Source organism: Zeus faber, assembly GCF_960531495.2.
Source record: "Zeus faber genome assembly, chromosome: 1".
Lineage (NCBI taxonomy): Eukaryota > Metazoa > Chordata > Actinopteri > Zeiformes > Zeidae > Zeus > Zeus faber.
In genome coordinates this window covers 6,547,136-6,617,168 of record NC_137193.1, presented here as the reverse complement: position 1 = coordinate 6,617,168, position 70,033 = coordinate 6,547,136, and the positions used below count along the sequence as shown (strand labels likewise).

The following is a 70,033-nucleotide window of genomic DNA, read 5'->3' as shown; positions in this document are numbered from 1 at the left end:
GGAAGTAGAGATGGAGGGGGAAGAAGAGGTGGAGGTGGAGGTGGAGGTGGAGGGGGAAGTAGAGGGGGAAGTAGAGGTGGAGGTGGAGGTTGAGGTGAAGGTAGAGGTGGAAGTGAAGGTGGAGGTGGAAGAAGAGGTGGAAGTGGAGGTGGAGGTGGAAGTAGAGATGGAGGTGGAAGAAGAGGTGGAAGTCGAGGTGGAGGTGGAGGTGGAAGTAGAGATGGAGGTGGAAGTAGAGGTGGAAGTGGAGGTGGAGGTGGAAGTGGAGGTAGAAGTAGAGGTGGAAGTGGAGGTGGAGGTGGAAGAAGAGGTGGAAGTGGAAGAGGAGGTGGAAGTGGAGGTGGAGGTGGAAGTGGAGGTGAAGTAGAGGTGGAAGAAGAGGTGGAAGTGGAGGTGGAAGTAGAGGTGGAGGTGGAAGTGGAGGTGGAGGTTGAAGTGGAGGTGGAGGTGGAAGAAGAGGTCGAAGTGGAGGTGGAGGTGGAAGTGGAGGTAGAAGTAGAGGTGGAAGTGGAGGTGGAGGTGGAAGAAGAGGTGGAAGTGGAAGAGGAGGTGGAAGTGGAGGTGGAGGTGGAAGTGGAGGTGGAGGTGGAAGTGGAGGTGGAGGTGGAAGAAGAGGTGGAAGTGGAGGTGGAGGTGGAAGAAGAGGTGGAAGTGGAAATGGAGGTGGAGGTGGAGGTGGAAGTGGAGGTAGAGGTGGAAGTAGAGGTGGAAGTGGAGGTGGAGGTGGAAGAAGAGGTGGAAGTGGAGGTGGAGGTGGAAGAAGAGGTGGAAGTCGAGGTGGAGGTGGAGGTGGAAGTAGAGGTGGAAGTAGAGGTGGAAGTGGAGGTGAAGGTAGAGGTGGAAGTGGAGGTGGAAGTGGAGGTGGAGGTAGAGGTGGAGGTGGAGGAAGAGGTGGAAGAGGAGGTGGAGGTGGAGGTGGAAGTGGAGGTGGAGGTGGAAGAGGAGGTGGAGGAAGAGGTGGAGGTGGAAGTGGAGGTGGAGGTGGAGGTGGAAGTGGAGGTGGAAGAAGAGGTGAAAGTGGAGGTGGAAGTGGAGGTGGAGGTGGAAGTGGAGGTGGAGGTGGAAGAAGAGGTGGAAGTGGAAGTGGAGGTGGAGGTGGAGGTGGAAGTAGAGGTGGAGGTGGAGGTGGAGGTGGAAGAAGAGGTGGAAGTGGAGGTGGAGGTGGAAGTAGAGATGGAGGTGGAAGTAGAGGTTGAAGTGGAGGTGGAGGTGGAAGTGGAGGTAGAAGTAGAGGTGGAAGTGGAAGTGGAGGTGGAAGAAGAGGTGGAAGAGGAGGTGGAAGTAGAGGTGGAAGTGGAGGTGGAGGTGGAGGTGGAAGTGGAGGTGGAGGTGAAAGTAGAGGTGGAGGTGGAAGTGGAGGTGGAGGTGGAAGAAGAGGTGGAAGTGGAGGTGGAAGTAGAGATGGAGGTGGAAGAAGAGGTGGAGGTGGAGGTGGAGGTGGAGGTGGAAGTAGAGGGGGAAGTAGAGGTGGAGGTGGAGGTTGAGGTGAAGGTAGAGGTGGAAGTGGAGGTGGAGGTGGAAGAAGAGGTGGAAGTGGAGGTGGAGGTGGAAGTAGAGATGGAGGTGGAAGAAGAGGTGGAAGTCGAGGTGGAGGTGGAAGTAGAGATGGAGGTGGAAGTAGAGGTAGAAGTAGAGGTGGAAGTGGAGGTGGAGGTGGAAGAAGAGGTGGAAGTGGAAGAGGAGGTGGAAGTGGAGGTGGAGGTGGAAGTGGAGGTGGAAGTAGAGGTGGAAGAAGAGGTGGAAGTGGAGGTGGAAGTAGAGGTGGAGGTGGAAGTGGAGGTGGAGGTGGAAGTGGAGGTGGAGGTGGTAGTAGAGGTCAAAGTGGAGGTGGAGGTGGAAGTGGAGGTAGAAGTAGAGGTGGAAGTGGAGGTGGAGGTGGAAGAAGAGGTGCAAGTGGAAGAGGAGGTGGAAGTGGAGGTGGAGGTGGAAGTGGAGGTGGAGGTGGAAGTGGAGGTGGAGGTGGAAGAAGAGGTGGAAGTGGAGGTGGAGGTGGAAGAAGAGGTGGAAGTGGAAATGGAGGTGGAGGTGGAGGTGGAAGTGGAGGTAGAGGTGGAAGTAGAGGTGGAAGTGGAGGTGGAGGTGGAAGAAGAGGTGGAAGTGGAGGTGGAGGTGGAGGTGGAGGTGGAAGAAGAGGTGGAAGTCGAGGTGGAGGTGGAGGTGGAAGTAGAGGTGGAAGTAGAGGTGGAAGTGGAGGTGAAGGTAGAGGTGGAAGTGGAGGTGGAAGTGGAGGTGGAGGTAGAGGTGGAGGTGGAGGAAGAGGTGGAAGAGGAGGTGGAGGTGGAGGTGGAAGTGGAGGTAGAGGTGGAAGTGGAGGTGGAAGTAGAGGTGGAAGTGGAGGTGGAGGTGGAGGTGGAAGAAGAGGTGGAAGTCGAGGTGGAGGTGGAGGTGGAAGTGGAGGTGGAGGTGGAGGTGGAAGTGGAAGTGGAGGTAGAGGTGGAAGTAGAGGTGGAAGTGGAGGTGGAGGTGGAAGAAGAGGTGGAAGTGGAGGTGGAGGTGGAAGTGGAGGTGGAGGTGGAAGAAGAGGTGGAGGTGGAGGTGGAAGAAGAGGTGGAAGTGGAAGTGGAGGTGGAAGTGGAGGTGGAGGTGGAGGTGGGAGTAGAGGTGGAGGTGGAGGTAGAAGTGGAGGTGGAGGTGGAGGTGGAAGTAGAGGTGGAAGTGGAGTTGGAGGTGGAGGTGGAAGAAGAGGTGGAAGTGGAGGTGGAGGTGGAAGTAGAGATGGAGGTGGAAGAAGAGGTCGAGGTGGAGGTGGAGGTGGAAGTAGAGGTGGAAGTAGAGGTGGAGGTGGAGGTGGAGGTGGAAGAAGAGGTGGAAGTGGAGGTGGAAGAAGAGGTGGAAGTGGAGGTGGGAGTGGAGGTGGAAGAAGAGGTGGAAGTGGAGGTGGAAGAGGAGGTGGAGGTGGAGGTGGAGGTGGAGGTGGAGGTGGAAGTAGAGGTGGAAGTGGAGGTGGAGGTGGAAGAAGAGGTGGAAGTGGAGGTGGAGGTGGAGGTGGAGGTGGAAGTAGAGATGGAGGTGGAAGTAGAGACGGAAGTGGAGGTGGAGGTGGAAGTGGAGGTAGAAGTAGAGGTGGAAGTGGAGGTGGAGGTGGAAGAAGAGGTGGAAGAGGAGGTGGAAGTGGAGGTGTAAGTGGAGGTGGAGGTGGAAGAAGAGGTGGAAGTGGAGGTGGAGGTGGAAGAAGAGGTGGAAGTGGAGGTGGAAGTGGAGGTGGAGGTGGAAGAGGAGGTGGAAGTAGAGGTGGAGGTGGAAGTGGAGGTGGAGGTGGAGGTGGAAGTGGAGGTGGAAGAAGAGGTGAAAGTGGAGGTGGAAGTGGAGGTGGAGGTGGATGTGGATGTGGAGGTGGAAGAAGAGGTGGAAGTGGAAGTGGAGGTGGAGGTGGAGTTGGAAGTAGAGGTGGAAGTGGAGGTGGAGGTGGAGGTGGAAGAAGAGGTGGAGGTGGAGGTGGAGGTGGAAGTAGAGATGGAGGTGGAAGTAGAGGTGGAAGTGGAGGTGGAGGTGGAAGTGGAGGTAGAAGTAGAGGTGGAAGTGGAGGTGGAGGTGGAAGAAGAGGTGGAAGAGGAGGTGGAAGTAGAGGTGGAAGTGGAGGGGGAGGTGGAGGTGGAAGTGGAGGTGGAGGTGAAAGTAGAGGTGGAGGTGGAAGTGGAGGTGGAGGTGGAAGAAGAGGTGGAAGTGGAGGTGGAAGTAGAGATGGAGGTGGAAGAAGAGGTGGAGGTGGAGGTGGAGGTGGAGGTGGAGGTGGAGGTGGAAGTAGAGGGGGAAGTAGAGGTGGAGGTGGAGGTTGAGGTGAAGGTAGAGGTGGAAGTGGAGGTGGAGGTGGAAGAAGAGGTGGAAGTGGAGGTGGAGGTGGAAGTAGAGATGGAGGTGGAAGAAGAGGTGGAAGTCGAGGTGGAGGTGGAGGTGGAAGTAGAGATGGAGGTGGAAGTAGAGGTGGAAGTGGAGGTGGAGGTGGAAGTGGAGGTAGAAGTAGAGGTGGAAGTGGAGGTGGAGGTGGAAGAAGAGGTGGAAGTGGAAGAGGAGGTGGAAGTGGAGGTGGAGGTGGAAGTGGAGGTGGAAGTAGAGGTGGAAGAAGAGGTGGAAGTGGAGGTGGAAGTAGAGGTGGAGGTGGAAGTGGAGGTGGAGGTGGAAGTGGAGGTGGAGGTGGAGGTTTAAGTGGAGGTGGAGGTGGAGGTGGAAGTGGAGGTGGAGGTGGAAGAAGAGGTGGAAGTGGAGGTGGAAGTGGAGGTGGAGGTGGAAGAGGAGGTGGAAGTAGAGGTGGAGGTGGAGGTGGAGGTGGAGGTGGAAGTGGAGGTGGAGGTGGAAGAAGAGGTGGAAGTGGAAGTGGAGGTGGAAGTAGAGGTGGAAGTGGAGGTGGAGGTGGAAGTGGAGGTGGAAGTGGAGGTGGAGGTGGAAGAAGAGGTGGAAGTGGAAGTGGAGGTGGAGGTGGAGGTGGAAGAAGAGGTGGAAGTGGAAGTGGAGGTGGAGGTGGAAGTAGAGATGGAGGTGGAAGAAGAGGTGGAGGTCGAGGTGGAGGTGGAGGTGGAAGTAGAGATGGAGGTGGAAGAAGAGGTGGAAGTGGAGGTGGAGGTGGAAGAAGAGGTGGAGGTGGAAGAGGAGGTGGAAGTGGAAGGGGAGGTGGAAGTGGAGGTGGAGGTGGAGAGCGTTGCACTGCAGCTTCTTCCTCCTGTTCTTTCATCCATGTTGTTTATGGGATGTCTCCTGTTGCTCTATGACTGACTTTTGTCACAGTGGTTGGTGACGGATGTTTTTCTGGGCACTTTCTCCATCGCCCGGTGGCTCAGTCGGTGAAGCATGAGACTCTTCATGTCAGGGTGGTGTGTTCCAGCGCCACGTTGGGCACCATCACTTTGTGGCACCGTGGCTCAGTGCGTTGCTGCCTCCATCCAGAGCGTGTGTTGTGTTGCGTGACGATCGAAGCTTCTTCTGCCTCTTGTCGTTGGAGCCTCCTGCTCCTTGTGGCTGTTGCAGTGCGTCACCCTCCACTTCATCAGAGAACTCGTGCTGCGCCATTCAGGGTGGTGCGCTGCGTCTTCAAGGGTGACGTAGTAGCGAGGACCGGAGCGTCAGTCATTCTTCACTGGAGTAGCTGTGCTTGTGCTTCTGCTCAGGGTGGAAACTGCATCTAAAACACAGTTGAAAGCACCTCCAGAGATGAGCTGATGTGTTCAAATGAGGGAGAGAGGAGAGCAACTTATTTACAACGTTGACATCGTCCCAGTTTGGGGCAGAGACATTCACCAAGAGAACTGGGCTTTGAAATAGAATGCCTGTGACAATGACATGTCTGCCACTTGGATCCCACGTTGTATTTGAGGTGGTGAATTGTGTTTTTTAATTCATCAGTATGGCCCCCCCCCCAGCCCTTGTGTTCAAATGGAGTGAAATACCTGGAGGATCCAAGGTTTGCTGAGTCTCCCATGCTCCACTGCCTTTAAGTGGGTTTCTTGTAAAAACATGATATCAGCTTTCAAGTTCTTCAAATGAGTAAAACTCTTGGAGCGCTTAACCGGAGCGTTCATAGACTTAACATCCCATGATATAAATCTAAGCGAATGGCCCTTCCTAGTGTCACAACAAATGGGCGTAGAGGTCATGGTATAGATGGAAGACTGAGAGGGCTGACAATGCAGCAGCCCCACAACCAATCTCCTTTAAGTGTGTTTGTAACTCTACAAATGCCTAAATATACTGGCTGTAGATTAAACACGTACACGCCCCACGTAGAGATTTTTCTTTTTATTTCTTTTACAATTCACAGGGAATCGCCCAGAAATGATCACTATTTGCTCCAAGCGCCACGCGGTGTAATCCCTGCTTGTAGGCACCTTGTGTGTGTATTTGTGTTGGAGGTGGAGATGCAGCCCTTGAGTTGGAAGAGCAGGAGCCCATTTCTGTCAAGATGGAAGATGTGCTGGTGTTGGCCTCTGAGGCAGCAGGGACCCCCCCGTTTGGGTTCCCTGGGACCTTAACCATTGAATTTTTATATTCAATGTTTGGGGGAACAAAACGATTGTACCCAGAGGCAAACACCTTCAATTTAATGCCTGTCTGATGATGTTCCTTGGGGTGTGTACATGTCGTCCTCAGAGATGTAAGTACTGTAATACCTTGAAAATATCCCCTTCTGTGCTGCAGCGCTTGAAAAACCCAGATCAGAGACTTGTCTTCTGCCCTCTGGTGGATGATCTGTGCACTGCAGACACTAGAGGGCCTTTCATTTCTAAAACCATGATGTCTTGACTTTATTGAAAGATTTGTTTTGCGAGGGAAACTTTTCTATTTTCGAAAATGTTACAGCCAGAATAACAATTATATTGTTACTTGTATTTCAAGAAAAATATTTAATGGTTTGAGGCAAATTATAATTCATTGTTATTCAATAGTTTTGTTTCACAAGACTATGTTGTGAAAATGTGTTTATCAAATATGATACAGCACATATACAGTTATAACATAATGTATCTGTGAATACTTCAGTGGTGATTGTATTGCATTACAGAAATTAAAGCTCTGCACAGGCAATCATTTCTCACGTCTTTTCTGGGAAATATAACATCTAACATCATGGGGGTGGTAGCTCAGGAGGTAGAGCTGGTGGTCTAGTGATCTAAAGGTTGCTGGTTCGATCCCAGGCTCCTGCTAGCATGCTGTAGTGTCCTTGAGCAAGACACTTAACCCCTCATTGCTCCTGATGGCTGCGTCCGTCGGTGTTTGAATAATTGTAAGTCGCTTTGGATAAAAGCGTCCGCTAAATGACAAAATGTAAATGTAATGTATATTACCCTGAACAAAGACATAAACTTTATTTTTGTCAACCACAATGCAGAGTGAAAAAGGTTGATGTTGAAATGAACCAAACCATTTCTATTTCAATTTTGCCTGGAGAAAAAAAATTTACAATTATGTTTTTGTTTAAAAACAAACATGTGATCAATACGTTGCCATAAAATACTGATTTATCAAGTATGATCCATTCAGGCTGACTCTGCATTAACAGGGTTACTACATCATTTCCAGAATGATGGAAAAATAAAAAATCCTTCTCTGACGACTCACGGCGGCGGCGAGACGTAGCAGATCCAGTTTGTACGACGACGTCCCCCCAGAGGTGAAAAGCCACGCTGCGCCCCACGCCCGTACGCTGCAGCAAGCAGCCTGGTGGAGTCCGGGCGTGAGGGTTGTTGACTTTACAGGAAGGTGCTCACGACAATTTAAAATAGGAAACTAAATGCGACAACTTCCTCCACTGAAAGAAAAGTCAATATTTCTGCTCCAGATGTCGATCGATATCGATCAACCTCAAAGGACAAGACGTCTGAAACGCCCTGGTTCTAACGAGACCTCAACCATGTCTGTGCGTTGTGCCGTTGTCCTGTTTCAGATACTTTTGCCCCGAAAGATGCAGAGAAGAAAAACAATCAAAACGCTGAACAATCACAATAACCTGGTCTCTGCTGGACACAAACTTCAACTACAACTCAAATGGAGCCAATTTCAAATGAAACGTCCAACCCCACAAACAAATTCTTTATTTTGATTCCCCTCACCCTCCTGCCATTTTGAAGTTCCTTCTCAAGAACCATTATTTACTAAGATAAATAGTTGTTTTCTATATCTAAGTTTCATCAAGGCCCTAATTGTAATTCAATTCAACTCTTCATTATTTGGTTATAAAATAGGCCCTACCTCGTAGGAGAGAGAGAGCTCAGCGGCCGCAGAGCACGAGACTTTGCCACTAGATCATCTTTTCTCCAAAATGTGAATATCAACTGACACCTGTGGTGACTATAAGAATTAAAATATAAAAACACAAAAGAAAAGTAAAGCCTGGTCTCTGCTGGAGGGGGGGGCGCTCACCATCCACCGATCATGCTGGGTTGGACTCTGAGCACCGACACCGTGGATCCAAGGGTGGAGCGGGAGGAAAACTTCCACCTTTGTAATGGAAGCACAGGGGCGGTTCCAGTGATTTGGAGGCCCCGGCAAAGACCAACGTGGGCCCCCTCTCCATTTTGCTCAACACAATCACAGCTCGTCAACAGCAACTTTTTGAAGGCGGCTCTTGTCGGTGAACAAAGCAACAGAACTAACGGACGGAGCCAAAGGAGGATTCTAACTGTTCTAACTGAAGAACTTCAAATGAGCTTCAGTGAGTTAGAAGAAGAGAATATTGCAAGAAAAAGATTTTAAGTATAAAATCCTGAATTCTGTCAAGACAAAAGTATAGAACATGATGTTTGATGAAACATTTCAAGGTCCACTACCTGTAGAGGTAAGAGTCTGAAGTGTGTGTGTGTGTTAGGTTTCGTTACATGGTTGGGGGGTGAGGGTAATTTCCTGCATTGTGGTGAACTTTTCGGCACCAATTTGTGTCTTTTCTGCATCAGCTGACGGTGGAAATGTCTTTGTTGAAGTCAAGGAAAACCCCAAATCCAGGCACCAGGTGACAAACTCAAAACATCTTGGAATACAGTGCAGTTTAGCGCTCAGGCATTCTGTGTTGCTGTCAAATATGAATTGTCCTGCACATCAACGTTTGTCATTTCATGTCTTGCTGCTGAGTGGACTCACCTGTCGACCGTCCTCTCTTGTTGCCACATCTTGTTGCATTTGGCAGCGATCAATTCAAACATTGATCATTGATCAATTCTGCACATTGAAAACATCACACGTGTTTGTGTTTTAGGATGTTTTTTAGGAATCATAGACATTTCAACTGTGTTATTGAAGCTGAGTGAAAACAAGAAAACAAGACATTTTGGCCACAAGCCAATAAAACATTGATCAAATCTATTAGGGAATGACACCTTGTTCCAGATCATTCATTCTGGAAATTCATCATAATCATATACAAGTGTGTGTGTGTGTGTGTGTGTGTGTGTGTGTGTGTGTGTGTGTGTGTGTGTGTGTGTGTGTGTGTGTGTGTGTGCGTGTGCGTGTGCGTGTGCGTGTGCGTGTGTGTGTGTGTGTGTGCGTCCTCCCCGTAGTTCTCGGCCGCCTCGGTGCAGGACAGGACACACCGGGTTTCTGAGAGAGGCTCACGGTGTCCATTGTCCGTGTCCAACGACGGAGTTGACCGACCTGAGTGACGTCAAGCAAGCGGACCTTTCATGACGTCATGTGTGTGTGTGTGTGGGGGGGGGGGGCTCCTGGACACGGGGTGTTACGTGTTGGCATGCAGGTTAAAGCCTCGATCTTGAAGCATTAAAGTATTATTTTGGAGCATCCCTCTGCGTGGACTTCTCTCAGTAATTCCCTTTTGCAGCCCATGCCGGGGGCGTGCACGGGGCGCGCAGTCCGGATTGGAGACCGACGTCTCAGTGCGGCAGACGCGCAACCTGGCGGAACGCTCGCTCGGTGCTGGCGCAGAAAACAGAAACGCTGTGTGGAAAAGCGACACCGAAAAGCAACAAGACAGATTGGAGGACTGATCAGTGGCATCTGGGAAGCTCCTATATAGACAGCCTTCCCACAGCCCCCCTCCATGTTTTACCAGGAAACACTCATTCACGAGGCCCCGAGCAGCTGCCTCCCGGTGCCTCGTGGTAACACCGCCTTCTGTGGAGGAGAAGGTGGAGACTGGAGCTCTCAGCTTCCCGGGCTCAGCCGCTGCCCCCGATTGGTACGAAGCCGGGAAAACGGGTCCAGACGGGGCCGCGACGGGTCGTCTGGGCCGAGGCAGAGCTCCACAAACTAATTTTTCATTTGATTCGTTCATTCCCACCACCTCGTGCTCCTTACCGGTTCCTTTTCAAGAACGACTACTTTTATAGAATACATGTTGTGTTTTTTTGATGTAAGTGTCATGTAGGCCCTCATTTGAATGAAATGAAACTATTGATGATTTGCTTATAAGATTGGCCCTACCGAGAGAGAGAGCTCAGCGCCGCACAGCACAGGACTTTGCGACGAGACAATATTTGTTCAAAATGTGAATATCAACTCACAGCTGTGGTGTAGAGAATAATTACAATTAAATAATGCAATTAAAAGATTAATTGAAATATATTTCTTTATAATTAATAATTAAACCGGATTGTATCCGTAGAAAAACAAGCTGTGTATTTATAAATACTATAAACAATGAATTAAAAAGCACAACATGGATTTGAACAATTTCATGTCAGAACGAAAACACAAAAAGAAAAATCACTCGATCACAACCACAAACTACCGCTTTGGATTTGCAGTGTTACGGTTCTGATTCTTGGTTCTGATTGGACGAACAAACTCGGGTCAGCGCTGACCAATCACATCGTTCCCGCAAAACACAGCGACGCAGAGGATCTGGTTCGTTTTCTAGTTGTTGGAAACCATTGTGATCATGTGTTGAAGAGGTAAACACGGCGGCAAAGCCAGAGCTGAGCTCAAGACCGGCTCCTCCCGTGCCGGTCCCGCCGTCACAGGCCGCTGCGCAAGGTCAACTACGCCCGGCGCGTCGGTGCCGGCGCTCCCGTCTGCCTGGCGGCCGTGCTGGAGCATCCGACCGCTGACATCTTGGCTTTGGCTGGAGACGCTGCCCGTGACAGCAACAAGACCCGCATCACCCCCGTCACCTGCAGCTGGCCGCCCGCAACCACAAGGAGCTCAACAAGCTGCTGGGCGGAGTGAGCACCGCTCAGGGCGACGTCCTGCACAACATCCAGGCTGTTCTGCTGCCAAGGAAGATGGAGAAGGCGCCGAGGAAATAAATCTACTGCACACTTTGAAAAACAACCCAGAGGCTCTTTTAAGAGCCACACACATCTTTGTAGAGAGCAAATCTTTTCAACCTACTTCATTATCCTCAAGTTGAATAAAGTTAGGGTTATTGTCAGATACCACATCAACATCCCATAATCCAGGTCGCTTGGGAGCTTAATAACTGCCATTCCCCGACAGCAATCACAAGCATTTGGTTGAACATTGTTATAATATTGACGTTAACGTTCATTTTCTCTTCAAATAACACAGCAGCTGCTCAGCACTGGAACAATCCACACACAGCGCGAGTGACGTCATCACTGACAATTTGGAGATTTAATCTTTGGAATGTTCTGTAATTCTGATCAAAGCTTCCAAAATACCACATTTATATCTGCAGTATTTACACTGCAATGCACCTGTTTCCCCTGTTTCTTTACATAAATACACACTGTATTTTATCTTCATATACCTACAATAAATCATTAACTTGATACATCTTCAATTATTTTACCTATTTAAAGTAGATTCAAGATTCATCATATATATATACATACTTTCATACATGTACATACTTTCATACATGTACATACTTTCATACATGTACATACTTTCATACATGTACATACTTTTATACATGTACATACTTTCATACATGTACATACTTTCATACATATATGCAGTGAAATGTCAGTGCAATGCACCTGGTGATTATACACAAGACTTCCAGACTGAAGACAATAGCTTCCAAAGTTGTACTTGACTAAAAAACTGAAACAAACTGATTCCTAAAACCTAATGCAGTAAGTTAAATAGAATAATATAGAATAAAATAAAATAAAGAACTCAAAGGTAATGCAGAGTGGGGGTACAAAATAGAAATAAAGGGAATAGACTTATGTATCTGATATCTGATACAGATACAGATATGTGCAGTAAAGTGCATGTGAATAAAGTGAGGTAGTGTGTGTAGAGATGCTGTACTGTTGTATACTGTACTGTATATCTTACAGTACAGTTTACAACAGTATACAGTACAAAGCAATACAGGACAGTATGCAGTAACCCAGAACAGTGATGCAGTATGCAGTACAGTATGCAGTAACCCAGAACAGTGAAGCAGTATGCAGTACAGTATGCAGTAACCCAGAACAGTGAAGCAGTATGCAGTATAATATTCAGTAACCTAGAACAGTGATGCAGTATGCAGTACAATATGTTACATACAGTACAGTATGCAGTACTGTATGCAGTACTGTATACAGTACAGTATGCTACATACAGTACAGTATGCAGTAAACCAGAACAGTGATACAGTATGCAGTACAGTATGCAGTAACCCAGAACAAATGTTAAACTGCAGCTTTAACAAATACTGGATACTTTAGTCATGTACATCCATGTTTGACAATAAATAGTAGAATGAAAAGTGAATTGACAATAGTAACTGATTTATAATACATACAATTTGTGTTTTTATAATGTGTATTTAATTTGAAGGCAGGTCCCTTATTGTCATGTAGCTTTGTGTACATGTATGTTGTATTGATGTTTAGTACATGGTTGTTCCACGTAAACCCTGAGGAAGGAAGCTCTTCACAGTGGACTTGCTGCTCCTGAAAAGAGCCTTTGTTTAGTGGAGCTGCTGCAGAGCTCAAGCAGCGAAGCCGCACAGGGTCCCTGCGTCCCTGCCCCTTCACAGCATCCACCACATCCATGGCGGTGACGCTCTTTCTCTTGGCGTGCTGTATTGCTGTATTGCTGCACCGTACTGCTGTATATTGTACTGTATACTGTATTATATACAGTACAGTATACAACAGTATGGCATCTCTACACACACTACCTCACTTTATTCAGAACACCGCGGGTCTCCTCGTAGATCACACCTGAGATACGCTTCACTCCGCCACGCCCAGCCAGACGGCGGATAGCGGGCTTGGTGCTTCCCTGGATGTTATGGCAGAGAACTTTGCGGGGACGCTTGGCGCCTCCTTTACCACGACCGCTCATGTTTGAAGAAGGAGCAGAAGGAGCTGTGATGACTCCCTGCTGCTCAGTCCGTGCTCTGAACTGAAGTCCATTCATTTCAAATGTCATTAGTAATATTTACATGCTGCACAACTGACTTATTGGTTTCCAGGGTGATGTTTTTGGACGAATCGGATCAGGACAGACGGAAAAGCAAAGTATATGATTCTGATCTTTAAATACAATTTTACTAAAACATAACATTATATGAACCAAACGGCTCCCACTCCCACATCGGAAGCATCCACCTCCACCATGAAGGGTAGGGTAGGCTCTGGTGTGGCCAGGACAGGGGCAGTGATGAACCGCGTCTTGAGAGCCCTGAACGCCCAATCAGCCTCAGCTGTCCAGCGAAGCGGGCTGTGGATGTCCTAGTAGGGGCGGTGAGGGCAGCAGCCACAGTGCTAAAACCCCGAATTAATCGCCTGTAAAAATTGGCAAACCCGAGGAAGCGCTGCACCTGTTTGACTGAGGTGGGTGGTGGCCAGTCACAGACGGCTTCGGTGCTGGCAGGATCCATCTGGACGTGACCCTCGGTGATGACAAACCCCAGGAACTGAACGGTGGTGGCGTGGAACTCACTCTTCTCCAGTTTCACATAGAGGCCATTGGCGAGCAGGCGGCGAAGGACCTGTCTCACATGCTGTATGTGTTCGGGAAGGGTCCTGGAGAAGATGAGGATGTCATCGATGTAGACGAACACGGAGCGGTTGAGAAACTCACGGAGGACGTCGTTTACAAAGGCCTGGAAGACAGCGGGAGCATTGGCCAATCCAAAAGGCATGACCAGATATTCATAATGGCCGGTAGGTGTGTTGAAGGCAGTCTTCCACTCATCCCCCTCGCGGACACGGACGAGATTGTATGCGTTTCGAAGATCGAGTTTGGTGAAGATGGTGGCGCCTTGCAGTTGCTCGAAAGATGTGGACATGAGAGGAAGGGGTTAGCGATTCTTGACCGTGATCTTGGTTCATGTCCATGGCTGTAGTCTCAGGGGCAGAGAGAGAGAAGAGACGTCCTCGAGGAGGGCAGGTGCCAGGCAGAAGGTCGATGGCGCAGTCATAGGACCGATGGGGAGGAAGCGTGGTGGCCCGTCTCTTGCTGAAGACCTCCCTCAGATCGGCATACTCGTGGGGCACTCGTGAAAACTCGGGATGGATGGGACCCTGAATACGGACTGGAGCCAGGACACGGACAGGAACTCCGGAGTGGGCTGGGGCTTGGGAAGGAGCCCGAGCTTGGACACGGACTGGAGACTCGAGAGGGTGAGAAGACGGACTAGAACGAAGACAGGTAGTGTGGCAGGCAGGACCCCATTCTGTGAGACGCCCGGAGGCCCAGTCCAGATGTGGGTTGTGACGGGCCAGCCATGGGTAGCCCAGGACCAGTGGAAATTCAGGAGAGTGGATGAGGTGGAGCTGGATTACCTCTGAATGTTTTCCCTCCAGTGACAGCCAAAGGGGGGCGGTGAGATGGCACAAGCTACCGGAACCCAGTGGTCTTCCATCCAGGGCTGTCACCGTGAGAGGATGCTCTAGAGGTGCCAGAGGGAGCTTTAGGGCTTTTGCTAGCCCTACATCCAGGAAGCTACCTGCAGCGCCGGAATCCACCATAGCTTGGAGGGAGTGATGATGATCTCCCCAGGCGAGGGAGGCAGCCAGCAGGACCCCGGTCGCCTCGAGCTCGGGAGAGAAGGTTTGTCTCGTCACAGTTCTCCCTACCCTGGACGAGAGTTGGCTTTTCCCGAGAGCTCAGGGCAGGAAGAACGGAAATGCCCCGGCATCCCACAGTACAACCAGCAGCGCTCTCTCATCCGCCGGTCACGTTCGGACCGAGAGAGCCGTGTGCTGCCTACTTGCATCGGCTCTCAATGCTGGAGGCGGGCTCGGGACAGCCCGGAGATGCTCGGGAGGCCTCGTCCCCAGAGCTGCTCTGCGCGCTGGTATTGGTGAAGCGGGGAAAAAGCGTTCCCCTTGTCTCTCCCGGAGGCGGTTGTCCACCCGAATCGCTGTTTCAATGAGCGTGTCCAGGTCCTCCTGCGCCTCCCGGGATGCCAGCTCGTCCTTGACACCCTCATTGAGACCCTCCTGGAAGGCCGCGATGAGTGCCTCGCTGTTCCATCCAGACGCCACTGCGAGGGTGCGGAATGCGATGGCGTAGTCCGCTACGCTCTGTCCCCCCTGGCGGAGCCGGAGTAGCCGTGTGGACGCCTCCCTCCCACTGACTGAGTGGTCAAACACTCGGCGCATCTCCCCGGCAAAAGCCTGGTAGCTGGAGCAGGCCGGGGTTTGCTGATTCCAGATGGCTGTGGCCCAGGAGAGTGCTTTGCCGGTGAGTAGCGTGACCACGTATGCCACCTGTGAGCGCTGGGTGGGGAACTGTGAAGGCTGGAGCTCGAAAGCCAGGGAGCATTGTGTCAAAAAACCACGACAACCTCCTGGGTTACCGTCGTACCTCTCTGGCGCCGGCAGTCGTGGTTCGCGGTGATCTGGAGGACGCGGGTCCATGGGAGGCAGCGCTGGCGCAGGGGCCATAGGTGGAGCCTGTGCCTGGCTCTGCTGGACGGCCTGGGCGAGCGACTGCAGGTTGTCCAGGACCTGTTGGAGAACCCGCCCATGACGGCCAATCGCAGTCCCCTGGTTCGTCAAGGCCACCCGCAGGCTTTCCACCTCTGGAGGCTGACTCTCTGCTGGATCCATGTTGTGGCTCAGTCTTGCTGTTAGGAGGTATGCTGAGTGAACCCAGGTGCAGAGAACAAGGCAGAGGCAAGGTGGCAAAAATAGAGGTTTACTCAAACCAAGTACAAAAACTGGGCAAAAACAAATAAGACGTCTCGGGAGCTTGGAACAAGAGCATTGTCATGAGGTTAGACAAACTCAAGACTGAGCGCCCGAGGACACAAACGACAGGGTCTAAATAGGGACGACCAAACGAGACACAGGTGAAACATATCACCTAATGAGGCAGGGTAATCAGGAACAGAAATGGGTGAAGCAGAGCAACCCTGAAAAGGCAGTACTCGCCCTCTCCACGGTCTTCAGCCGATGAGCGATGACCAGCAGGGTCTGGTCGGGATCGGTGGTCAGGGCCTGCTGGACCTGCACCAAGGAGAGAACACTTATTTACCATGATCGCGCAAGCCTAGCAACTTCCCCGGACCACCCTGGACCACCATGGTCAACCCTGGACTACAGTGGACCAATGTTTGTACCTTGTTCTCGCTGTCGGTGTCCAGTGAGCTGGTGATCTCGTCCAGAATGAGGACTTTAGGTTTTCTGACCAGGGCTCTGGCTATGGCTATCCGCTGCTTCTCACTGTTGGCCAGCTGACCTCCACCCTCCCCCACCTCTGAAGGATGGATGATACAGAACCATAAGTCACACACAGAGGCTGGACGCACTCTAGGCCTGGACAATATTCATCTTAAAGTATAAATAATAGTATATAATATTGCTAATACCTCATTATGTATTCAAAATCCAATGTTAAAGAGCAATTACAATATAGTTCCAACCTCAATATCAGACCAAATCATTCCAGAGGTAAGTAGTGGTTTGACCTGTCTGTTTGTAAAGTCCATGTTAAATCCTCTGTGATGTGGACTCCCAGGTACTTGAAGCTGCTCACCCTGTCGACAGAAGTCCCATTAATCACCAAAGGCGCGTGCGTCCTCGGTTGTTATCCCCTCCTAAAGTCCACAATCAGCTCCTTTGTGATGCTGACGTTCAGGTGGAGGCTGTTGTCCAGGCACACAGTGACGTGTTCAGTACTAACTCCTGCAGCTTGACAGCCAGTCTGGTGGGGACTATAGTATTGAAAGCTGAACTATAATCAATGAACAGCAATCTCACATAGGCCCCCTTCCGGCCATCAAGGTGCGTGAGCGTGGTGTGCAGTACCTGGGAACTCCGTCATCCATGGATCTGTTCTGCTGGTACGCGAACTGCAGCGGGTCCAAGGTGCAGGGGAGGGAGGCGCAGATATAATCCTTAATCAGCCTCTCAAAACGCTTCAAGAACACCAAGGTGAGGGCCACCGGACGGTAGTCATTCAGACAGGAGAGGCGATCTTTGAGACAGGAGCGACGGTGGAGATTTTGCCGCAGGCATCAATACACAGGGTCCAATCAACATGCACTACACTCTTCTGTTGTTCAGTTGAAATAAACTTGAAGAACGATAAGAATTAAGAATAAAGAATTATGATCTTTCCTGGATGACCAGTGCGGACACAAAAGAAAAGGTTGGTTCCTCCAATCTTTCTAAGATCTTCCTGCAGTGGGAAAATGTCTTATTTTAAAGTGTATGGTTTCCTGGGTTTTGTAAAACGTAGCACGAGTTACAGTTTTCCAAGTTTCCTTTAAACGCAGGCCCGGCTCAAGCCGTCTGTCTAGATTTTGTACTTGTGAGGGGCTGGAGGGGAATGAGTTACGAAAGACCCACTCCAGAAACAAATGAAATTACAGTTAATTAACTCACAATTTCTTACTAATTTCTGCTCCAAATGTAGATCGATATTTATCAAATCCGAACCACAAGACATTTGAAATGTACTGGTTCTAAAGAGACTTCAACCATGTCTGTGTGTGCTATGGTTGTCGTGTTCCAGACACTTAAAGCCTGAAAAAAGCCAAGATTAAAAAATAAAAAAACGAACTGGAAATTATAGATAATAATAATAATAATAATAATAATAATTCTTCTTCTTCTTCTTCTTCTTCTTCTTCTTCTTCTTCTTCTTATTATTATTATTATTATTATTATTATTATTATTAATATTAATATTAATATTATTATTATTATTATTATTATTATTATTATTATTATTATTATTTTAATAACGATAATAAACATTTTCGCAACAGTTCTTATTAGTAGTATTATAATAGTATTATTAATAATAAAACAGTAGAGTATAACAAATAAAGATATAAAAAAAAGAAAAACATTATAATAATAATAAAATAATAATGTCCTAAAAATATTAATAAAATAATAATAATAATAATAATAACAATCATAATCATAATAATAATTCTCGGTATACTGCACTAGATGGCAGTGAAGACCACAACATTCCAGTAAGTTTGCCAAGGCGGCCAGGACGCACCAAAACCTGCCAACACTAACACAAGAACTGTTTCCAATAAGTCACATGGTTTTCTGGCAAAACAACGGAACCACCCGCAGCCTCAGGTGGCGCTGGTTCTCCACCCTCCACCACCACGTCTATTTCGCTAGAACCACGTCTATAGAACCACGTCTTTAGAACCATGTCGATAGAACCACGTCTATTTCACTAGAACCACGTCTATAGAACCATGTCTTGTCACTAGAACCACGTCTATAGAACCACGTCTATTTCACTAAACCTCGACAATTTCACTAGAACCACGTCTATTTCAATAGAACCACATCTATAGAACCATGTCTTGTCACTAGAACCTCGACTATTTCACTAGAACCACGTCTATTTCACTGGAATTGTCTATTTGACTGGATTACAGTGCCATCACACAGCCATAGGCTCAGCCTGATCTGTACAGGCACAATGATTAATAGTGAAAGACAAATGGGTCAGTGGCCAAATGTGCAACAAGTTGTGATTCCTTGATATGAAAGAGGCAGAGAATCATTATTATAGAGAGAACATCGCTCTTAAATAGCAGGAGCCTGTTCTGTTCCTCCACTATGTTTTATTCCCACCTCTTGTGTTCTGCTCATGTTTGAAGGCCTTTCACATGAACTGTGTGCAGAGCCATCTCCCCAAAAGCCCAACAGCGGTCAGCACGTCACATGAGCAGTTGTGACCAAACGCCCCAAAGGAAAGTGCAAGAAGGTGCCTGGCTGCTTTCCAGCTTGGCAGCATCGAGTGGCAGCGAGTTATTCAATAACACTGCACACACACACACACACACACACACACACACACACACACACACACACACACACACACACACACACACACACACACACACGCTGTAGGGGAGGTGAAGAGGTGAATCTTGGGAAGGAGACCGAAGGCATTGGCTGTAACCATAGCGACTGGACCCTAACATACTCGTCACTCGACACCTGATGGCCGTGCTTTTCTGCCGTCGCAGCATGTCCGACTCCACCGTCGCGGGTGGAGCCTGGAAGCTCTTCTCCACCTCCACTTCCACCTCTTCTTCCACCTCCACTTCCACCTCTACTTCCACCTCCACCTCCACTTCCACCTCCACCTCTACTTCCACCTCCACCTCCACCTCCACCTCCACTTCCACCTCCACTTCCACCTCTTCTTCCACCTCCACCTCCACTCCCACCTCCACTTCCACCTCTACTTCCACCTCCACTTCCACCTCTTCTTCCACCTCCACCTCCACTTCCACCTCCACTTCCACCTCTACTTCCACCTGATGTGAAGAGGTGAATCTTGGGAAGGAGACCGAAGGCATTGGCTGTAACCATAGCGACTGGACCCTAACATACTCGTCACTCGACACCTGATGGCCGTGCTTTTCTGCCGTCGCAGCATGTCCGACTCCACCGTCCGCCATCTTGTGCTGCACCGTGAAGCTCTCAGCGTAAAGTGGGCGGGGCACCAGCATCTGCGTTTCCTCGTTCTCTTGTGCCTCCTCCAGGATGCAGGCTGACACAGTAACAACACTCGGCTCAGCTGCTCAGACGACATCGCGCCTTTCCAAACACGTTCCCAAAGGGTGCGGAGAAAGACTCTGTCCTATGACGCAAATGACTGATAATGTTGCTTAAATGGGGAACAAAAAGCACCAAGACATGTTTTGATGAATCCCCCATCCCATTAGGTAGATTATTAGACATCACAACATGGCGGCCAATGTCTCCTCGACTGCCTCTCAAGCCGACAGGGGGTGTTGGTGTTTTGACAATGTTGCTTCAGATAGCGTGATAGTGCCTTTGGTATGATCCGGGCAGGGTTCCAGGAGGCATCGCCCAAACAACACACCTGGAACTTTCCAGGGCGGGTTATTGTTCATGGGACAACAACAAAAAGCCAACCCCCATGGAGTACGAGCGGCAGAATGTATTCAAGTGACTTGTACAACGCACAGAAATTAGAATTCCTGTAGAGTTTGTGTGTACACATTCAATATGAATAGTACTAAAACGTATTCAAAGTACATAGACATAGTCCTTCACAAACCTTTTTTAATAAATAGAAATAAATGTAGAATAAAAATAATTTAAAAAACTGTCAACTATTACTTGTGTTACTTTAGGATGTAACCAGTTACTACCATGAACATAACTTCCAAAAATGACATATATGGAACTCCTCCATAAAGGAGATCAATGTGGAAATTAACACCTACTGTACTGCCTTTGCCAGATGTTTTAGTTGCAGCAATGTTACGAATTCCTTGTAGGGTCCATTTTAGGGTTTAGGAGCCGCGTGTACCTTGTATATTTACCTTTTATTTTGTGTTTTTTTTCTGTGCTATGGGTCTACTGTACATGTAGAACAATAAAAAAACATTTTACTAATTGAGTAGAGCCAGGCCCACACGACAAGACTTCGACAAATCTTAACAGATGTTGAAAATGTGAGAGACCCCAGACTGACGACATATCATCACACATTTAACAGTTTCGTTCCTAGTGTGTGGGGAGCAACAGATTCTGTTCATGAACAACACAATATCCTAATCTTGCGAAGACCCACAAGATGGACTTTGCTCCTGATTGTCAGAAGGAAGGGGAATGGAGGCTTTATTGTCTTTATTTGATTACAATTAAGAATTTATACGATTGCATATCACTCAACTGTTGGCTTCCTCACACTGGCGCCCGTTAGAATTTAGGATTTACTTTTCGCCTTAAATACATTGCCTGTCCGTCTATCCGTCTGTCCATCTGTCTACCTTTTAGTCCTTCATTTGTGCACTCCAAACGTATGCATCTTTAAGCAAATATATATATATATATAAAACATATATAACATAAAAAATACATGTTTCCATAACAACATCAGGTTCTGAAACTTCGTTAGTCTACGTTTATATTAGAAAATCCATAAGCTGAAGCTTGCTATTCATTTGGATCCTGCAGCAGGTGCTTATCATAATATTTCCTTGTTGTCTCAAAAAAAGAAAAACGAGTTCTACAAACTATAAGACTGAGCAAACAATGTTCAGTATTTACAGGACACTGTAGCCGCAGAGTCGGTGTGGAATGCACGGCATGACTCCACCACGATGACAGATCATCGCTGTGCGCTTCACTCGGCGAAGAGCTTCTCCCTCAGTTTGTAGTAAGTCCCTTTCAGTTCCATCAGCTCGGCGTCAGTCCCTTGTTCCTGAACCTTCCCCCCTCCAATCACAACGATGTGATCCGCCCTCTCCACGGTCTTCAGCCGATGAGCGATGACCAGCAGGGTCTGGTCGGGATCGGTGGTCAGGGCCTGCTGGACCTGCACCAAGGCGAGAACACTTATTTACCATGATCGCGCAAGCCTAGCAACTTCCCCGGACCACCCTGGACCACCATGGTCAACCCTGGACCACCATAGTCAACCATGGACCACCATGGTCAACCCTGGACTACAGTGGACCAATGTTTGTACCTTGTTCTCGCTGTCGGTGTCCAGTGAGCTGGTGATCTCGTCCAGAATGAGGACTTTAGGTTTTCTGACCAGGGCTCTGGCTATGGCTATCCGCTGCTTCTCACTGTTGGCCAGCTGACCTCCACCCTCCCCCACCTCTGAAGGATGGATGATACAGAACCATAAGTCACACACAGAGGCTGGACACACTCTAGGCCTGGACAATATTCATCTTAAAGTATAAATAATAGTATATAATATTGCTAATACCTCATTATGTATTCAAAATCCAATGTTAAAGAGCAATTACAATATAGTTTCAACCTCAATATCAGACCAAATCATTCCAGAGGTAAGTAGTGGTTTGACCTTCTCCATCTCTAAAAGCTTGAGAAACTCAAATAAACCCCCCCACCCCGAAAATTTTGTATATGTTTATTTTTATTTTTTATATGTGCCCCCAATTTCTCAGTTGTGAAAAAAGTATTCATATCTTACACTCACTCTTACACTGTTAAACATTTTGCTCAAGTAAAAGTATTTAAAGTACTTGATACTAAATGACCCAGGTAACAGAAGTTTAAAGTACTATTTAACAACGTAACGTGGCGTAAACACACAATCCATCCTTGATGTATTCACCTCTATTAATTGTGCTAAAGGTGATGATGTCCATTCAGTAAGACAAAGGACAGTTAAGTAGACTACATACAGTGTGTTTAAAGGTGCAGTCATATTGTCTACCTGTGTCGTAGCCGCTCTCCAATTGGATGATGAAGTCGTGGGCGTTGGCTCGGCGTGCCGCTTCCTGGATATCCTCCAAAGAGCATTCAGCGAGGCCGTAGGCTATGTTGTCTCTGACAGAGCCAGAGAACAGGACGGGCTCCTGGCTCACCAGGGCTATCTGTCAAAGCAGCAAGCAGCATCAATCAATCAGTGTCGGGGAAGTTAGTTCCATTCTGTTTCACCGTGCCGTTACACATCTTCCACGGTCGACCCTTCATTCAAGCTTTTGATGAAAGCAACGCTAAAATGTGTGTAAAGGGGGCGTTTCACTTTATTTCCCTTCCCGTATGTCTCCACCAATCATATCGCTGGGGGCGGGGCTCTGTTAGCAGCCATTACATGGAACGAGTCCAAACTGGAAACAACCCGACGAGCGAAAGCAGAACAATAACATGCTGATTGGAACGTGACCTGACGACCAGGGACGAACAACCCTTTTAGGAAGGAGCGCTGGCATCCCAGATTACTCCTTGGCTCTTAGTGAACACCAACCGGGCCGGCACCGATAACTTTGACTTTTCCCCGTAGCCGGCGGGAAGACGAGCAACAACATCCTGTCCGGACACCAACGTTCTCAGACGAAGGTTTCCAACGTTCAACGCTGTGTAGAACGGCCACAGAAATACACTTATTAGAATCCTCATCTGTCAGCTCCATCTGGTCACTGGCCAAGGAGTTTCCCTTTGCTGCCATATCCCTGCCACGCTCAACACGGAAACAGGGCGGGGCTTAAAACCTACGACGAGATTCATCTTTTTGTAACGGCGGTGACATAATTTCCAATTGGAGTAGGGAGGTTTTGGCGCATCCATGTTTTTAACAAACCTCATGAACCGTAATCCCTCTCTGACGTCTCGCCGTGGGAGTTAAAGCCGCAGCGTATCTTGATACATGTGAAGTTTGGGTTTGGTCTTTGTGCTTCACTTCCCTGCGACGCACGCTTTGATGAACAAAGGCGTAGATAAACAGCAGGTCAAACACGTGACCTCAAAATCCTCTTTGGAAAACAGTAACGGGGTTCAATACTAATGCGAGGGTTGAACCCATAAGATTTTGCACCACATTCACTTCATTTGACTTCAAGCGCGGCAGAAACCTCCTTCTTTAGCTCGGGTCCCAACCTTCCTGTGGAGGAAGCGGTGCTCGTAGGATTTCAGCGGCTGTCCGTCCAGCAGGATCTCCCCGCGCTGCGGCTCGTAGAACCTCTCCAGCAGGCGGGCGCAGGTGCTCTTTCCCTCTCCGGACGGTCCCACCAGGGCCGTCATCTTCCCTGGCCTCAGCTCCAAACTCAAGTCCTGACACAAGGAAACGTTCATTTTGCCACGGAATGTGAGAGCCTTTATGATCTTAGGTTTCTGATTCTAAGGTACAAAGCAAAGGTGGCTGTTTGATTTTAACGGGGTTGAAACCCCACCTGCTCCCCACTTTACATACATATACCCGTCAGGTCCTGCCGTCATTCAGGCGTCTTAGCTTTCGCCACACGCCACCTCCCCAGTCTCCATCTCTCGCTCCCTCTCTCCTTTTTTCCCTTCCCTTAGGAACCACCAGGCGATCCCAAGGCGCGGCTGAGCTCCCGACGCCCTGAAGACTCTTTTCCCCGTCCCGAGTCATGGCTCCCCAGTCTCTAAACCTTCCACTCTCCTTTGTTCTGTGTTCCTACACAAGTCAGAGCTGACACGTACACGGATGCTCCGCCGGAGACCCACCTGCAGCACCGCTCTGTCGGGATGCGAGGGGTAGGAGAAGGTGAGGCCCCGGAACAGCACACGTCCCGCCAGGCCGTCGGGGGACAGGGTGCCCCGGGCGCCCAGCCGGGGCTCTCGGTCCAGGTACTCAAACACCTTCCCTGCAGCACCCACCGAGTTCAGCATGTCACCAAAGATGTAGATCAGTGTCTGGAGAGGAAGCCAGAGGCCGCTTGATCAACTGTGAACATCAATAGTGATAATAATAATGATAAGAACCTTCAACAATGTTCAAACCAATGATTCCCAACCTTTTTCATTTGAAGGACACTCATTATGACACGTATTAGGCCACGGACCCCATTTGATAAGATTTAGTCTCTGGGGCCTCAATCTGAGAAGATTTTTATTTTTATATATGATTTAATGTCTCTACTCTAGTCTGGTGATGTTGAACTATTAATCATTCTGCTGGAGATCCCCTGGTAGCTCTTGAAGGACACCTGTTGAGAATCACTGGTTTAACATATATATACTGTGTATATATATATATATATATATATATATATATATATATATATACTGTATATACTGTATGTGTTCCATATATATAGCAGCTAGCTAACCCTGATGTTGTCCCCCAGGTTGGTCTGGTAGAGTATGAAGGACAACAAGCTTCCAGTGGTCATCTGACCCCTTTGGATGAACAACCGGCCATAGTGTAGCACAGCCACCTGCATACACAGCTCAGACAGCTACACACACACACACACACACACACACACACACACACACACACACACACACACACACACACACACACACACACACACACACAGGTGAACAACAACAAACAACAACTCATCTCGGTCACAGTAAAGACAGTAATACAATCTCCTCATCATGGAAAAACAAAACTAAACAGCAGCAAAGTTCTCACCCTCCGTGCGAGCAGGTAGACGGCTCTGATGGTGTCGCGCTTGGCCTTCAGGCTGTGCGTGTCCATCAGCCGGTCGGCATAGCGACGGGCTTCGCCGCGCCCCGTGTTGAAGCTCCGTACCACCCTGATGCCGGACACCGTCTCATTGGCGGCGTCGTTGGCCCGCGCCATGGAGTCATGCACGGCCGTGGACAGTCTCTGGAAGTAGTTGAGTGATTGATACTTAAGTTCATCTTTTTTTTTATAGCAGTAACGTGTGAATTTATTTAGTTAAAAAATCCCTAATTTTATCCTTTTTTAGCCATTTTTAACAAAACAGTCAGTCAATGTATTTTGCGTTATGCATGTGCTCCTCTACATGCTGTTCCACTGTTGGTGGCGGGGTCCACCTTTCCGCTCCAGAAAGCACTGATGTGGTGAAGGCTCTGATCCATTTGATGAAGCAGTGTAGTTTGTGCTCAGAAACTGTGGATCTGGATGGACATTCATGAAGAAGAGCGGCACCCTCCCTTTCAAACATCTCCCCACGGAAAAAAGCCAAGACGAGGATGAACTCAGATGGTAGAAAATAAAAGTGTTTTTGGATGGAATTCTGGGAGTAACCCACGACAAGGCCAAGCCATCTTATGGATTTGACATTTGACGAGAATGTCCACTATAACCACCATACGTAGGGGGCAGTAGCTCAGGAGGAGGAGCAGGTCCTTTTTCCTGCTTGCCTGCTGTAGTGTCCTTGAGCAAGACACTTAACCCCTAACTGCTCCTGATGTCTGCGTCCATCGGCGTATGAATAATTGTCGGTCGCTTTGGACAAAAGCATCTGCTAAATGATGTAAAAATAACACACTTCAGTAGCTCAACGTGTCCTTTTAAACTACATCGGGGAAAACAAGTAAACGTTGGTTTTACAAATACCTGGTAGTGTGTGTCGTAGAGCTTCTGTATCAAGCCTGTGACGGGCGTCTCCATCAGCACCAGGAGGGTGAGCTTCCAGGAGAGGCTGGTCATCAGGGAGATCATGCCCAGCGTCTTAATCAGCGTCCTGAGCAGGACGTTGACGTTCAAAGCCACCGTGCGGCTCATCAGGGTGGTGTCTCTGGACAGCCTGCACGTGAGCTCACCTGCACGGAGGAACCGCTGTTACGCAACAGAGTAGATACTGCTCTGCCTGATGCAGCAGGACGGCTACTACTCCATTCTATCAGAGCTCTATGAAGCTCCACACCATAACAGCCTATAATGTAATAACAGCCGAGATAATAGTGTTATTATAGGGCTGTGGCGTATTACCTGTTCCAACCATCCTCCACCTACTTTTCCGCACGTGGAGGGTTGATGACGACGCTGCATAGAAACTTTCACTGACGTCTTGCCCTCGCAGTGCATTGTGGGATACGGTCACCAGCGCAGTGGGCAGTGTTTCCAAACAGTACTATGGTGTTTCGCTGGATGTAGTCGTAGTGGTACTTTTTGCACACAATTTGATGCATGGTATGGTTTTGGACATGCAAAACGCAAATTCTATGTACTCAATCATATCCATAAAATCATGAATATTTATTTGAAATATCACTTCATTGAGTGAAATGAACAGCCAGTGTGGAAAATGAATGACCAGTTGGGCACTGGACTTTGTTGAGTCATCTTAATTGTATTTCATGCCCCTCTGTTTCGTTACGTTCCACCCTATCATGAGGCTCCACATGAAGACATTTTCTGGATGAACAGTCTTTGCGTTGCAAGCCGCAAGTTTCAACGATACCGTACCTCCCAGCGTGTTTCGGGGGAGACGCACCTGTTTTAATGGCCTCAAAGAAAGCAATCTCCTGATTGACCAGAGCCCCAAAAAGCTTGACCTTGATTCTGCACGTGAAGCTGCTGATTGCACAGAGGAAGAGACCCCCTCTGCAGCCTGCACAGAAGGAACTGCACACACACACACACACACACACACACACACACACACACACACACACACACACACACACACACACACACACACACACACACACACACACACACACACACACACACACGTGGATACAGGCATACATTGACAAATGGACATATGCCCAAATGTATAAATATATTCTCATAAATAAAATGCAAGGAGTGTGAAAGGTGAAAGAATTAAAGGATAAAGACGTGAACATTTCATTTCCGTACCTTCCCAGCGAGTAGAGGCCCATGAAGAGTATCGCTGAGAGGAATTCATTGGACTGGTACTCGCTGCCCAGGATGTCGATGACCTTGCCCGTGTAGATGGGGATGGACATCTCGCCTGGACACAGTCAACCAGACCCATCCTCAATGTCATCGTCATCATCATTATTGTGTTGTCAAAATGTGAATGTTCTTCTTTGTCAATGTTCATGTAAAAACATCTTAACATAAAAACAAAATATACAGAATAAAATAAACACGTACAGGTACTCCTCACTTAACCACCAAGTTCAGTTCCTAAGACCAGGTCGTTAAGAGAATTGGTCGATAAGCGAGAAAGGGAGGTTATTTCACAGTAGTGTATATAGTATGTATAGTGTATATAGTATGTATAGTGTATATAGTATGTATAGTGTATATAGTATGTATAGTGTATATAGTATAGTGTCATTATCGTGTTATTTCATGGTAAGGGGGCCTGGTGATTGCGAACGCTTGTGTAGTGAATATTAACAGACTGCGGGAATGAGACTGAGAACGGAGATGAGAGGATATCTATATAGTATATATAGTATATATAGCATATATAGTGTATATAGTGTATATAGTGTATATAGTATATATAGTATATATAGTATATATAGCATATATAGTGTATATAGTGTATACAGTGTATACAGTATATATAGTATATATAGTATATATAGTATATATAGTATATATAGTATATATAGCATATATAGTGTATATAGTGTATATAGTGTATATAGTGTATATAGTATATATAGTATATATAGTATAGTATATAAAGGGTGATGAGATGAGATGCTTGGTATTGTACAATACCGAGAGGTCAGGGAGCTGGTCATAAGAATGTACGTTAACCAGGTAGGTCGTTAAGAGAGGAGTATCTGTACTGACGGGGAAGGCGGACCCCACCACCAACTATGAAAAAAGCGAGTAGAGAAGCACATACACAATGCAAACGCACTGAATGACTGTTCCTTATAAAGTTCCAGCAAAATAAAGTATCAAACATGTTTTTTTTTTCACAAAATAATATCGCGGATGACAACTTAAAAAAAAAGCGCGTCCACATACTTACACAGCACGGAGAGCGAGAGGAAGACGAAGGCCCCGAGTAGGTACAAGAAGTCGGGCTTGTACAAGCGGAGGACCCTGACAAACAGCACCCTCGCCTTCTGGTTCCTCTCCTCCCCGGTGGCTCCGTCCTCTCGTCCCGGGAGCGTCAGCTCCCAGAACAGCGCCGCGGCCGCACACGCTGCGCCGCCGGTCAGCCAAGCGCGCCAGCCCCCGCACACCAAGCGCCCGTTTCCCGGCTCGTCACCGCCGCCGCGCAGCAGCCGGTGCCCGGTCTCATACACCGGGACGAGGAGGGCGTGAGCCGCCAGGAAGCGCAGCAGCGCCGGCCGGGGACGATCCCACGCCAGCCGAGCGACGGAGAGCAGCGACGCGCACCGGAGACACGCACCGAGCCAGAGGAGCGCCACGCCGCGCGGCTGCTCCCCGGACCCCAGAGCGTGGAACAGGGACACGTCCACGCAGAGCGCCGCGGCCGAAGCAGCTGTTTTACACATGAATGATGTTGTGGATGTGGACATTTCTCCGAAGGGACGGATGATCCGGTCGCCGGGTTCTTCTCCTCTTCGTATGAAGGCGTTTTACTTTCAGTTTCATCCTCAGCCATCCCGAGTTTCCCCGAAACGAGCAAGTTAAAAGATGTGAGGCCCGCAGGACGTGTCCACCGTTCACACACAGACCATAATCATAATAAAGATGACATATGTCTACTTTTAGAAATTGGCAAAGGATTCATTTATTGTGCGTCATATTAGTTTGCCCGTAAAGTAATTAATCAATATTATGTATATTATGACATCATCATGATTAATACTGAGGCTGTAGTCGTCAATACAAGTAGTCAGCTGTTATAATGTCCTGGAAGATTTTAATATGCAATGAAGCAAATTGAGACAGTGAAACAAGTTGCATTTATTTTATTTTTTTATTTATTTTCTCCTAAAACTCAAACAGCCATCAACCATGCATGGTCATTGTGATTAAAACATATTTGAATGATGGCAATTTAAGCAGAGACTGCTAATAGACATTTTAACAGCACCTGTCAAAACTATCTCTGTAAATCTGTTGGTCATAAAATATTTTTCTTATTCTATATAATCACACTGAGTTTATATGTCGTACTTCAGAATATTTGGCAAATGGCAGAATAATGAAATAAAATAATGAATTGACAATCATTTTGATCCAAATTGAGCTCGCCCATAACAAATATATGGATCTAGACCAGCAGTGTTTTTCCCTCGTTATTTGGGATATTATTTGTCTTACCTGCTGCTAAGAGAGACTGCACCATAAGTAGAAACACATACAGAATTAGTTTTATGCTGCAGTGCTTTAGAAAAGTCTTCAAAACAATCTCATTCATCATAAAAGGAAGGCAAGTCATTTCCCAGAATGACTTTCTCCTCTGCGCCGTCTTTATCGATGGTTACGATGTAGGCCACGCCTCCACTGGATCCATCACGGCTCATTGCAAGAGACAGTGCTAAAGAGAGCGAAAGAGGAAGGTCAGTGAAGGTTCTTACAGAAAAGAAGGAGATCAACGCCATCCTTCCTATAAAACACAACACGCACGACAGCTCAACGTGATCCTGTCGCAGTGAAACACAACGGGAAGGAAATGAAAACTCTCAAATGGCTGTGAAGCACCAACTCCCAAAGGAAGCCTGCGGCGGTGCGCGGGCGTCCTTCCTGTGTTGTGTGTCCGTGTCTCTTACTGTTGAGGACGAAGCGCTGACACGCCTCTCTGCTCATTCCTTTACGGAACTCTGCGTCCACAAAGCCGTAGACGTAGAAGCTGCCGGAGCCGCCCACCGCAAAGGGCTGCCGTGTCAGCAGGCCACTCAGGGTGGCAAACACCTGACAGGGGGCCAAGAGGGGAGAGACAGACAGACAGACATGCAGACAGACAGAGAGACAGACATGCAGACAGACAGACAGACAGAGAGACAGACTGACAGACAGATGGATGGATAAACATGCAGACACACAGACATGCAGACACGCAGACAGATGGACCGACAGGCAGACACAGACATGCAGACAGAGACATGCAGACAGACAGATAGACAGACATGCAGACAGACAGACGAATAGACATGAAGACGAACGGACAGACAGACATGCAGACAGACAGACATGCAAATAGACATACAGACATGCAGACAGACAGACATGCAAACAGACATGCAGACAGACAGACATGCAGATAGACAGATATGCCGACAGACAGACCGACAGATATGCAGATACACAGACATGCAGAAAGACAGACATTCAGACGGACAGACAGCCAGACATGCGGACAGACAGACAACCAGAGATGCAGACAGACGGATGTATAGACATTCAAATGGACAGACAGACATGTAGACAGACAGACAGACAGACAGACAGACAGACAGACAGACATGCAAATAAACATGTGGACAGACAGACAGGCAGGCAGAAAAAGGCAGGCATGCAGACAGACAGACAGACAGACATGTAGACAGCCAGACAAACAGACAGACAGACAGACAGACAGAAATCATCAATCAAAATGGCAGCAGGACGGTCGCTGGTTTTAGTCCCGGTAAAAGCGGGCGGTGTGCAGCTCCTTGTTGCTGTTTTCTGTTTTTATTTGCTTGTTGACGTGCACGTCCCAAAACGCTGCTGCAACAACACCGACTACAGGAGTCACTGTCAACGGCGGGCGCCCCTGCAAAGTAAGTCCTTGAAAAACCTCAAGGCCCCTGAAACAAGGAAGCCAAAAGCAGTGTGCAAACGATGCCCTGTTTCACGTATCCCCGAGGGAACGGCAACGAGCTGAGAAGGTGTTGAGGACTGACCTGCCCCCCGCCCCTCCTGTCCCAGCCGGCCACGATCAGATGCGCCGACAGATCCTCCTTGTACTCGTAGGAGATGTTCTTCACCAGCGTGGCCGCCGAACGCACCTGGGGGTCCTCACCCATCTCAATGCTAAAACAGAGAGAGAGGGAGGGAGAGACTTTGACTTTTAAGGTTCCTTTATTTTCAGTAAGTCGTGTCACAACAGCAGCAACTTGATTACGAAGGAACCAAAAAACAACAAAAATAAAGACAAACCACAGCAAATCACAGGTCAGTAAGAGGACAGACATCTCTCTTCAGAGACAACTAGGTACGCAGGGATCTGTTGATGTCTTCACCAGGTTTGAGACAGCTGTTCACTATAAGGACGGCTCCCTTTGGAGCCCAGACTTCCTCCTTTGTACAGTTTACCTCCTTGGAGAGAGAGAGAGAGAGAGAGAGAGAGACACTAGAGATTCCCCGTCAGCCCAGTTTGTTTCCTCTCTCAGGACTTGCCATTTCTTCTGGCTTGTGTTATTTCTGGTATTATTATCAGGGTATCATCATATTATCATCATATATTTGACAATTATATTTAATTTTTACTTCACTTTTAAAATTTTATTTGTATATATTTGACAATTAAATTTAAATTAGATTTTTACCCCACTTTTTAATTATTACTTATTTTATCTCTTATATTTGATTATTATTTTTATTCTTTATTTTTTCGGACCATCCAGCTGTTTTATTTTTCAATGCTTATGGTCTCCACTGCAGTGCAGCTCGTATATGTAAATGTACCTGGCCGTTAAAATGGATGGGGATTGGGATTCTGAGATCCGAGTGGGGCGGTGGAGCGGAACACTTCCCACGGTGTGGACGGTGTGGACGGTGCCGACGGTGTGGGCGATGTGGACGGTGTGGACGGTGTACCTGTGGACATGGAGCTGGTAGTTGACGATCTCGGCGACGGTCTGGGCGTCGGCAGCAGAGCTGGACAGGGCGCAGTAAATGTTGTCGTGGAGAGGGGACAGCTTGTTCATCACCCTGTTCACCACCGAGGCTCTGGGTGGAGCCAGTGGGAGGTAGAGAGGAACACACACACACACACACACACACACACACACACACACACACACACACACACACACACACACACACACACACACACACACACACACACAGGGCTGAGAGGTGCGTTGCTTTCACATGGTATTGTGATATGAGACTAGATTTCCTCTGAGATTGTTGTGGTCGTGGTTTCAGGAGAAAGTAAAATATTGCCTTTAAGGAGTTTTCCAGTGAAGTAACGCTGCTTCAGTTTTCTTATGTTCTGATCAATGTTCATAATAACATCATATCCACATCACCAGTGAGTGTTTGGTAAATATGTGCAATATTTGTGGAAAGATCTCATGGGAGCGATGATAGTCGTCCCCAAAATGTTGTGAAATTGTCCATATTGTGTTAGTTAAAAAAAAAAGAGAGAAATCATATTTTGTTGATTTCACATTGATATTGACGTCATTGAAATCAGCTCCACACACACACACACACACACACACACACACACACACACACACACACACACACACACACACGCACACACACACATACACACACACACACACACACACACACACACACACACACACACACACACACACACACACATTCCTCTATTACGACACACATACACACACACACAAAAGCACATACACACACACGCACAGACACTACTATTCTACCAAACACAAGCACACACACACGTTCCTATATTACCACTCACACACATTAACACGCACGCACACGCACATAAACACTCGCACGCATGCACTTACCCCCCGGACACTCTAGAATCCGAGCCCAGCACAACTCCCCCATCGAACTCTATGGCAATGATGGTCGTCTACAAGAAGAAAACAAAGATTACAAGGAATAAAGTCAGGTGTAAGCGTTGGTGTTTTATATCCCATGTGATTCGTAAAGGTTTAATTCATGAAGAGGAGTTGAAATACATGCGAGTCTACCGCGACATGCATCATCATAAAAAATAAAAGTAATAATAATAATAGTAATAATAATAATAAAATAAAAGCTTTATCCTCACGTCAGACAGATGTTTGTCCAGGAAATGTAACACGCATTAAATGTTCTTACTCCAGTTTTAACTTCTTCGCTCATCCATTCCGGCTCCGGTTCCTCTAACATGGTGATGGCAGACTGCAAACGTTCATTCAGGGAAGTTCCACCTCAGAGTTGAAGCTGCTGTTGTTTCAACACCAACAAGAAAAGCACCGTCACTTCTTTCCAAACCTTGTGTCTTTATTGTCACCTTTAAAGCGCTGGACTCCAGGAGGGAGGCTTGTCTTCTCTGCTCAAACCCAAAGTGACAGTGACTCTGTTCCTTGTGCTCGAACACTTTAAGAAATATAAAAGGCATCGAGCTTTAAGAGATATAGAAATCCAGCCCCTTCTCACAAAAACGATTAACTATTTATTATTACCTCACTAATGAGGCGATGTTTACTGTTTATATGAGCACTTTCTGCCAGCAAGGTTCAGGTTCAACCACATTGCAGATTATCATAATAAAATAAAGTGTGCACACTCTATTTTTATTAATATTCTTATCATCTTTTTTTATATAAATGATTAAATATTGCATCATCCTGGTCACGTTTGAATGTAAATTGGGGCAACGATAAAAAAAACAAAACAACATGTCATGTTTCATTTCCACACGTTACACACACATGGGAAGGTAAGACAACGACAGCAGGGCTCAGGCTTCTAGAACAGACAGTTTATTGGCATTGATAATTCATTCCCTTGCAGCACACAAACACTTTTTTTGATCAACTGGATGAAGTAATAAGCTCATAATATGTGATGTCATCTGACAATGGATATGCAGCTGCTGTGTGAATTAATTGGAAATACACGGAAATACACACCCAGACTATCACTGGGCAACAGAGGGTAATTTAACTTTATTTAAATCCACCTTTCACACTACAACACCAGTGCACAACACAGGATAAATATCTTCTTTATTGGAGAAAAGCTTGTATTCCGCAATTTCTACCAGGACTAAAATCTGCTCTGGAGCAGCGGCTCTGGGGCTCTGGTTGTCCCCGTTGTCACAGGCTTCATTTGGACTCGATCACTCGTCGTGGAACTTTGGGAGCTTGTTGCCGGGGACGACCACATGCTCCACCGCCGTCTCCGTGATGACCACCAGGTGAGCCACGCCGCCACTCACGTTGTCCCTCCCCATGGCCAGGGAGAGAGCTGAGGGCAGGGGTGAGGAGGAAGAGGGCGAGAGAGAGGGAGAGAGAAGAAGGAGAGTTAGAAAGAAGGAGGAGGAATCACGGTGGATAGGAACAAGTGAACGGCAGAGAGGAGCAAGACGCCAGTGGCAGGAAGAACAGAAGAGGAATTTGGTCAAGTTGTCACAGGATGTGTGTCAATGACTCGTCCACTGTCCAATAGATTATTCCTAATTCATGAATCGTGAATCGACTTTGGGTTGAATCTGTTTTGTTGAAATGAGATTGTGACGATTGCATAGAAATGAACTGAATTCACCTCAAAGTATTACTGCTGTGACCATGTGACCTGTACATTTTAGTGTGAGCAACAGATTTCTATCCTCACCTTTACTTCCACTGAGTGAGTGCACCTTGTTCTGCTAAATAAAATGGCGGCATGAACCAACCCCAACCAACAGTGTTGCCCGGGGGCAACACTGTTGGTGTAATTGGGGCCAAGGCAGCGTTCACAGAAACCTTCCTCCGGGAACGGGAGGAAATTCCTCTCAAGTGCTCAAGCGCCGCTCCCAACCTCATGTATGAACCATGTCAATCGTGCTTTTGGCCCCTTGTGTCGTGAGAACGGGGCTCTTAAAAGACCGTGAATAGGACCGTACCGTTGGTGGCAAACTGGAGGCACTCCTCTTTGGTCATGCCAGCTTTGTATTTGGCGTCCACATAGCCGTAGATGTAGGTGCTGCCAGATCCGCCGATGGTGAAGGGCTGAGGAATCAGCATGCCTCCCAGAGACACAACGTACACCTGCATGGGGAGCACACAGAGCAGACTGGCCCTGGTTCATTGAACTGGATGAAATCCAGACATGGGCACATTGTGATGTGGTCTCAATGAAGCTACAGGGCCACACAACGTGATTTTCCGAGGCCGATTTGGCAACGATTTGAGATGGGGCTGAGTGACATGAGATCTGAGATGTGAAAGGGTAAATAAACCACACGCTTGAATATTTGGGAACCTCTGGGAAGGCTCACATCACGCCTCTGACCCACTCACATTGAAGAAGGGTTCAGACAAGGAGCCAAATCACGGCAAATCTGAGCCCGGCTTAAAACAAGGCTCTGGGCCGAAGGGGAGGAGTTTGGGCCCCAGGGGGTGGGGCCCCTCACCTGTGCTCCTTTCTTCCTGTCCCAGCCGGCTGTGATGAAGCCGGCCTGGAGCTCCTCCTTGTTGCTGTAGCACAGCTCCTTCAGCACGGAGGCGGCGGCCATCACCAACGGAGGGCTCTCCATCTGGATGCTACGGGTTTGGGTACGGAGGGAAGATAAAGGGAAGATGAGAGGGAAGGTAAGATGGGCCCAGGAAGAGGGAGAGTGGAGGGGGAGGAACAACATGTATGTAAATGAGAGGAGAAGAGACGTAGAAAGACAGGAAGAAAATATCATACACGTGTGAGCGAAACAAACTCTGCTGCTGTTACTTCTTCCTGTTAAAGGCTGATGACTGCAATGTCAGCTCCACCTCCACTGACAAATGTAGTTGTTGTGAGTCGCCTTGGGTTACAGCGACCGCCACTTGAAAATGTCAATGTACCGCACAGGAAAATAATTACTGTTACATATGAATGAGCATGCAAGTGTGTGTCTACGTGCACATGCGTGTGCGTGTGTGTGTGTGTGTGTGTGTGTGTGCATTGCTTATGCACCTGTGGAAGGACAGGTGGAACTTGGCAGCTTTGAGGACAGCCTGTGCATCTGCCAGTGAACCAGCCATGCAGCAGAAGATTCTGTCATGCACCTGAATCAGCTTGTTGATGGTCTTAGATGATACAAAGGACCTGGACGGAGAGAGAGAGAGAGAGAGGAACAGATGAAGATCAATATTGTTGCCAAAGAGTTTCCCAATGAATAAACAGCCTTAGAGATAGACAGATAGACAGATAGATAGATAGACAGATAGACAGACAAACAGACAGACAAACAGACAGACAGACAGACAGACAGACAGACAGATAGATAGATAGATAGATAGATAGATAGATAGATAGATAGATAGATAGATAGATAGATAGATAGATAGATAGATAGATAGATAGATAGATAGATAGATAGATAGATAGATAGATAGATAGATAGATAGATAGATAGATAGACAGATGGACAGACAGACAAACAGACAGATAGACAGATAGACCTCTCACCCCCCAATTGAGGCCCTTGAGTCTGAACCAATCAGGACTCCTCCATCAAACGTCACTGCCAGGATGGTGGTCTGCATGAGGAGGGGGAAGTGGAAGCTTTCACCTCATGGTGGCGGACCCCGCCACCAGCAATGTCAACGTCATATCAAGGAGCGCCAAATGTCCCCCCAAAATACAACACTGCGTATGTACAAAGCACCTGCCATGAACACACAGTACACAGTGTTTTCTTTCCTCTTTTTCTTGATGGACTTGACGCACAGATTCAGAGCGATATGGGTTTACTCACCCCCGTGCTGACACCATTGATCCGGTGCGAGTAGGAGTCCTCCATGTTTTAAAGCAACACGACGAGAGAGAGAGAGAGAGAGAGAGAGAGAGAGAGAGAGAGAGAGAGAGAGAGAGAGAGCTCAGGGTGGCTTCAGGTGAGAATGGCTCAATCCAACGTCCTGGAGACCCCGACGCCGGGATTTAATTTCGACAACAGTTGCAGGTTTGATTTCTCTGTGTTTCTTTCCGGTTCTGACTTTGTGTGAAAGAAAAATAAATAAAGAAAAAAGTTGAAGCAGGAAGTCCAGTAACACAGCAACTCAATGGAGATGGAAAGTGAAAGCAGATCCTTGTTTTGGAAAGAGACTGAACCACGTACAAAGCTGAGCAAAGAGAAGCTGAAATGTTTGTTATTTGTCGGTATAGTTATATATATATATATGTTTATTTTTAATTTATATATATATATATATATATATTTTTTTTTATATATATATATATTTATATAGTTGTTGCCATGCACTTCTTACTTTCCATGTTTCCATCGTCTATCCACCCCCACCTCCACCCCCACCCCCACCCAACCACCTTTTGCTGCAGAAATGCTGTTTTGGAGGATTTGCTTGAGGGGGGGACACCCAAACCTTTAAAGACAGGCACCACCATAGCAGGAGTGGTGTTCAAGGTAAGTATTAGTAGAATTAGTACTAGTAATAACAATAATAAATACAGCTGCAGGCAGCGATACACAGGGTGGGGTTTCGTCGTGTTAGGTAGGTATTACAGTTTTCCGGGTTCTCTGAAACGCAGCAGGATTTTCTGAGTTTCCGTTGAACGCTGCATCGTCCCCCCGGTCTGTCGTCTCCTGGTTGCTCGTCTCGTGGAGCAACCACTATGAGGTCCACACAGAGCAACCCTCCCAATGTGCATGAGCACCCAGAGAGGGAAACCAGACTTATATAACATGGTTCATGACGTCACAAAGCGCCTCGCTTCACTAAGTAATCAAACTACGCCAGAATTCTTCAACTTCTGGTCAATTTGCAACGGTTTTTCACTAATTCCTGCTACAAATGTAGATTGATGTGGATAAAACCTGCAGCACAAGATGTCTGAAACACCCCGGTTCTAACGTGGGATCAGCGATTGTCGTGTTCTAGACACTTTTTTCAAAACACAGAGAAGATTAAAAAAAAAATTAATTCCCAGCGAATTTTCGGGTGTTTTGTAAAACGCAGCACGAGTTACAGTTTTTCCAAGTTTCCATTAAATGCAGCATCGGCTCAAGTCGTCTGTCTACGTGTCGCAAGTGGCTGCATGGGAACGAGTCCGAGAGACGACGCTCGGACTTCTACAACTTAGGATGATGACGTCACAAAGCGCCCGCCCCCTACTAATCAAGTCCTCTCAACACTTTTCTACTTCCGGTAAAATAACCAATGCTTTCATTTCACCAACGACACCTCGACCTTGTGCGTGCGTACTGCGATTGTCGTGTTCCAGATACTTTTAGCCCGAAAAACACAAAGTAAGAAGAAAATTCCCAACAATAACAATAGGAATGGGCTGGACCCCTGATAATAATAATAATAATAATAATAATAATATAATATTAATAATAATCACAATAATAATAACAACAATAATAATAGTATTACTAATACAAATTACAACAACAACAATATTTATAATAGTAATAATAATAATAATAATAATAATAATAATAATAATAATAACCATATTAATTGTATAAATAATAATAATAATAATAACTTCCTCCCAAAGTGCTCTACATTCATAGAAGGCAAAGTAAATATTCTCTTCAATTTCAGTTGTGGGTCATCAGTTTAGGAGGTGGCGTTAAAGGAGTCACAGCCGTTCACAATCTAGATGCTGTGCATGAGGTCACGTCCCTGTTTTGTGCCACGTCGTGACGTCAACGGACAAATTCTATCTTTTGGCTTCGGTTTGTTCTTCGCCCAAATCATTTTTTCTCAGACGTGCGTGAGAAGACACGCACGCAGATCCATCCCCGCCGAAGAAAAGTCATAGAAGCATTTACGGAGCATGAAACGGCGAAAGGTTCGATTCCCAAGAGCGGTGGGGACTGGACTGAACACTGTTCTGGTTGTTGTTTTGAAACATGAAGCATCTTGCGGATGATGATGCTGCTGCTTTCAGGAACACAGAGCAGGAGTTTGCTCCGTTTCTAATGAATACGTCCGTAAAGGAAGGATTTGAACACTGCTGAGACAGCCGGGGAGGACACGGCACAAAAGGGTGAAAAGCCATCGCACTGTTTGTTTTGGGAGATTCATTTCATGGAGTGTGTTGCTCCAGAGCGGCGTGGTGCTGGGAGCGGACACCAGAGCCACATCCAGCGAGGTGGTCGCCGACAAGACCTGCGCCAAGATCCACCACATCGCCCCCAATATATAGTGAGTGCAGAGAGAAACCTTCCTCCCCTTCCTCCTCTTCCTCCCCTCCCTCCTCTTCCTCCCCTTACTCCTCTTCCTCCCCTTCCTCCTCTTCCTCCTCTTCCTCCTCTTCCTCCTCCTCCTCCTCTTCCTCCTCTTTCTCCTCTTGCTCCTCTTCCTCCTCTTCCTCCAATTCCTCATCTTCCTCCTCTTGCTCCATTCCCTCCCCTCCCTCCTCTTCCTCCTCTTCCTCCTCTTCCTCCCCTCCCTACTCTTCCTCCCCTTCCTCCTCTTCCTCCTCTTCCTCCAGGCCCACACCTTTCTCGTTCTTTCCTTCCACCAGAGCTTCACTCTTTTCTTTTGTGCGCCCTCCTCCCTTTCCATCTTAATTCCACAGACGTTATTGGCCCCAAAGAGTCAAGGAGTCCATACAATCTGTAAAAGGCTTCAAGTCAAAAGGAGCAACTCCAGAGCATCCAATCAAACTGAACAGAACAAACACTGATTCAAACGTCAATGTGAAATGAACCAATCAGAGACGTTGTCTGTGGAGCATGTCTGACTTCTCTCTGTGGGTTGCAGAACTGAGATGTTGTCCCTGCCTTCCCCTCTCTGTCTCTCTGTCTGTCTGTCTGTCTGTCTGTCTGTCTCTCTGTCCGTCTGTCTTTCTGTCTCTGTCTCTATCTGTCTCTGTCTGTTTCTATCTGTCTCTGTCTGCCTCCATCTGCCTCTGTCTGTCTGTCTGTCTCTAGCTGCTGTGGAGCAGGTACTGCAGCAGACACCCAGAAGACCACAGACCTTCTCTCCTCCAATCTCTCCATCTTCTCCCTGAACAGCGGCAGGAAGCCCCGTGTGCTCATGGCCGTCAACATTCTACAGGACATGCTCTACAGGTGTGTGTGTGTGTGGTGTGTGTGTGGTGTGTGTGTATGTGTGTTTGTGTGTGTGTGTGTGTGTGTGTGTGTGTGTGTGTGTGTGTGTGTGTGTGTGTGTGTGTGTGTGTGTGTGTGTGTGTGTGTGCATAGATGATACCAGCTTCTTGGTAAATATGGGTGGGTGCCAGTGGGTTTGAACCTGTAGTATTTGTAGGAAATGTAGTAATTATGAAATTGAAACTCTGTGTTTGTATTTGTGTTTTTTAATGGTTAAAACCTGTTCAAAACAAATATTCTTGCCACTCACTTGGATTGAACTTCTGTAAATGTACAGGAAGATGTTATCACCCGCTGGGCATTGCTGCCTGTCACACCTCCTCCGGTGCCCATGGGTCAGCTGCAGGGTCATCAGCCAGAAACCACCATTCACCAACGTTTCGCTCCTTTAATTCTGGAACGTCTCCTGGTGGAGCAGTGACAGGGATGTCTCCCTGTCACCCCCTGCAGCTGATAGTTGTTCTCCCCTGCGGCTGTTGTCTGTCCTTCCCCCTTTCTCAGCCTCCTCTGCCAGGTCCTTTGTTGCCCTCTTTAGCCTCCCTCCGGTCACTCCTGCATCCCTCAAGAGGCGTGTGGTTGACAACCCCAAAAATCCTCTGCATCCGACCTCCACTGGGTAGATGGTAGCCTTCCAGCCAGCCTCCCGGCACTCAGCAGCCAGCTCTCAATACTTGGCCTTCTTACATTTGAAGGCGGCCTCAATCCCCTCCTCCAGTGGTACTGTGAGCTCGATGAGGTGCACGGATCTTGCCTTGGTTGACCACACAACTATGTCTGGTCGGAGAGATGTGGTGATGATCTCTGTGGGGAACCGGAGCTGCCTGTTGAGGTCAACCCTCATGTTCCACTCCTGGTCGGGGGAGAAGGGCCTTGATGTTTCTGTTGGCCTGGTATTTCTCCTTACCCCTCCTTCTGAGACAAAGCTGGTGTGGTCCTCTGCTGATGGTGGTTCTTTGTTACCCTGTCGACACACCTCCAGCACTTCGGCTAGTTTTCTCAGGACCTGGTCGTGGCGCCATCTGTAGCACCCCTGTGAAAGCGCGATCTTGCAGCCTGATAAGATGTGCTGGAGGCTTGCGTTGGGGGCATTGCAGAGTGAGCAGCATTCTTCGTTCCCAAACCACTGGTGAAGGTTCTGAGGACAGGGAAGCCTGTTATAGGTTGAGCGAATGAGGAAGCTGAGTCTTGCCTGTGGAATCTTCCACAGGTCTGACCAACTGATGTTCCGGTTAACAACTCCCTCCCAGGTTGTCCAGCCTGGTAGCGATCTTCCTCCATGCTCGTCACCTCTGCCACCACCATCTCCTTCCTCTCCTTACGGTTGACCTTGGACCAGAAGCGTGGCGCCTCTCCCCATCCTAGCCCTGCTCTTCCTGTCTGGACTCTGCCCACGATCTCCCGGTGTTGCAGCCGACCTACAGCTTGGTCAACCTCGGTTTGGGCATTCCACTTACGGCCGGTTGGAATCTTGGCGTTTGCGTTCCTTACCGACTGGTCTGTGGACTCTCTTAGCTCGAGAACCAGTCTGGTCTTCTCCTGCATGTAGCCCAAACTTATGGACTGCAGTGGCAGCTGCAGTGTGTTCTTCCCGAAGAGACCGGTTTCAGATAGGCACGGTGGCAGCCCCAACCACTTTCGTATGAATTAATTGGCTTTTCCATCCATCTTACTTGCGGTCGATGAGGGGATCTCACTCATTTTCAGGGGCCACATTACCCTCGTGTAGATTGTGAACTGGTTGCACCAGACCTTATACTTCCCAGGAAGTTGGCTTCTACTGGCCTTCTACTTCCATATACACTAGTATATGGAAGCATTTGAAGTGTTGCTCCTGATGCTGCTTGTTGGTATGAATAACATAATTTAATGTACTGCACCGTCAGGTACAGAGGCCAGATAGGGGCTCACCTCATCCTGGGAGGGGTGGACTGCACTGGACACCACCTGTACACAGTGGGGCCGCACGGCAGCATGAACAAGGTGCCCTACCTCGCAATGGGTAAGTCATTTTGCATCATCAGTCAATATAGCACATTTTTCGGTTAAAGGAATGGGTTTCCCCGTCACAGACTATTGCAAGTTTTTTTTTCAGCTCGCATTGATGAAATAAGTCTTTTTTTTTGTCGAACATTCCAAAAAAATTGGAAGTAACTTTTTCGAGGGGAAGCAGAGCTTTGATGCTCTGAGAGAAGACATTTCAAGACACTTTTTGTTATTCTAGGAAAACAGGAATACAGATAACTTTCCTCCTTTTCCTCTTGATGATAGATAGGTAGACAGACGGACAGACAGACAGACAGATAGACAGATAGATAGATCGATAGATAGATAGATAGATAGACAGATCATGTTTCTGTTTTCACACTGAAGACGGTGTTGTGCAGGTTCTGGTGACTTGGCGGCTCTGGGGATTCTGGAGGACAGATTCAAACCTGACATGGAGGTACAGAGTGGTGCACAAGTCCATTGGAGGCTGTCATTATAATTATAAATTCACATCATCTATAATATCTGTCTGTCTAACTGTCTGTCTGTCTGTCTGTCTGTCTGTCTGTCTGTCTGTCCACCCGCCTCCCTCCCTCCTCTTTGGTTTTCCCAGCTGGAGGAGGCCCAGTTCTTGGTGCGTGACTCCATCCATGCAGGCATCATGAGTGACTTGGGTTCGGGAAACAACATTGACATGTGTGTGATCACGGCGCAGGGGGTGGAGTACATCCGACCGTACCAGGAGTCCGAGTACAGCGACCAGAGGTGACGCTCTTTGGCTTTAACCACACTCCAAGAGAGGCCACTGGCTCCAGCAAGTGCAAACATTCTTTGCCGCCTGTTCACACCTACTTACCATGTGACCCATGGCAGATTCTGCTGTTTAAAGCCGTAACAAAAACACCTAAAATCAACCTTGGTCCTGGCCAAGTCAAATAATAAATCTATTTCAGTTTTCTTTTGATCACACCAAAATGTATGAATCACGCTCCTTTGGCTTGAGCCTTCGTCCTCCATCACTTGACCTTTGAACCACTGCAAAAAAAGTTCAGTTTGAACTGTTGCCACCTGCACACATCAGGATGACGTCTATGAATCCATCTATGATCTGTGCGTTTAGACAGAAGTGGCATGAGCTGATGTGTTTTGTTCATGTTGAGACGTTCATAATACATATCCCATCTGTGTTACATGTGGAAAAACATCCCAATCGGGTCATTTCAGTGAGTTGTGCAAAGTTACTCTGTCACCATCCTCCTTGCCTGCCTTGACTCCCTGTCTGTCTGTCTCTCTCAAGCCCTCTCTAGCTCCCCCTGTCTGTCTCTAGCTCCCTCTGTCTGTGTCTGGTGTCATTTCATTTCCCTGTCACTGCACACCTTTCCCAGGCAGTGATCTCACCACCCGTCTCCACCTTCCTCATCCTCTTGTGGCAGCATGTGTCGCAGCACATGTCGCAGCACGTCCTTTCCACGTCCCTGCCTGTTTCCCTGTGTGTGCGCCCTGAACTGTGAGTTCCTGATTCTCCGCTGGCTCCTCTGCTCCTGGTCCCTGATTCTGGTTTCCCTGCCTGGTCGTGACTCCCTGTCTTCCCTGTCACGAGTCCCTGCCGGTCCTGATCCCCCGTCTGTTGCCTGTTCTGGATTCCCTGTTTCTTCTCAATAAACCCCCCTCAATACTCCTTAAACCCTGTGTCTTGCAGTTGGGTTCCTCCTCTTGACCACCTCTTAACAAACTCAGATGAAACGTGACGTGTCGTGTGGAGCGAGTTGTGGGGAATTCTCCTCAAGATGCTTTAAAACCCTTTCTGCAAATTGTTTGTCATCAGAGTATCTGTTATTTCTCCCTAACTCTCTGGCAGGCGGAGGAAATACAAGCACCACCCAGGCACAACAGGCGTTTTGGAGGAGGAAGTCATCCCCCTGAAGCTTGAGGTTGTGGAGGAGACGGTGCAGCGGATGGATACGCTCTGAGCCGCACGGCACTGCGGGGAAAGAAACACATTTAGCTGAGAAAAGGAGAAGAGGAAGCATCCAAATGAACTTTTTTATTATTATCACTGTTTTTATTATTTTCCTCATTCATTTTTTGAAGACATTGCAAAGATGTTTTTAAGATGTAAATCACATTTCTATTAGATGTTGAATGTGGATTTGAACATGTGACTACATATAAATAAATTGTCCAAGTGTTGAATCAAATATTTTTTGCGTCCAACCCTGTGTTTAAAACATCCTGTACGCCTTTATTGGAAAACAAGAATAGTCGCTTGCTATAATAAATCTAATGAACAAAACAGTATGACTGAATTATTAGTGTTTTTACATAGTCATGTAAACAGTAAACATCACGCACTGATGGTGACAACCATATCCAAACAATACAACACCCTCTGAATTAAACACTGAATAAATAACTTACATTTTTTTTAATACACACAAAATAAAAAATGGCAAGAAAGTGAAAGAGTAAAGAAAATGTCTACCTAGACACTGATGACGACACAGTGTTTTAAACCTCCTATTGGTTAATACTGTTAAAGCCGCACCTTCATACTCAACATGTCACTAACACCAGGCAACCACACAGTAATAAAACATGAATATTTTAATAAAAAGCGCACAAGCTGAATTCAATTGGTGAAAATAAGTAAATATTACATTGATTTTCAGTTTTGGATCATCAATTTATACCGCAATGTTGAATATGTTTATTTTATTGATGGCTGATGTTTTCGGATTATAATATAAAAAAAACAAAAAAAAAACCGAATAATAATAATAATAATAATAATAATAATAATAATAATAATAATAATAATAATAATATACCATCCAATTCTAAGTAAATTGTCAATCTAACTGTCAATATAAATCCGTGATCAGATTACTTCCACTTTCGATTTCTTGGGTGAAATTTGGGACGTTTGGTTGCCAGGCAGTGTTTTCTGTCATATCTTTGTATGTCATTGTTGTAACCATGGCCCTTTTCCAAGTAAGCGGTTATAACCTTTATTCCAAGCTCGGTGGGCGGATGATGGACCGACCCAGTCACTACAGCTTCGGCACCAAAAGCCCAGAGTTTGCTGTTCCTTTGGGTGTGGACGTGAGTCTCATTTCACAAGGTTTTCCTTTTTGTTTGGTTTGTTTTTGTCATAAGAAGCTGAGTCGTTTGGAGCGTCAGAGCGTCCAGCTCCAGACGCGTCCGTTCAGTCGTTTTTACGCGTCTGTTGGTTCAAAGCAGGGGTGTCAAAGCTAGGGCCCGCGGGCCTCTTTGGGTGCCAGCAGGGGGCTCGAATCCGGCCCGCGGGGACTAATGGAGAGAAGGGGAAAATATTTGTATAATTATTTATAATTTTATATATGTTTTAATAGTTATAGTAAGGGCTGGGTATTGTTTAAAATGTACAGTACCAGTACCAATACCAGTACCTTAAAGTGATACCGATACCAATACAGTACTTCATTCATACCTTTTTTCTCTACTACACCCATCATGTGAATGGAAGCATTCAGTGTAAAATGCCACCACTCCTCCCCCTCCAAATTATTTTTACAGTAATAACATTTTGAAAGTTCAAATGATTGAAATATTTATGAAATAACTGAACCAAACTGTATAATGAAGTATTTGGGCAGTGTCGTTTGAAACAAACATCCAGTACAGGAGGAATGATGACAAGGAGGAAAACCTGTTCCACTGTTCATATGGACACCTGACTGTTGTTTTAAGATGAACCCATCCTTTAACACACTGTTGTAGCTGCTGCTGCGGTAGTGAGCCAATCACACGTCTCATTCCATGGAAGAACGCTTGTGGTGATTGGCTGAGAGCAAAACCACACAAATAGTCTTTTTTTCTTCGATCTGGGGGCAAAAAGGATGGAATGCAGGTATCGTTTGACTGGAGAAGTTTCCATACTACTTGCTCTTGGGTTATTTCGGTCGATACCTTCAAGGTGTTGAGCACCAATACCCAGCCCTAGTTATAGTTGTGTGTAATTAGTACAGATCCATCTGACTCAGTGTCTGTTGAGTTGAGGTGATGTTGTTGCCAAAGCCTCGTCCACGAAAGTGAAAGTAATCTGATCACGGATTTATATTGACAGTTAGATTGACAATTTACTTAGAATTGGATGGCATAAGCCACTTTTATTATTATTATTATTATTAATATTATTATTAATTTTTGTTTCTTTATTCGAATATATTATAATCCGAAAACATCAGCCACCAATAAAATAAACATATTCTAAAGCCTAATTGTTTCAAGGGTGAAGGACGATGAAAAGATGTATCAGCTATCACTACCCTGACTCAGCTCCATCTCAAATCGCTGCCAAATCTGCCTCCAGAATCACCTCATGTGGCCCCAGCTTTAAATGAAAGGAAGCGCTTGAGGAAAAAAGCTGTCATTTCATACGCTTGGTTCCAATGACCCTGTCAGCGTCTCGGTGGGCTGCATCGCTCATGCACACATGCTGGCACAGACCTCCCATCACCGTTCAAAGGGATGAGGTCACATTTTGGCAGATTCGGCCACAAACGGCCCGTTGGCCTCGTCGTGGATTGTGCGTGTGGTGGCCACGTGGGTGTGTGAGCGGCTCTTTTAAACGTCATATTCTGCTTTTACCCGCACCACCGACTGAACCATCGTCGATCCTCATTGGGGTTATGACAGACTCCAGTAAATCCCCTTTGTCCCCCTCTATTGCAGCCGTCCGGGCTCCTCAAGTCCTGCAACAGAGACGGGGTGTGCATCCACCTCCACCACGGAACCACCACCCTGGCCTTCATGTTCAGACACGGGGTCATTGTGGCCGTGGACTCCAGAGCCTCAGCTGGCAGTTACATCGGTACCAGCACAGTACTCAGACCTTTTACTTCAGTAAAAGTACAAATACCCTGTCGCAAAAAGAAAGTACCACATTGCTCCTAAATGTACTTAAAGTATTCACAGTAATAGTACTGGTCATATCCAGTGCTCTGATATAACAGAGCGGATATATAACCTAAAATAAAAGTGCTACTGAACCTTTTTTTCTGCAGGTGATGCTCATGCGGATCCTGAATACAAGTGATGATAAAACAGGATAGATGATGTCATAATCATGTACAAGGATATGAGGCTAAATCATTATATTATTGAAAGTCTCTGAAGTGATGATACTTCAATAAATACAGATACAGTACTTGCCACACAACGGTCAGTAGTTGTTGTAATTGTCCCTTTCTACTGAGCATCCTCTAAAACACATCATGTCAGTATGTGTGAGCTCCTGATGTTGTTTATTTATGACTTATTATCTGTTTCAATGCAATTACTTTGACTTTTGGCCCCTTTGTCTTCAGGAGGTTGAACAGCAAACCCCCAAATTAAAAATAAACACTTAGACACTTCCAATAGTTTGCAGATAAACTGCTCTAAGGTGTAATAACCCCGGTGTCTCTGCAGCTTCGCAGGAGGTGAATAAAGTGATAGAGATTAACCCTTTCCTGCTGGGAACCATGTCTGGCAGCGCCGCCGACTGTCAGTACTGGGAGAGGCTGCTGGCCAAAGAATGCAGGTCAGCCTGTCTGTCTGCCTGTCTGTCTGCCTGTCTGTCTGCATTTCTGTCCATCCGTCCGTCTGTCCCGTCTCCATCCTGGCTTTGCCTGTTTTCCACCTCGGGAGGCGTGTCCGTCTAAAATGTGTAAAGTGTGTGAAATGTGTCAGACTGTACAAACTCAGGAACAAGCAAAGGATCTCGGTGGCTGCGGCGTCCAAGCTGCTGTCCAACATGATGCAGCGCTACAGGGGAATGGGCCTCTCCATCGGCAGCATGATCTGCGGCTGGGACCAACAGGTGCTCCTTGTTGTGTTTGTATGCAGAGTGCACGTGCAGGTGTGCAGCGTGGGCTGAGGCACATTCAGTGACGGTCAAATAGAAATAATTTGGAGCGACACCCAAGCAAGCAATAAGCTTAAAGAAGACCTCGTAGAATATGCCCTGTGCCTTTTTGTCTGTTTCTCGCTCTTTCACATTGAAACGTTCTGTTTCCTTGTGGGTTGAAGAGACCAAAGTGCAGTTAAAACAGCGTCTTTTTCTGATCTGCCACAGTGTTTAGTATGGGATGGAAGGGTTTGTTCACACGGCGGCCGACAGTTGAACCTCTGCCTCCAGGGTCCCACCAAAAACAGAGGCAGCGTTTTCAGCGTCGCCCAAGCCAGATCTCTAGCACCAAATCAAAGTAAACGCTTGCAACCAACTGCACTGAACTGCGCTTCCTTCCCAGGGCCCCGGGCTTTATTACGTGGACGACAACGGGACGCGCCTGTCCGCTCGCATGTTTTCCACCGGCTGCGGAAACAGCTACGCCTACGGTGTGGTGGACAGCGGGTACCGGGAGGACATGACGGTGGAGGAGGCGTACGAGCTCGGCCGCAGGGCCATCGCGCACGCCACTCACCGGGACGCCTACTCCGGAGGAGTGGTCAACAGTGAGTAGGCTCCCAATGCTACACAACGTGTTGCTGGTTTTTTGTCTGGAGCGTCTCACTCGTGGCGTCTTTTAGGTTTTATCATTTGACAACAACAAATAACAAGGAATAAACAAAACAAAGCTGACAGTGCAGAGTCCAAGGTTGTTGATAGATTTACTACTAATCTCTATTCTTTGTCATCGTTTTGGCTGCTGGCAGCTATAGAAATTCTTGAATTGGCAAAATTATAATTGTGATTTATTGCTCAGTTTGTGCTGAAAAAATGGTTCCATGCATTGGAGTTAAGATTATTTAGGTGCTAAAGGCAAAAATGAATGTAGAGCAAAACGGCCAAAAACAACCAAAGACTCCAGTGACCTGATAAGAAATTATTAGAATTTATGCATTTTCTTAGAAAGATTTTCAATGTCTTAATGAATTATTTTAATTTCCCAGAAATATATTTTTAAATAAAAGCCTGTTTTAAGGTTTAAGTTTGGCTTCAAGACCCTGTCAAACAAATAAACACTCAGAGACAAGGTCAATCTCCCATGGTGGATTGCACCTGTTACAGTAGCAGGACTCTGTTTGAACAGGGTTTGTTGGGTGATTGTCATTATTATTATTATTATTATTATTATTATTATTATTATTATTATTATTTAGACACAGGGGAGGTGGTTCTGACAATATCATGCATGACTCCTCTCGTTTTTTAAAGCTTTAAAGTCATTCTGGATTATTCTAACGTGTTTAAAGTGATTCTACCAAGGTCAGTTGAATGTTGACGTGAAGTGTCTGTACGACGCCATTTTGAGTGTTTGAGTAAGATGTAATGTAAATAAAGACATTTTACGTGTGTGTGTGTGTGTGTGTGTGTGTGTGTGTGTGTGTGTGTGTGTGTGTGTGTGTGTGTGCAGTGTATCACATGCAGGAGGACGGCTGGGTAAAGGTGTGTAAGGAGGACGTCTCAGAGCTGATCCATCGCTACAGGAAGGGCATGTTCTGAATATGAGCCCAGAAGAACATCTGTCGTCCATTTACTGACATTTATTACAGGTTCAAGAAAAAAGATGAGAAGACCTAAGGATTGAAGTGAAATCAATAAACGAGTTATTTGAGTAATTTGACCAAAAATGTCACTCTGGCATAATGTGCGTTGTGGATAATTGTGTTGTCTGTACCGTTACGGTTACTCTTCATTTATATGCTTCAGCTCATATTTAGAAATAAAGACTGCTGCCTGAAGCTTTCATGGTGTGTGACCAATACGTGTGGGGAGTGGGACCCAAACTGCATAGACACAGAATTTCCACAAACAGAACAAAACTTGTCAAGCAAAACATGTCAGGGTTGGAAGAAGATACGTTGTTGTCATGACTACAGGGTCTGGTTCTGTGTCAACGTTTGTAAAATGTCACAGGAACAAAACAAGTTGAAGCATCGGGGCCTGAGAGAGAAACGATCATGTCAAGTAGAAATATCAAAGCATAGAATTAAAGAATCAATTCCACTAAATCCACAGGAAGTAGATTTCCTCTGGCTGATATCCACCACAAGTTGAATGAAAGTAAAACAAATAATTGAATGAAGAGAATGTTCTATATCAGGACTTGCTAAAGTGCTTGAAGTGAAAGTGGATCAGTGAGTTGCTGCAATACTAGATAGACCAACAGGAAGTGCCAAACATGATGCATCAACCTGCTGCCACGCCCTGGCTGCTGTGTGCTGACAGCCCTCCCACACTGGTTCGGTGTGATGGCTTCTGGTTCGGCAACCCCCAGTCTCCAAGTGATAGTGAGCGTTGAAAACAGTCCCACTTGTTGGCTTTCAAGATTCAAGATTCAAGATTTTTTATTTGTCACATACATATACATACTTCCATACATAAATGCAATGAAATGTAATGCAACGCACCCGGTGATAGCACACAATATGTCCTAGGAAAAAATAAAAAATAAAATAAAATAAAAAGTAGAAAATTCCTTTCTAATAGACCGACTAACTGACTCCTAAAACGTAATACAGTAAGTGGAATACTTATAGAATAAGATAAAAATATATAGAATAAAATACAATAAAAATAAATTGAAATAAAATGGAATAGATAGAAGGAATATGCCTATGTATATACAGATATGTGCATTTAAAGTGGCATGTGAATTAAAGTGGCATGTGAATGTGAATAGAGGGAGTAGTGTTTGGGATAATACAGCACAGTACGGCGCAGCAATACGGCATCACGAACAACCCTGAACAGTGATACAGTATGCGGTACAGTATGCTACATACAGTACAGTGGGTAGTGGAGCCTAGTGTATGGCTCAGTTAGGACCCCTGGTGAGATCAGCGTTGACAGTTCTAATTGCCTGACCGCAGCAGCTGAAACAGTCCGTTGGGGTGATGAGGATCCTTCATGATTCTACGGGCTCTGCTACTACACCTCCTGGTGTATAGCTCCTGCAAGGAGGGGAGGGTAGTTCCAGTGGTACGTTCAGCTGAACGCACCACCCTCTGCAGGGCCCGCCTGTCCTGAGCAGTACAGTTCCCAAACCAGGCAGTGATGTTGCCTGTCAGGATGCTCTCCACTGCTCCAGAGTAGAAGGACTTGAGGATCCTCACCGAGACCCGGAATTTCCTCAGCTGCCTGAGGTGGTAGAGACGCTGCCTCACCTTTCTCACCAAAGTGTCTGTGTGAACAGTCCATGTTAAGTCCTCTGTGATGTGGACTCCCAGATATCTGAAGCTGCTCACCCTATCGACAGAAGTCCCATTAATCCACAAGGGCGCGTGCGTCCTCGATTGTGATCCACGCCTAAAGTCCACAATCAGCTCCTTGGTTTTGCTGACGTTCAGGTGTAGGCTGTTGTCCTGGCACCAGAGTGACAGGTCAGCCACCTCCTCGCGGTAGGCCTTCTCATCGCAGTCGGTGATCAGGCCCACGACCACGGTGTCGTCAGCAAACTTGATGATGGTGTTGGAGCTGGACCTGGCCACACAGTCATGTGTGTACAGGGAGTACAGTAGGGGGCTGAGGACGCAACCCTGGGGGGATCCTGTATTCAGGGTGAGGGAGCTTGACATGTACTTCCCCACCTTGACCACCTGGGGGCGGCCTGTGAGGAAGTCCAGGATCCAGGTGCACAGCGGACCATTCAATCCGAGCTCCATCAGCTTGACAGCCAGTCTGGTGGGAACTATGGCGTTGAAAGCTGAACTATAATCGATGAACAGCATTCTCACATAGGCCCCCATCTGGCCATCCAGGTGCGTGAGCGTGGTGTGCAGTACCTGGGAGACCGCGTCATCCGTGGATCTGTTCTGCCGGTACGCGAACTGCAACGTGCGGGGAAGGGAGGCGCAGATGTAATCCTTAATAAGCCTCTCGAAACACTTCATGACCACCGAGGTGAGGGCCATGACGGTAGTCATTCAGGCAGGTTGGAGAGGCGATCTTCGGGACAGGAACGACGGTGGACCTCTTGAAGCAGGATGGGACCACTGATTCAGCCAGGGAGATGTTGAATATTGTGGTGAACACTGGAGCTAGCTGGTTAGCACAGGTCTTCAGTACTCGCCCAGATATGCCATCTGGGCCCGCAGCTTTCCTGGTGTTCACCCGCATCAAAGCCCTCCTGACCTCGTGCACGGACACTGAGAGTGCGCGCTCATCCCCAGCGGTCTGACTCCAATTAGCCGGCGAGCTAGCGGTGCTGCCAGACTCGAACCGCGCATAAAAGGAGTTCAGTTGGTTGGCCAGGGAGGAGCTGCTCTTGTAGTTTGTTATTGTTCGCAGCCCCTCCCACAAGCGTCTTGTGTCCCCCTGCTCCATCTTTAGCTCCACGGTCTCTCTGTATGTCCGTTTGGCGTCTCTCACCGCCCTCCGCAGATTGTACGACGCCGCTTTGTAATTGTCCATGTTACCAGATACAAGACCGTCGTTGTAAGCGGCCGTGCAGAGCGCAGCGGATGGAATTATCAACCCATGGTTTCTGGTTTGGAAATATCCGAACTTTCACCGTGGGAACGATTTCATCCGCTAGCGTAGCCACAAAACTTACTACAGCCTCTGTAAACGCGCTGACGTCACTTGAACTTGTTTGGAACATGTCCCAGTCTACGTCAGTCAGAGCGTCCTGAAGCGCAGCCTCCGATTGGTCCGTCCACCGCTTCACTTCCCTCGTCATCACCAGATCCCGCGCGATCAGAGGCCTGTAAACAGGAAGCAGCGAGATCGCGGCGTGATCTGATTTCCCGAAAGCAGGGAGCGAGACGGACTTGTATCCGTTCTTGTAAGGAGTGTAACAATGGTCCAGAGTTCTGTCTCCCCTGGTGGCACACGTGATGTGTTGGTGGAAATTCGGCAGAACTTTTTTAAGGTTGGCCCTGTTAAAGTCCCCAGTCACCACCACAGCCGCGTCGGGATGTCTGTTCTGAAATCCGCACAACACATCGTACAGAACCGACAGAGCTGCGTCGGTGGGATATAAACGTCTGTAATGATGACCGTGCTGAATTTCCGGGGGAGATAAAATGGACGGCATAGTATAGTCAGCTGTTCCAGGTTCGGCGAGCAGGAGTGGGAGAGGAATTTGGTGTTGTTGGCGTTACACTAGCGGTTGTTTACCATTAGGCAGACGCCTCCACCTTTGGATTTCCCCGACTCTCCCGTTCTGTCGCCGCGGAAAACGGAGAAGGCCTCGGCTGGACGTATGGCTTCATCCGGCACCAGTGGGTTCAGCCATGTTTCCGTCAGGCAGAGGACGCAACAGTTCCTCGTGTCTCGCTGGAACTGAATCCTCGCTCGAAGTTCATCCATCTTGTTCTCCAGGGACTGGACGTTAGCAAGAAGGATGCTTGGCAGAGGTGGACGGTAAGGTTGCGTCCTCATTCTGACCCGAATGCCGCCTCGTTTACCTCGGTGCTTCCTCCGTGGGCCCGCTCGTGGAACAGCGGCTCCATTTTTGTTGTAGTTGTTGTTGCAAGTGTTCCCGCGTAGGATTTCCGCCGGCCACTCTGCTCCCACGGATAAAAAGTCCCAAAGTTGTTTGTTTAGGGAAATTTTTATATCCATGAGTGCATCGCGGTCGTATGAGTTAATTGTTGATGTTTTTCTGGCGAACATTGTGATAAAAAAAGGAAAAAAATACTAAAGAGTAAGAAAGTAACCGGAGCGCCGGCGCAGGCGACCGCTAGGGGCGCCGCCACTATCGCCGAAACACTTTCATGATCATAAGGTCATTATCCAGCCAAGCTAATCAAATGGAATAAGGATAACATGGACTGTACTTGATGTGGTGTTTTTAAAAGCACACATACTTAGAATCCAACACAGAGAACACAGTATTTCAGAGTTTGGCTGTGAAGGGGAAAATGTTTCACATTCCAAGAGGGAATGAGATTTGGGCAAAGGGAATTTTACTGATTTACTTTTACAAAACGTCCCTAAACATTCCCTGCGAGCGATGTGTTGTTTTCTAAAGAGGAAACCTCTCTACTATCTCTCAGGGGTTCTCAACCTTTGCCACCCAGGACCCTGTTTTTAGCTCCCAAAATGTTCTTTCTTTTTGTTGTCATTAATATTATTTGTGGTGTGGGGATGGTTTGAGCAGCCACACCTGACCTGGATCTAGGTCTAGGTCTGATCTGTGGCGTCTGATGCCGGTTGCTCAGGAGGTTTGACAAACCAGGCAAATGGAGTTACCTGAGGAGCATTTTAGGGAATTAGTTATTGCTCATTTCGCTGTTAACAGAAAAGCAAATGACAACAAATGATCAACTGAACGTCTGTGTTGAAAGGTAAGCATCAGTGAAAGAGACAAACTTTTGGAATTTGGGAAACTTTATTAAACGGCAGAATCTAAGTGCAACAACAACTGTGATGTAATAAATGTTTAACAAAGAAAAGAAAACACCGACCTATCAACCCAATATCAATGAATACACAATATGACAGAATGATATAAAAGATCAAATAGATAATATTTCATGACATCAAAGAAAAATAATCCCAAAAAGAAACTCACTAAACGCATTAAGATTTGACTAAAATAGAATCTCATCTAAAATCATTCCACAAATGATAGATTCTCACACGTCAGGAAAGTGAAAAGTGAACTGGATACATTCTGATGGTGTATGACAGTTTTGGATCATCCACCTGCTTGTGCAGGATTTCAAGAAAGTTTTGAATATTATGTATATTTTACATTTTATATAATATCCTGTGATTTACTGTTATAACTGATTGAAAGGAGAACTGTAATGATTTATGAATAATTAAGAAACCAACAAAACCAATAATTAAAAAGAAAACAATAATGACAGCGCTCTGTTCTTCAAGTAAAACATCTTTCAACCTAAAGAGGACGGAGCCCCTACAACACAGGTGGAAACACACTTTTAATACATATATTGTACAGTTTGTATTGTATTGTTTAGTACATATATTGTAGAACAGGACGCTGTAGCTGTGATGTTGTGAAGCCATGTGGAGGAGACTTACTTTGAGCTCAGTTCTCTACAGAAACATCAGGCGGTGGATTGAGTTTCTCAGAAAGCTCAGAGCTGTTGTCTGAACCTGAGGGAGGAGCAACAGTGTGTTAGTATATACACCTTATTTCCTCAAATAGTGAGCGACGCCTTTATTTACCTCAACTGCAGAGGCTACCGCCCTTTATTGGAAGCAGGCTTATATTAGAGGCAGGCTGCTAAATCAAATTCCCTCTGTATGATGAGTATATTTCATCATATTTTACCCGGGGGAAATAGTTTTTTCTGAGTTTCCCTTGAACGCAGCACGTGCTGCTTTGGAGCGTTGGAGAGCGACAGCGCTCAGAGCGAGGCCTTTGCCCCAAGAAGCGATCTGTGATCTGATGCACAGCAGTATGAAACGGAGTAAATTAAATACATCTAAAATAAAAACACTGTTTTATTTTCTTTGTTTGGAGAAAAGATCACTCTTAAGGAGCTGCAGAGCTGTTCCGGTGCGGAACTCCACAGCTCAGATGGGTTTTTCCTCCGCTCTGTATTTGAGGCAAGTTATATTATATTGCAACGTGTCAGGTGTACGGTCTATTGAGAAGGAGCATTATTTAATATTAAAGCCTTTACATTCACTGTTTTTCTGTTGAATCACCTGAGCCTCAATTTCTCCTTGACTTGGTGCAACAGGAAGTTAAATTAACATCACATTCCACTTACCAGGTGGGAGACATTTTTCTGAAAGAAAGGGTAAAAAACATTGATTAATATGAAATAAAGATGAGAAAACCATCTTTTTTCAGTGCAGTGTTCCACGTCCTCTCTCCAGTTCATCACGAGCCCCCATCCTGTCTCTGACGCAAGTCGTGTTGTGGTGCTTAAACTTGAGTTGGCGAACGATTCCCGTACGATTGGGTCATAACCAACAAATCTTTTAAACGTCTCAGGAGCCTGGAGTCACTCCGGCCAAATAGTCGTTCGTTGGTTTCCTTTGCGCGGGTCACGCACTGTGCCTCAAGCAGCCCAGCAACGAGCCCAACAAGCTCCTCAACTGTCCATGCAGTGAGTGGGCGAGAGAGAGAGAGAGAGAGAGAGAGAGAGAGAGAGAGAGAGAGAGAGAGAGAGAGAGAAAGTGAGAAAATCTACAACTCACAAAGTGAAAATAATCACTGAGGATGAAATGAAGGTGAGTGATTTACACCCTGCATTCCACCAAAATAATGACAATTCAGTGATTCCTGTGAGAATCCCGTTCAGGGCTCAGAGTGGAACAGACTCTTCCTCCTCTCCTTCATCGTTCAGGAAGTCCTCCCTCGCCCACCCCACCCCACGAAGCCAGCGTGGGAAAACGGAAAGGGATCTTTTTAGGGATCTTTTTTAGTCAAGAAGCCGCTCTGGAAAAAGAGCCCGACCTTTGGTGGCTGTTCCACTCAGACGGCTTCAAACAGAGTGGGGAGCCATGTTGTTCACATGTCCTTTACTTAGAACCTGTTCAAACACATGAACAGTAGATTTCAGTGAAGACACAGACAAGGTGTTTGGCTCGGTGGCGTCCGGGGGCCCAGAGTCACTTGTCGCTCTCTAACTTGTGGGAGGAAGTGGCCCGCGGGGCGCCAGGTGCTGGAAGTCTGTTCCCAGCGTTTGATGCTCACCTCTCTCATTCTTCTTCTTGTACAGCGCGACTCCAGCGGCAACAAGGACCATGACGACAACAACAGCCGCCACGACGCCGACGGCCACGCCCACACTGGAGGCTTTAGCTTCAACAAAACATCAGGGAAGGAGGGTTAGAACACTCTGACACAAAGTCCTACATCAGCAGAAAGAAAAATGACTTTATATTTGGTATTTAAAGTGTGTTTCACATCCTTCTTCTCCTTCATTTATTAATGTGTTGTTTTTCAACCTTAATGTTTAGGGACAAGCCTTGTTTTCATCTCAATCATTTAACAATTTCATGTTTTGCGTCATCACATGTCGTTCCACGCTCAGGGTCATGTGATCTGACCGTGGTCGTCACGACAACGTAAATGTGATTCAAAACTAATTTCGGCCTCCGACAGATTGTGGGCGTAGCCACACTCTCACTCCGTCGCTTCTCCAAAATGGAGTCATTACTCGGCCATTTGTCTTCCCGCAGGAGTGTCTAGATGACTTTAGGGAGACTGAGCTGAAGAGGAGCTCAGGGCTCAGATGGAGGCTCAGGCTAATTCCCCAGTGAAGCCTGATGTCACTACTCAGAGTCACATGTGGGGCGTGTCTCTCCTCCTCCGTCACTTCCCTCCCGCATCTCACCCCGGTTGCTCCTGATCCGCCCCGACTCCAGCGGGGTGATGATGTCATCCCGGAGGCCGTGGAGCTGAAGCTTGCAGGCGTACCTCCCCCAGTCCTCGGGCCGCACCGACGCCAGGCTCAGCTCGGCACTGATCTGGAAGGTTCCGTCGGGGTTGGGGAGCAGCTCTCCGTGCTCCACCTCCTCATGGAGCTCCTCTCCGTCTCTGGTCCAGAACACCATCACTCTGTCAGGGTAGAAACCTGTAGCGTGGCAGGTGACTGGAGAGGAGGGGCTCTTCTGGAGGAGGGACACTGATGGAGGGACTGGGGGGGAGGAAAAAGAGAGGGAGGGAAGGAGGGGGGGTGGTGGACAGATGGGGGAGGTAGAAAAAGAGAGGGAAGGGGACGGCGGAGGAGAGAGAGAGGGAGGAGAGATTGATAGAGCGAGAGAAAGAGAGATGAAGGGAGAGAGGGAGGGAGGGAGAGAGATAGAAGGATGGGGAGGGGCAGAGAGAGAGAGAGGGAGGAAGGAGAGATTGATAGAGTGAGAGAAAGAGAGATGAAGGGAGAGAGAAAGAGGGAGGGAGATAGAGAAAGAAGAGAGGGGGAGGGGGAGGGAGGGAGGGAGGGAATTGATAGAGTGAGAGAAGAGAGATGAAGGGAGAGAGGAAGGGAGGGAGAGAGACAGAGGGATGGGTAGGGGCAGAGAGAGAGAGAGAGGGAGGGAGGAGAGATTAATAGAGTGAGAGAAAGAGAGATGAAGCGAGTGAGGGAGAGAGGGAGGGAGGGAGGGAGGGAGGGAGAGGGAGTATGGAAAAAGGAGAGGGAGGGAGGGAGAAAGAAAGATGGGAGGGAGGATGGAAAAAGAAGAGATAGCAAGGGAGGGGGATTGATAGAGCGAGAGAGAGAGAGAGATGAAGGGAGAGAGGAAGGGGGTGATAGAGAAAGGGAGAGCGGGAGGGAGGTAGAGAGAGGGGGTATAATAAAATGAGAGAGGGAGGGAGAGAGAAAGAGAGGGAGGGAGGATAGAAAAGGGAGACAGTGATCGAGCGAGAGAAAGAGAGATGAAGGGAGAGAGGGAGGGAGAGAGATAGAAGGATGGGGAGGGGCAGAGAGAGAGAGAGGGAGGGAGGAGAGATTGATAGAGTGAGAGAAAGAGAGATGAAGGAAGAGAGGGAGGGAGAGAGAAAGAGGGAGGGAGATAGACAAAGAAGAGAGGGGGAGGGGGAGGGAGGGAGGGAGGGAATTGATAGAGCGAGAGAAGAGAGATGAAGGGAGAGAGGGAGGGAGGGAGGGAGGGAGAGAGAGAGAGAGGGATGGGGAGGGGCAGAGAGAGAGAGAGGGAGGGAGGAGAGATTGATAGAGTGAGAGAAAGAGAGATGAAGCGAGTGAGGGAGAGAGGGAGGGAGGGAGGGAGGGGGAGTATAGAAAAAAGAGAGGGAGGGAGGGAGAAAGAGGGATGGGAGGGAGGATGGAAAAAGAAGAGATAGCAAGGGAGGGGGATTGATAGAGCGAGAGAGAGAGAGAGATGAAGGGAGAGAGGAAGGGGGTGATAGAGAAAGGGAGAGCGGGAGGGAGGTAGAGAGAGGGGGTATAGTAAAATGAGAGAGGGAGGGAGAGAGAAAGAAAGAGAGGGAGGGAGGATAGAAAAGGGAGACAGTGATCGAGGGGGATTGATAGAGCGAGAGAAAGAGAGATAAAGGGAGTGAGGGAGGGAGGGAGGGAGGGGGGGTTGAAAGAGAACAGGAGAGAGTGGGAGGGAGAGACGGATGGGGAGGGAGGATAGAAAAAGGAGAGATAGCGAGAGGGGGATTGATAGAGCGAGAGAGATGAAGCAAGGGAGGGAGGGGTGATAGAGAAAGGGAGAGCGAGAGAGAGAGGGAGTATAGAAAAGGAGAGAGGGAGGGAGATAGAGGGATGGGAAGGGAGATAGAAAAAGGAGAGATAGCAATGGAGGGAGGGGGATTGATAGAGCGAGAGAGAGAGAGATGAAGGGGGGAGGGAGGGAGGGAGAGGGAGTATAGAAAAAGGAGAGGGAGGGGGACAGTGGGAGAGAGAGAGGGAGTAGAGATTGATAGAGTGAGAGAAGAAAGATAAAGGGAGTGAAGGAGGGGGTGAAAGAGAACGGGAGAGTGGGAGGGAGAGAGAGGGAGATAGAGGGATGGGGAGGGAGGATAGCGAGTGAGGGAGGGAGGGGGATTGATAGAGTGAGGGAGGGAGGGGTAATAGAGAAAGAGAGAGAGGGAGAGAGAGGGAGGGAGATAGAGAGATGGAGAGGGAGGATAGTAGAAGGAGCGATGGTGAGGGAGGGAAGGGAGGGTGATGATAGAGCAAGAGAGATGAAAGGAGAGAGGGAAGGAGGGAGTGGGAGTATAGGAAAGGGAAAGGGAGGGAGAGAGAAAGAGAGAAAGAGAGAAAGAGGGATGGGGAGGAAGGATAGAAAAAGGATAGATAGGGAGGGGGATTGATAGAGCGAGAGAGAGAGAGAGATGAAGGGAGGGAGAGAGGGGGTGATAGAGAAACGGAGAGCGGGAGGGAGGGGGGTATAGAAAAGGTAGAGCCAGGGGGAGGGAGAGAGAGGGAGAGACAGGAGAGGGAAGAGGGATTAATAGAGCGATGGGGAGGGAGGATAAAAAAAGGAGAGATAGCAATGGAAGGAGGGGGATTGATAGAGCCAGAGAGAGAGATGAAGGGGGGAGGGAAGGGGTAATAGGGAGAGCGGGAGGGAGGGAGAGGGCATATAAAAAAGGAGAGAGGGAGGGAGATAGAGGGATGGAGAGGGGCAGAGAGATTGGGGGAGAGACAGACAGGAGAGGGAGGAGGGATTGATAGAATGAGAGAGAGAGATGAAGCGTGGGAGGGAGGGAGGGAGGGGGTGATAGAGAAAGGCAAAGCAGGAGGGAGGGAGAAAAAAAGGAGAAAAGGCAGAGAGGGAGAAAGAGGGATGGAGAGGGAGGATAGAAAAAGGAGAGACAGCGAGGGAGGGAGAGGGATTGATAGAGCAAGAGAGAGAGAGAGATGAAGGGGGGTGATGGAGAAAGGGAGAGTGGGAGGGAGGGTATAGGAAAGGGAGAGGGAGAGAGGGAGGGAGTGAGGGAGGATAGAAAAGGGAGGCAGTGATTGATGGGGATTGATAGAGCAAGAGAAAGAGAGATGAGGGGAGGGAGGGGGTGATGGAGAAAGGGAGAGTGGGAGGGAGGGAGAGAGAGGGCATAAAAAAAGGAGAGAGGGAGGGAGATAAAGGGATGGAGAGGGGCAGAGAGATTGGGGGAGAGACAGACAGGAGAGGGAGGAGGGATTGATAGAGCGAGCGAAGAGAGATGAAGGGAAAGAGGGAGGGAGGGAGTGAGATGGAGTAGAGAAAAAGGAGAGGGAGAGAGAGAGAAAGAGAGGGAGGAAGGGAGAAAGAGGGATGGGGAGGGAGGATAGAAAAATGGAGAGAAGGCGAGGGAGGGAGGGAGGGGGATTGATAGAGCAAGAGAGAGAGATGAAGGGGGGAGGGAGGGAGAGAGAGGGCATATAAAAAGGAGAGAGAGGGGGAGAGAGGGATTGATAGAACGAGAGAGAGATGAAGGGAGAGAAGGAGGGGAGAGGGACAGAGAGGGAGGATAGAAAAAGGGGATAACGCGAGTGAGGGAGAGAGGGGGATTGATAGAGTGAGAGAGCGAGAGATGAAGGGAGGGAGGGGGGTGATAGAGAAAGGGAAAGCAGGAGGGAGGGAGATAAAAAAGGAGAGGAGGGAGAGAGGGAGAAAGAGGGATGGAGAGGGAGGATAGAAAAAGGAGAGATAGCAAGGGAGGGAGAGGGATTGATAGAGCAAGAGAGAGAGAGAGATGAAGGGGGGGTGATGGAGAAAGGGAGAGCGGGAGGGAGGGTATAGGAAAGGGAGAAGGAGAGAGGGAGGGAGTGAGGGAGGATAGAAAAGGGAGGCAGTGATTGAGGGGGATTGATAGAGCAAGAGAAAGAGAGATGAAGGGAGGGAGGGGGTGATAGAGAAAGGGAGAGTGGGAGGGAGGGAGAGAGAGGGCATTAAAAAAGGAGAGAGGGAGGGAGATAAAGGGATGGAGAGGGGCAGAGAGATTGGGGGAGAGACAGACAGGAGAGGGAGGAGGGATTGATAGAGTGAGCGAAGAGAGATGAAGGGAAAGAGGGAGGGAGGGAGTAGAGAAAAAAATGAGGGAGAGAGAGAGAAAGACAGAGAGGGAGGAAGGGAGAAAGAGGGATGGGGAGGGAGGATGGAAAAAGTAGAGATGGCCAGGGAGGGAGGGAGGGGGATTGATAGAGTGAGAGAGAGAGATGAAGGGAGGGAGAAGGGGGGGTGATAGAGAAAGGGAAAGCAGGAGGGAGGGAGATAAAAAAGGAGAGGAGGGAGAGAGGGAGAAAGAGGGATGGAGAGGGAGGATAGAAATAGGAGAGATAGTGAGGGAGGGAGAGGGATTGATAGAGCAAGAGAGAGAGAGAGATGAAGGGGGGGTGATGGAGAAAGGGAGAGCGGGAGGGAGGGTATAGGAAAGGGAGAGGGCGAGGGAGAGAAAGAGAGGGAGGGAGTGAGGGAGGATAGAAAAGGGAGGCAGTGATTGAGGGGGATTGATAGAGCAAGAGAAAGAGAGATGAAGGGAGGGAGGGGGTGATAGAGAAAGGGAGAGTGGGAGGGAGGGAGAGAGAGGGCATAAAAAAGGAGAGAGGGAGGAGGGATTGATAGAATGAGAGAGATGAAGGGAGAGAAGGAGGAGAGAGGGATGGAGAGGGAGGATAGAAAAAGGAGAGATAGCGAGGGAGGGAAGGGAGGGGATTGATAGAGAGAGAGATGAAGGGTGAGAGGGAGAGGGCAAATAAAAAAGGAGAGAGAGATGGGGAGGGACAGAGAGAGGGAGGAGGGAGGGACAGGGGGAGGATAGAAAAAGGAGAGATAGCGAGGGAGGGAGGGAGGGGGAGTATAGAAAAAGGAAAGGGAGGGAGAGAGAAAGAGAGAAAGAGGGATGGGGAGGAAGGATAGAAAAAGGATAGATAGGGAGGGGGATTGATAGAGCGAGATGAAGGGAGGGAGAGGGGGGGTGATAGAGAAACAGAGAGCGGGAGGTATAGAAAAGGGAGAGCCAGGGGGAGGGAGAGAGAGGGAGAGACAGGAGAGGGAAGAGGGATTAATAGAGCGATGGGGAGGGAGGATAAAAAAAGGAGAGATAGCAATGGAAGGAGGGGGATTGATAGAGCCAGAGAGAGAGATGAAGGGGGGAGGGAAGGGGTAATAGGGAGAGCGGGAGGGAGGGAGAGGGCATATAAAAAAGGAGAGAGGGAGGGAGATAGAGGGATGGAGAGGGGCAGAGAGATTGGGGGAGAGACAGACAGGAGAGGGAAGAAGGATTGATAGAATGAGAGAGAGAGATGAAGGGAGGGAGGGAGGGAGGGAGGGGGGGTGATAGAGAAAGGCAAAGCAGGAGGGAGGGAGAAAAAAAAGGAGAGGAGGGAGAGAGGGAGAAAGAGGGATGGAGAGGGAGGATAGAAAAAGGAGAGATAGCGAGGGAGGGAGAGGGATTGATAGAGCAAGAGAGAGAGATGAAGGGGGGTGATGGAGAAAGGGAGAGGGAGAGAGTGAGGGAGGATAGAAAAGGGAGGCAGTGATTGAGGGGGATTGATAGAGCAAGAGAAAGAGAGATGAAGGGAGGGAGGGGGTGATAGAGAAAGGGAGAGTGGGAGGGAGGGAGAGAGAGGGCATAAAAAAAGGAGAGAGGGAGGAGGGATTGATAGAACGAGAGATGAAGGGTGAGAGGGAGAGGGCAAATAAAAAAGGAGAGAGAGATGGGGAGGGACAGAGAGAGGGAGGAGGGAGGGACAGGGGGGAGGAACGAAAAAGGAGAGATAGGGAGGGAGGGAGGGAGGGAGGGAGGAGGAGGATTGATGGAGAGATGAAGGAGCAAGACAGAAATAAAATATGTGGAGAAGAGAAATTAAAGGTCATGTGATTCTACCTGTTCTCTGCAGAGTTTCCTTCCCGTAGTTCAAATGCTTCTTCAGCCACATAATACACAGCTCTGTGAAGTAGTACTTCTTGTTTTCTAAATCAGCTTTATCTTTGTCCAATCTCAGTTTGGTGATGAAAGCCTGTGGTGATGGAGCGATCCATGACATCATCTTCAGGTCAAACACGATGAAGTCTTCTCCATCATAACCATACTGATCATAACCATCAATGGCGTCAGTCTCATCATCCCACTCACAGCCGTACATGTTCTGAACAATGTGTCGATCTGAGAGAGAGAAACAAACACTGTAGTAAACAGCAGCTGATGGTGTTGATGGGACACACCCACCCGGAGTCTTCCTGACACCACCTCTCATTGCTACATCCAATGTTGTTTTGGAAAATCACGACAATATGGTGAAAAACTTTCCTTCACATCATCTCCTGCTTCCACTGACAACTATGGTCACACACACTCACAGCAAAGCAGTGTGTGTGTGTGTGTGTGTGTGTGTGTGTGTGTGTGTGTGTGTGTGTGTGTGTGTGTGTGTGTGTGTGTGTGTGTGTGTGTGAGAGACAGTGTTAACATGAGTGTATGACATAAAGAGTGTCTTCATGTGTGTGTGTGTGTGTTTACGTGGATGGTTGTTGTGTGTGTGTGTGTGTGTGTGTGTGTGTGTGTGTGTGTGTGTGTGTGTGTGTGCATGCATGCGCGTGTGTGTGTGTGTGTGTGTGTGTGTGTGTGTGTGTGTGTGTGTGTGTGTGTGTGTGTGTGTATGAGTCAGAACAGACAAAACAATGTAGAGGTAAATAAATAATAAACATACCTCCAGTTTGGTTAAAGCGCTTCTTTGCAGTTTCAATGTTGACTTTGAAGACCTGCTGTGCATTCATAAGGTTTCCAGTGTTCCTCTCCCAGTATTGTGGATCATCTGTTGTGACCTTGTCCATCCAGTCCTGTTTGGGTTGTGTTCTCTGGGTGTTGCTGTCATAGTAGTCAATCTGCAATTCATCAACCATCCCAACAGCCACAAACTCTGGGAAGTTTGGAACTCCAGAGGACGCCGTGTAGAAATACTTGAGTGAGTGCAACACTGTTGGAGGGACAGACAAGGTGACATCACATTTATATCAACTTTGTTGTTGACGTCAACGTTCCCTGTGGAGCCGAGTATTTTAAAGTTGATTTATTTATGTGGCCAATTCAACATTATTCAACAGGTTTGTAGAAACAAAAATGGCAGAATTATTTCTGAAAGGAAAACAAAACATTGTTGTCGTGACCGTGACGTCAGAATGATTGAAACCTCCGTTGAATTGAGGGTGTTTTTGGGAAGGAATGTAAAGAAACATGTTGAGAGGACAAGCTGTCCTGTCCTGAAACCCTCCCTGCTTTGATGATGGGATGGAAACGTCACACAAACACATTGAGCTTATTTTGACGCAGCTCAGTCATCTGTGGCATTAAAGTGTCTTTGTTCAAATTTTGGGCTTTTTCTTTTAAAATGAGATGAGAAGATAATATAGAAAAGTATTATAGGATGAAGAGTTACCATGGTAACTGACATCTTACACCAAAACAAAGTTCCATTTGTATCGTTTCAGCTCAAGAACAAGTGGAGTCGGCAAAAGCTGTGATGGGGCTTGATTTGAGGCGTCATGACAGTGACAGGTGCTTGATCATCTAGTTCAGCACTTTCAAGTGTTTTCCTTCATCTTTGAAGCATCTCGTCATTTCTTGAATGATCTCTTCAATCATCCATCTCACTGGCTTCAGCTGTCAACAGCTGTGAGCACAGCGCCCCCTGCGGCTGCACTTAGTATCGCAGCGACGCTCCAGATCCGCACATAATGAAAGTGAAAGGACTTTGCACTTTGTCCAAGAGACTTTCACACGAACAAGTTGAAATTTGATAAACGGGATAAAAGCGTCGATATAATAACAAGTGTAAAGGCTTTTGGTGTTGAGAGGGTGTAGTGATCAGGGTTGAAAGCCAGTTGGATGTGTTGGATGTGCAGTGTATACGCAGGCAGCTCAACACAGCCAGAGACACATGAACAACCAGACGAAGGAAGGAGAGATTTTCAGCAGGATCTTACCTGGAGATGCAACATCACACAAGACGAGCAAGGAGAAGATAAACTGCTTCATTTTGAATCCTCCCAGCAACAGCTGCTCCTGTGGCACCTGTGACGTCCTGATAAACACTGAACTGATGCTGCTCCGAGGCTTCCTCGGTCTGACCAGTGTGGAAGCTCCTCCTTTAGGGAGGACGCGGCTTCCATTTACAGCCAATAGCTATTCAATACGGCCGTGACGTCACCGGTTCCTAGGTGGAATGGATGGCTGCAGGTTGTTCCTTGAAAGGAAATGAACAGAAAGAAAGAAAGAAAGAAATAAATGAAGAGACAAATAAAGAAATAAAGAAATGAAGAAAGAAAGAAAGAAAGAAATGAAGAAAGACTGGATCCTCTCCATAGAAACAGTGCATTTGTACAGTATTCTGATGTGACTTGGTACGTTCAGTGCAGCTCTACAGTCACTCAAACTACTTTTCTGTCGTCTCCTCTGCATCCAAATGAAACAACAAGTCATGAATCCACACTGCGTTGCCTTCTACACTTTGGAGGCTTGTGCTCCTCCATGAGTGACTTTGTGCCTCGTGGCTGAAGATGTTGTTCAGTTGTTGAGGCTTCATCAATCCCTTCTGCAAACACATCTTCCTTCCGGGAAATAATGAAAAGTATTGAGTTGAATGAGATGAACTGTGATACACACACACACACACACACACACACACACACACACACACACACATACACACACACACACACACACACACACACACACACACACACACACACACTATTTAGTACGCTGAGTTAGCAGGTGAGTGTTTTTTAGGATGTACTCCATCATGAATACGTAGTGCATAGCGCTCAGGAAGTAGAGCTGGATTTCTCCACCAGCTGATGGTGTTCATGGGACACACCCACACACTGTGCCACACCCCTTCTCAGATTCTTTACTGCCATTTTGTCTTCTGCGCTGTCCTGAAATGGAAGATAAACACTGTCTGTTCCTTATTCAACATTCAATATATAAATAAATAAATATTATATATATATAGAGAGAGAGAGAGAGAGAGAGAGAGACTGGGAGGTTTTATACTATTTGTCAGCCTTTCTTAACCTTTGTTGACAATATAAAGCTCGCAGCACAACAATGGAACCAGTTTATTTTCTGTCATTTGACTCTATTTTGTGTTATTTCTTTTCCTTCTTTGATGTCTGGTCATGTATGATGTTCATATGTTTATGTCTGGTATCTGGAGGGAGGGGGAAGGGGAGTTGTTGACTTTTCTTTTTCTGTTGCTCGTGTTTGAACCTGTGATATAATGTGAAAAACAAAATAAAAATACTTTGTGCTGTGCTACTTTATCTCTATTATCTCTATTATCATGCATGGACACAAGGAAGGGAGTCCAGGGCCAACGTGGTGTTGGGAGGGTGGAGAAAGCAGCAAGCTTACCCCTTCAAATAAGAAGCTAAATAATGGTCTTGTCCTCAAAGAAAAGAACGACGTTAAATGATAAAATAAAATAAAAACCTCTGGTGCCACTAACACACTCACGTCCACGTTTCCTTCTGTTCCTTCTCTTCTTTCCCACCAGGTTATTTTACACGGCGGAACTTTTTTATAGACTTTTACACCTTCAAGTCAGTGTCCTTTTTGAAAAGGTAGTATTTGTAGTATTACTAGAAGAAGGACGGTGACGCTGCTGTCATATGAAACAGGTTGAATAAAAAGAGGAAGAACAAGAGCACAGCAGGTGATCATGACGCTTCAGCCACGGTGCGTCCATGGTGCAGTGCTGCTCAGAGGGCGCCATCTAGCGGCCGAGTACATAGAGGCTGCGGAGTGAAAGCGAAAGTGAAAAAGTTGCGGCACCGAGGGCGTTGGAAATCCACCATCGTCCATTGGGGCAGAAAGAAGAAAGAAGCAGCTGCGACCATGAGCTTCTGCGCGGTTTACAAACCGGCGGCAACGTCCTGCTCCATCCACGGGCCGGTGCTTTTTCCTGCGTGTTGGCTTTTGCGTGGCGCGGCGCGGTGGGGGCCGCGAACCGTCGTGTTGGCGCGCGAAGCCTTTTTGATATTGAAACGTTTGTGGTTCCACTGTTGCTGAGAAGGAAACGTCGTCAAAGGGCGACTGCACCTGCACGACACACTGCGTGGAGTGTGTTCCACGCAGCGGCTCTCAGCCGTCGAAGGAAAGATGCTGCTGTTTGAGTCCAAGTGGGAAAACGCGTGAAACCAAATGTTATTTGTGCCTAAAAAGCAACTGTTTCATTGATGAGGGTTATATTTTACAGATTATAGCCCAACCAGCGCACGACATGATGATCACTTTTTAGCACCGGCATCAAACAGCCCGAATATAAGTATTAAAACATACAAAAGATGCGTGACCCTGATGAACTCAGTGGGAGATACAGCCTGAGAGTGGGGAGACTGCACATTATTTACAATGTGTGCATATAACATATATATATATGTATATATATATATATATATATATATGTATATATATATATATATATATATGGAAGAAGGTGGCATGGTCTGATTAATCTGTTTTCTTCTACATCATGTGGATGGGCGGGTGCGTGTGCGTTGTGTACCTGGGGAAGAGATGGCACCAGGATGCATTATGGATTTATCTCTTCCCCCCTTGACAGGTGCCATTGGAACCAGATGATCCATGTTATTCACTTCACCTGTCACTGGTTTTAATGTTGTGGTTGATCAGTGTATTTATCACTGCAGCCCAAACCCCAGATGATATCTAGTGTCATATCACAATATCAACATTATATTATATCGATATATATCGCCCTCGTGTGGACCTGCTATTATTTTGAATGTGCACCCAGATAATGTTATTATTTTAAGCCACATAAGATATGACCGTCTAGGTTCATTCCTATCTTGTGTCTGTATCAGAGCAATATCAATAGAATATATTGTGATGTCAGACTAGATTTTGTTTGTAATATTTTCAACACTGCTCTCTACACACTATACACTGCACATTGCTCTGTATTGCAGTTACTTTTCCACACCTCATCCCTCCCCTGCCTCCTCCCACCTCCAGCAGCAGCTGCCCGGTGCTGGAGTGCTGCTTCCTCCCGGAGAATACGGGCGGAGGCTTCGCCTCGGCCATGAAGCAGGAGAGATCCCTGCTGCACGTCAGGACGGACGCACACAGGCCGCACAGAGAGCCACTGGAGCAGCTTCCTCAGACATACACCCAGAGAACGTTTACCTCATCAGCGCTCAGTCTGGGAAAAGAGTCATTCCATGACGCCAGGGCCGTTTGGCTGCTCCACATTTAACGCTCTATAAAACACAGTCATCTGCCATCATGTCTGCCAAGCTCAAAACGATTCATTAAACGTTTGTTATGAACATACTACATGAGAAAACTTTATTTAACGTTGATAATAATATGTTTATTATTTTATAACCTCTTAAAAGACCACTGTTTATTTTCATGTCCGTATATAGTCATGGAAGTTGCATCACAAATATTACAGAATAAAAGTATTATGTATCAACCGTCACAACTTTGTTATTTTCAGAAGTAAAACAGACGTTTCCCCGTTCTCACACCACATATTAATACAATTAAAATATCATCATTTATTTGTGTCCCTCAGTTTTGCTTCCCCCCTCACACCAACTGACTTTTCCTCCAAAACAATCAAACTGTTGCTTTAAGTGAATAAAGAGGAAGTGACGTCATTGAAGCCTTCAGAGGAGCTCCATTCAAAACCTGTTCAATTAAGATATTATTTATTACAAATAATTTAATGTTTTGTAATATTTGATGAGGTCTGTCAAGCATAACCTTTCCACCCCGTCACTGAAAATAGAGGAAACAGTTTTAAAATAAATTATTTGTGATAATTTTGAAAAATAATGTTATTTAGTTCTAATTATTAACTATAATAGAGTATATTTTTTGTGTGCCGACATTTAAAGTAGTAATGCATGCGTAATGTAGGATAAAAATAATGCTTTTGTGTCTGAGGTGTTTTCTGAGAAGTTAAACATGTATATTAAACGATGGAATGTCAAATTGAAAAATAGGCCAAATGGCACCCGTCTCATGGGACGACTCAAAAAGGGGATTTCATGTCATGAAAGCTGAGAGAAGTGTATTTTGTTATCGGTGTTTGAAAACAACCTTCCTTCAGGCAGATTTCAGCCTTTTTTGTTATGTTTGTTATAAAAATGTTGGTTTTCCCCAAAATTAAGACTATATTTATTTGCTACATGTACAGCTCCTTTAGGGATTGTGTTGTGTAGTATTTGTGTTTTTATTTCCATTTTAATAGCTCCGGAGTACTTAAGTGTGTTGCAGCTCAAATATTCAAGTGGTTATTGAAATCCATAATCAACGTTCACAACATTCCAAATTTCACACGTTGTGCTTTTCCCCTCCAGACCTCTCCGGCTCCCTGTGCCACCCCTCTCTTCACCCTCCCAGAGGTTCCCTCAGGAAGCCGCAGTGTGAGATCAACCCCTTCCAGCCTCACCCCTCCACCGTCCGATGGGCGGCTTCGCTCACAGACTCCGCCCTCAGCCCCATCCACCTGGGGGCTACCTGGCTGTCCTCCGCCGTGCGAGGGCTCGACACGAAGCTGGTCTGATCCGGTGTCACGCGTGCTCCCACGGGAACGAAGGAGCCCAATGGTGACGCTTTTCCTCGCGCCGGAATTTAGAAAAACAATGATCTTTGGCACACGGGTCATGTGACATATTGCTCATTTCAGAGCACACTCAGCCCCGTCCTTCCAGCCACTAGTACATGTCCATCATATTCACTGCTCGTTGTAAATATATTACCATGGCAGATTCAGGACATTATTTATTGTATTTCTGAATGTCCCTTTAACCATTTAATGCCGTGCTCCACCAAGTCAAATTCCTTTTACATAGAAAAGTTC

The 70,033-nt window shown here is 47.2% G+C and overlaps 7 protein-coding genes across 9 annotated transcripts in view; 3 read left to right on the top strand and 4 right to left on the bottom strand.

Moving 5' to 3' along the window:
- Window positions 1-20,899: 20,899 nt before the first annotated feature.
- LOC307231603 (antigen peptide transporter 2-like) lies at window positions 20,900-28,445 on the bottom strand (the record flags this gene model as incomplete). Its single annotated transcript, XM_080002368.1, has 11 exons — window positions 20,900-21,138; window positions 21,292-21,428; window positions 22,015-22,174; window positions 23,178-23,351; window positions 23,766-23,954; window positions 24,371-24,499; window positions 24,685-24,882; window positions 25,600-25,805; window positions 26,480-26,610; window positions 26,851-26,965; window positions 27,953-28,445. 11 exons carry the CDS (start codon window positions 28,443-28,445, stop codon window positions 20,947-20,949), a joined length of 2,124 nt encoding a protein of 707 aa, XP_079858494.1. The 3' UTR covers window positions 20,900-20,946.
- An 864-nt stretch (window positions 28,446-29,309) lies between these two features.
- LOC307241049 (proteasome subunit beta type-9-like) lies at window positions 29,310-32,976 on the bottom strand (the record flags this gene model as incomplete). Its single annotated transcript, XM_080015011.1, has 6 exons — window positions 29,310-29,437; window positions 29,670-29,811; window positions 30,783-30,912; window positions 31,699-31,830; window positions 32,607-32,674; window positions 32,926-32,976. 6 exons carry the CDS (start codon window positions 32,974-32,976, stop codon window positions 29,310-29,312), a joined length of 651 nt encoding a protein of 216 aa, XP_079871137.1.
- A 947-nt stretch (window positions 32,977-33,923) lies between these two features.
- On the bottom strand, window positions 33,924-36,571 carry LOC307241066 (proteasome subunit beta type-6-B like protein; the record flags this gene model as incomplete). Its single annotated transcript, XM_080015036.1, has 6 exons — window positions 33,924-34,059; window positions 34,697-34,841; window positions 35,207-35,336; window positions 35,743-35,874; window positions 36,238-36,308; window positions 36,527-36,571. 6 exons carry the CDS (start codon window positions 36,569-36,571, stop codon window positions 33,932-33,934), a joined length of 651 nt encoding a protein of 216 aa, XP_079871162.1. The 3' UTR covers window positions 33,924-33,931.
- A 97-nt stretch (window positions 36,572-36,668) lies between these two features.
- On the top strand, window positions 36,669-43,839 carry LOC307241023 (proteasome subunit beta type-7-like; the record flags this gene model as incomplete). Of its 2 annotated transcripts, XM_080014981.1 has the most annotated exons (9): window positions 36,669-36,730; window positions 37,108-37,192; window positions 38,848-38,945; window positions 39,677-39,817; window positions 41,740-41,855; window positions 42,241-42,299; window positions 42,456-42,476; window positions 42,558-42,607; window positions 43,701-43,839. In XM_080014981.1, 9 exons carry the CDS (start codon window positions 36,669-36,671, stop codon window positions 43,810-43,812), a joined length of 744 nt encoding a protein of 247 aa, XP_079871107.1. In that variant the 3' UTR covers window positions 43,813-43,839. The 2 variants fall into 2 exon arrangements, with proteins under 2 accessions (XP_079871107.1, XP_079871106.1); XM_080014980.1 differs by having other exon boundaries at window positions 42,456-42,607.
- A 972-nt stretch (window positions 43,840-44,811) lies between these two features.
- On the top strand, window positions 44,812-47,741 carry LOC307231507 (proteasome subunit beta type-8-like; the record flags this gene model as incomplete). Its single annotated transcript, XM_080002251.1, has 4 exons — window positions 44,812-44,944; window positions 46,556-46,694; window positions 47,294-47,405; window positions 47,555-47,741. Exons 1-4 carry the CDS (start codon window positions 44,819-44,821, stop codon window positions 47,739-47,741), a joined length of 564 nt encoding a protein of 187 aa, XP_079858377.1. The 5' UTR covers window positions 44,812-44,818.
- Window positions 47,742-54,125: 6,384 nt separating this feature from the next.
- Window positions 54,126-65,269, bottom strand: LOC307241011 (major histocompatibility complex class I-related gene protein-like). Of its 2 annotated transcripts, XM_080014960.1 has the most exons (8): window positions 65,118-65,269; window positions 63,845-64,111; window positions 63,025-63,303; window positions 57,080-57,382; window positions 56,437-56,544; window positions 55,505-55,522; window positions 54,807-54,881; window positions 54,126-54,678 (listed from the first exon to the last, which is right to left on the bottom strand). In XM_080014960.1, the coding sequence occupies exons 1-7, from the start codon at window positions 65,167-65,169 to the stop codon at window positions 54,814-54,816; spliced, it is 1,095 nt and encodes a 364-aa protein (XP_079871086.1). In that variant the 5' UTR covers window positions 65,170-65,269; the 3' UTR covers window positions 54,126-54,678; window positions 54,807-54,813. The 2 variants fall into 2 exon arrangements, with proteins under 2 accessions (XP_079871086.1, XP_079871085.1); XM_080014959.1 differs by having other exon boundaries at window positions 54,126-54,881.
- Window positions 65,270-67,296: 2,027 nt separating this feature from the next.
- Window positions 67,297-70,033, top strand: part of LOC307231426 (tapasin-like) — a gene marked incomplete at both ends in the record, with an annotated part of 22,508 nt that continues 19,771 nt past the window's right edge. Inside the window, 4 exon segments of the mRNA XM_080002126.1 lie at window positions 67,297-67,316; window positions 68,176-68,360; window positions 69,531-69,733; window positions 69,737-69,779. Coding sequence (XP_079858252.1) covers window positions 67,297-67,316; window positions 68,176-68,360; window positions 69,531-69,733; window positions 69,737-69,779 — 451 coding nt within the window.

What these genes read in the sequence shown, in the direction of transcription:
- LOC307241011 (XM_080014959.1), bottom strand. Translation starts at nt 65,169, where the DNA reads ATGAAGCAGTTTATCTTCTCCTTGCTCGTCTTGTGTGATGTTGCATCT. An exon ending in GTGTGATGTTGCATCTCCAG is followed by an intron (nt 64,112 to 65,117) that starts GTAAGATCCTGC and finishes TCCCTCCAACAG; the next exon opens with TGTTGCACTCACTCAAGTAT. An exon ending in GGAAACTCTGCAGAGAACAG is followed by an intron (nt 57,383 to 63,024) that starts GTAGAATCACAT and finishes CCTCCCCCCCAG; the next exon opens with TCCCTCCATCAGTGTCCCTC.